General features: G+C 48.4%; 1 long non-coding RNA gene across 1 annotated transcript; it reads right to left on the reverse strand.

The window, feature by feature from the left end:
• Positions 1 to 21,626: 21,626 nt before the first annotated feature.
• LOC144128401 (uncharacterized) lies at positions 21,627 to 34,732 on the reverse strand. The gene is made up of 4 exons (XR_013313779.1): positions 34,574 to 34,732; positions 34,380 to 34,458; positions 33,831 to 33,982; positions 21,627 to 21,864 (listed from the first exon to the last, which is right to left on the reverse strand). It is a non-coding gene; the product is annotated as an uncharacterized LOC144128401 (long non-coding RNA).
• Positions 34,733 to 72,089: the final 37,357 nt, after the last annotated feature.

The raw sequence follows: 72,089 nt of genomic DNA on the forward strand, positions 1-72,089 counted from the left end.
TATTTAGGCACTTTTACACCATTGTTGTTTTGCCCCCTTTTTTTAAATTCATGCACAAGAGATTTCTACACCTCGAGTTTGGCACATGATAGCTTAGATGCTTGTGCACCACTAAACCCAACACAACACGCATCACTGCAGTCCTGTCACCAGCTCCTACCCTTCTTCTGTGATGGCATGCAGAGGTCTAGCAAGAATGTGCTTGGGGCAGAAATGCATTGTCACTGGTAGGGACTATATTGAAAAGTAATGAGCTCCTGGGAGAGAAGATATTGCATACATTCGTATTACTGTATTTCCTTGCGGAAACTGGGCTCAAACTTCGGGGTGCACCTGTTATGCGCGGAAGTGAAAAAAAAAAAAAAAAGTTTTTCCGTGACCAAACTGGGGGTGTGCATGTTACACAACCCGCTGGGGTTTGTCTAAGATGAACAAATGAAACGCTTCATAATTAAAGCAGTTTGAATGGGAGAGCTCAATTACGGCCAAAAAGAAGCTCTCTGAAGCTTGACTGTGAGCAGTGTGACAAAAAGTACAAGCATGCGTGCATTGCATGACTATAAAGCCAGTACCTGGACCTGCTCCTTTCATTTTATTAGCAGAAAAAAAAAAAGAAATTGAGCATGGCATTAAAGTTGGAGCGTGCATGTTCTCGGAGTGTGCACCGCCTTTTGTCTTGCATGTGCCGACATCGTCGATGGTTCTTCTGGCAGTTTCATTTAATGCTAAAGCCTCGCCTACATTGGCCAGAACTGTGGGTTGCAGTATGTAGGACACAAATGCGCACTTTGCTCATAAAGACTGCCCACTTGTCTGCATATACATTGACATAACTTGAAATAAGAAGATCCCATTCTGCTTTAAGGTCCCAAAAATTGATTTCTGAACATTGTTATGCCGCTTGTATGCTTCGTTTCGATATGCTTCCAGAGGTTCATTGCTGAAATTGACCGGGAAGTGCTCTAGAAAAATTTTCGCTACACTTGGCAGCGGTGCACATCGTGGAGAAACGCTTGAACAATAAGCGCTTGTCCCCGTTATGGTTTTGTGCCTAGATACTCGCCTTGCGGTGCAGATTTGCTTGGTCTATTCTGACCCGATTTATTTTGTCGCACTCCTGGGACCATATGCAGGCCAAGATATGTACGCAATTTCCTTCTCTAGTTATGTCAACGAATACTGCATTGCAAAAATTGAAAAGCAAAATTTGTGCTTCACAACAAAAACAATTTTATGAATGTCTTGACCTGTAGCACGTCGGCATATATAGGAGCGCCATGAATGTTGAACCAGCCTTACGCTAAGTTTCCTTATCCTTTTCACAAGATCTGGAGGAAAAGTACATTGATTACATAAATTTTTTGTACATGCAGCAGTGAGATTTTGTTAAACGGTTATAAAACCGTTTCCGGTATGCTACAGAAATTTCATGAAAATCCTTCCAGAAATGTTTGTTGGTATTGCCCTTTGTGTGCTAGCTTCATCAAGGCATGCATTTTTACTGTTTCTTATTCAAACAGTTGAGAAGCTGTAGCTCTCCGTGGAGCCACAACTGGGGTAACGCCCCTCAAACTTCATAAAGTAGCAGCAACATCTCCCCTCCTCTGCTCCCTCCTCTCATTTTCGCGGAGAAATGTCTTCATGCTTCCAAAATGGCCTGTAAGGCGGCTGCACCCAGCGGGAGGGAGGCTAAGACTGAGGGGCGACTGGGAGCAGCGTTCTTCAAAAGTTGGCATTACTTTGCGAAGTTTCGGGAACTCAACCTGGGGAGCCGCACCCAGGAAGCCACACGCAGGGGACCCATTACCCGAGCAGTGCAGTGAAAGAGTGGCTGAACTTGATAATGCACAGTGCTAGTGAAAACTAAGCATGGCCCTTACGTAACACGGTGTTTATTTTCTTAATGTGAAGACTTGCTTCCCCCAATAATTGCCTTAACGTTCAAGGCTTCTTACTCCCAGGAACTCGACAATACCTCACTGCAACTGATGTGGCTGAACAGCCAGCTGCAAGACAAGTCTAAATGTGGTCAAGCTGTCTTTTCCTTTCTTCTAGCACTGAATGCTTAGCTTGCCCTCCCCATACCTTCAGAATGTGTGCATGTGGGCCTGTAAAAAGCCTTGGAATGCGTGCATCCTCCATCCCCGTTCTGGCTGCCACTTCTCAGCTCTGTCTCAAAGCGTTAATTTGTCATTCTAAGGATCCCGAGCCACAGCAGGAGCAGTCCATAAAACGTGGTGCCCCTCGAGTGCCGTCATAGAATCTGTGTTGCGCAGTGCAGTGCGCCAAATGGCTATAACGAATTTTCTGCATCAAAAAGTACACAAACATCGAACTTTAATACGGTTAATTTTTGTCTTGTTCGTTCCTTGCTCTTTCAGTTCAATAATCGGTCCAGCAGAACTGTCAGCAGCGCCTCCTTATGTAAAATCAAGAGCTCGTAGGGCGCCCTCATAATTAAGACGTGTCAATGATGTTGGCAGTGTTCTGCGTGGGATTGCCTTACGAGCTAGCTGGCTGCACGCGAGATGAGGAATTTTATGCAAAACAATTCACGAAACACACTAGTGGCCAACAAGCCACAAAAATAAAGACCTCAAAACATAATTAGTCCCAAAGCCTTAATTTGGAAATTTGCTCATGTAAAGCATTGTTGACGAAGAAAGGTGCCTTGTGTTGGTGGCAGAGGACCTGGACGGAGATGATGGTGGCTCGTCACCACAAGCACGCTGGTGGCTCATAGCCCTCGTTGTTGTACTGGAGGTCCGAGACCAGCACGTCGCTGCATCTGCGCCCCGGAGGCCTTGTCTCGGGACTTCTGTTCCACTGACAAGCATGTTGTGGACCACGGGACCACATCGGTAGCTAGTGCTGTACGTTTCATCGAGTCACTAGGCCTTGGGAAAGAGAGGACAAAGCTTGTTTGCTGCGTTGCACCGCCGGTGACGAACCTTCAGCCCCTCTGCAGTGCCACCTCTTTCTTGTAGTTGTTGTTTGCCTCACAAAATGGCACATACCCATAAGGGCGATTGGCCACAACCAGGCAGTGACTACCTGTATTGCCAGCTTTCTTTCGTACCCCCATGCCTCACCTTTCTCTTTGTCTTCTTCTTCTTCCCTGGGGGATTGGCCAGGGTTCAGTGGGGAGACCCCGTAGAATAGGGTAGACTAGACTGGCGCCAAGCTAATGATTGTGCCTTGGGTGAAATTTCAGAGCAATTAAAAAGAAAAGGAAAAAAAAATATCGGGAGAGAATATCTGAGAATTAATTGTGTGGAAATGCCGAAGCGCTCTTTTAAATGCCGAAGTTTTGAAAACAGCAGCTGTTACATAATTGTGGAGGCATTCGCAAACTTGCCTCTTTGTCTGTCACATTTTCAACTTCTCGGATCTCAACTTCCTCCTCTTCTCTAAGCTTCCTTCTTTCTCATTTATTCCTTCTTATTTTATTCCAACCTTGTCTCATTGTAGAGACCCATCCTTGAGTATGGCAGCACACTTTGGAACCCTCATAAAGTATGCCTGAGCAAAATGGTTGAAAAGAATTCGTAAGGCATTCCTTTTCATCTATTCCGGCTACTTGTGCAGTGTCGGTGCAACTGCCTTGCGGGCACACGCATTTATCCGTAGTCTGAAATGTCGGCAACACTTTCCTTCCAATAAAACTGTCTTCACCATGGCAGAATTAAAGTTTATAAAATGAATTTATCAAGCCACCCTTTCATCTAGGCAGTTAAACCATCAAAACTGCGTCAGTCTGTCTATTGCTTCGGGTAATGAAACCGCTCTTTCATTTTTTCGCCTAGCCACACAGGTGCAGAATAGGTTGATCATCAATGATATCTTGTTCTCGAAAAACTTGTCGTTTTTTGGCAACTGGAGATTGTACAATGAGGAGGTCAGTGATTTACAGAGTGTGTTCAGCCTTTCAGTGCCTTTGTTCTTGTTGGCATGTTGACGGCTGTTCTGCCCAGTGCTTTTACCGTGATGAATGGAATCTACTAGGGGGGAGAGGTGACAGCGACTGGGCAAGAGAAGACAGTGTTTCGTGTGCGTGAAAGAGGAAGGGCAGTTAGGGCAGTGGGGCTGCATACAAGTTTGTCTAAATGTAGCAACTTGAATTTATTTTTGCGATGCGGCAGAGTACGTTTACCGCAACAGTGTGCACGTTTCCTGCTTTTTAAGTTGCACTTCGTATATTTGTTTCAGCTAGTTTGCCCTTTCCTGCAAGGGCCCGATTATGCCTTACAGTATCCTTAAATAAATATGTGAGGCAGCGTTTTTACCTCACATTGTGCTGCTGCATTATTTCTAACACTTTTTGTATAATTCTTCTCAAGGTGTTACACCGGTCATGCTGTTAGATTTGGATGCTGAATTTTTTTAGACTTGCATTTCTATTATTGTGTTATTTAGCATACAAACATGTGGCGGGCAGAACTTCAGCGAACAGGTTTAGTCAAACCCACAGCCAGAGACGCGCCCCGATCAAACAGCCCGAGCGATGACCACGAGTATACACAGGCGAGAAGGATCAGGTCTCGTACAGATAGGCGAAAAGAACGAAGCCACATACAGTGCTCCCTCTATCCGCATATAGCCGGCAATGCAGATAACAAGTCACTTGCAACAGTTACCACTTTGTTATGCTAGACAAAACACTCCCTGTGCTATGCGTGCAAGGGAGACATGTTGCTCCCCACTTGCAAGGTTAGAGGTTCTTAACTTTGTCACAGTACAAAATTTTTGTGACTGAGTGTTCAGTGATACTGCTGTTTTCAACTCTTGCTTTTTAATTCGATTCTTGATACCTGAAAAATGAAATAAAACAACAAAAGCTATACAATGGGCTAAGATAGAAATTAAAATCTTTCATTGTTCTGGCAATATTAAATGGCAAAGCCTTCCTCAATATTATTCCAGGGCTCGTATTCTTGAAATGAGCCAAAACTGGCCAGTTTCCCAAGCACAGCTGATTAGGCAAAGCAAGGAAGGTACGTTGTACGTTTTGTACAATGCTGGCAAGTTGTACTCTGTGCTGTTTAGGCTACATTTTTCCTCGCGTTTTATACAGACGGATAGCCGTCGCATGCACTTTAAAGGCCGCGACACTGTGTGCGGACAGACTTTGGAGCCTAAATGCCTGCCCAGACGAGTTCTTCGCGCCGTGAAGTCTACCTAGTACAGCCACAGCTTCCCGGGAAGTGCCTCCGTGGGTGGATTCAAAACGCCGAGTCGTCTAGGTATTGAATCGTGTCCGCAATATCTTCACAGCATCAAGGCAGCCACATTTCTGCACGTCGTCTAAGGTATCGACTACGAGGTGCACGTGACCGCTACTCGATAAGCACCTAGCCCAAGCTGAAATGCCTCCAGGCAGCAGGGTCTCGGTGCGAGTTCTCGCAGGACGAAAGTTCCGCGCTGAAAAACCAAGACGCAACAATGACGCCGTGCGCTCACAGGCCCAGCTGAGCAGGCGACTGTCTCCCGGTTTCGTTCTTCGTCCGTTCCGTCACTGGTTGCCCACGCGCCGCCGCTGCATGCGCGCTAAGGCAGGGTTCACCACTAAACAGAGGGGATACCCACTAACCCCTTACGCAGTTCCCGGTGTCGGATTTCGCCGAGTGTCCGCTCTTTACGAATTTCTTTCTTTATAGCAGCAATGTAGCAGCCATGCGTAACATCACTCGGGTGTTTGTTCCAGTAATGGCTACCATGTCGAAACAGGTGAAATTGTATGTCTGCTGCAGTCACAACTGTTTTTTAACAATATAGCTAATAAAGACCCTGCAATTAGGCAAGCTACCTTGGAGGGACATGCAGTCGAAGTGACCAGATGAAGTAGGAATTGATACATACTAATACAGCTGAAGGCGTAAATTCGATGCGAGAAGTCACTCATACCAAACAAGTGCTTAGTGAGACCTTTGCGGCTTGCAGTCAACACATCTGCTGCAACCGGCAGCCTGGGCACTTTGTGAGTGGATCCGAGATATGTGAACAAAACTGAGCTTTGTGTGTGTAATGAGCCTGAAAAAAAGCAAAGCAGCTCCTTGAGAAGCAAATATATTTTGCTTTAAAAAATGTGAGAGGAGCAAAGAAAGCTACCAGTGCATGAATGTTTTCCAAAGCTGGCAAACAGGATGGCAACTATTGAGGAAGGGCTGCAGTGCAATGATGAGCAATATAAAAGGGAGCACTTGCTTTGACTTCAAGAACAGGATTTGTTTTTGCTACTGCGCTGAACCTGGAAAGGCCGGAAGTAGACTGTGCATGTAGAGGAAGGCTACAAAGAAAAATGTTTTTTCGTACCTTGGATTACAACACTGCATATTTTGGGAACAGTGTTCTGTCTTGAATGGTGTGCTTGTGATTTTTTTTTTTTTTTGTGCCAGGTTAGCTGAACATTTTTCTTTCCAAATAGACTCGTGACATGGGTTGGCATCCACGTAATTATTGGCCACAGCAGTGTTCTCCGAGTGCATTATTCAAGCAGCAAGTGGAATGAAAAGTGCCACTTCTCATGGTCACAGAAGTGGCAAAAAGTGATTCGCTCTGCAACTTCGTAAATGGAATAGACCCAGTGTTTCCGGTAGCGCATTTACGATAATGCCCGAACAAGTATTGCTCCTTTCAGTAACACTCTCTGTTTTTACTCCTAATGATGCGGATATAAAAACCTTGCATTTTGGTCTCCTGGGTTTAGTTACTTTTCACGAGAAGGTACCATAAACTATTTTAGAGCCATGTAACGTACGTCCCACTTTCCTACTGTCCTTAGCTTCCCGGACAGATTTAGAACTGTGTGGGAGGGAGATCCAAAGAGCACTGATATTTGTCGGTTAGTGGGGTGTCTGCAATCCAGGCCATCTAGATAAGGACCCATTGACGTCTGCAGCTTACGTGGGCCATCCGGATGAGACTGCCGACATCGGCAGAAGCTGCTTTCAGTCGGTGCAGACCTTCTGCAGCAGGCGCCGCCGAGGAGTAAATGCAGGTTACTTCAGTTCTTGGGCACCAAACGCTACACAGTTAGTGTTTCAGTTATTGCCACGAAATCCAAAGCAGGCTTGCAAGCTCTGGGATGACTAAAAGACCTGGTGGAAGAAGGCCGACTCATAGCAGGAGATTGTGGACCGACTTCACAAATTTCACCAGTGAAAACAAAATTTTAGATATTCGCATTTGAATATTTGGGTGCACATTGTGGAGGAAATGCGTCCTCCGACGGCGCGATCATTTAGGCCGGACGAAACCAGCGCTCGACGCGGCGCGTACCCGCAGGTGTTCGATGTGTCGCGCGATGCCGCTACAGAGTTGGAATGCCGCACTCACTGCTTAACGTTACTTTTATGGCTTGCTGCCAACACATCCGCTGAAAACCAGCAGCCTGCGCACTTTGTGAGTGGGCCAAACAAAACTGAGCTTCGTGTGTGTAATTAGCTTGAAGAAAGCAAAGCAACACCTTGAGGCGAAACTGTTTCAACTGTTTCGTCATAAAAAAAAAAAAAAGGCATACATTGCAAGTGCAGTGACCCTGAGGTTGTGAGGAGCGCAAAGAAAGTCGGCAATGCATTACTGTTCTCCAAAGCAGCCAAACAAGATGGCAATTTTCGAGGAAGGACTGCAGTGCAGTGACAAACAGTTTAAAAGGGAGCACTTGTTCTCAGCTGAGGAATCGGTTTTTTTCTCACGCCGTATGCAGTGTATGCAGTGTATGCAATGTATGCAGTGTTCTCACGCCTGGCGTGAGAACACTGCATACATTGTGAAGAGTGTTCGTTCAGAAAGTTTTATTTTCTGCGTTCACTCTAAATGCATGTAACACCCTCTGAACCGCGGTGCAAGAACATATTCTTATGCCTACGGGGAATTTGCGGTGCCGATCGCAGCGCCATAACACACTGCTTAGCGAGAGCGTCGCCTTCAGGCACTTATTGGCGCGAGCCTCCGCACTCTGTCGAAGGCGCACGGGCCGTGCGTCACCTATCTGGACTACGCTGAGAGAAGCTATAGGCAATGAATGCCGTCAGACAAACACAGGCATCTAATCGCGCAGACTGTATTCTCGCGTTTGCAGCGGCCCAAGCGGCTGACAAAAGCAGTCTCGAGTCGCCGAATGGAACGACTGCAGTGCCGCCTTCGCAGCGCAGGTTCCCCATGCCGTGCTCTGAACTCTTGGCTGGAGTAGTGCTCCGTACGAGTGCATTATTAAAGCACCAGGTGGCAAGAAAAATTTGTGCATGGAATAGATTCAATGTGTGTGTTATGGCGTTTATGGTAATGCCTCAACTAGCATAGCATCTTTCAGCAAAGTTTTGTTTTTAGTCCTAATTGCACAGATATATTTAAAAACTGCATTTTGATCTGCTGGGTTTTATTAATCCTCATGAAAAAAAAAACCCGTAATGTGCATGCCACTTTTACTGCTGTGTGTGGCTCTGAACACATTTGCAAGTGCATATTGGGGGAGGTGAAACACCATCAATATTTGTAGGTTAACGTTGGAGCACTTATAAGTGCTAATTTTTCTCTGCAGGTCAAGCCAGTAGGGTTGTCTACCTGCAACCCAGGCCACCTAGCCGGGGCCCATTGATGCCTGCAACTTGACAGTATCACCCAGATGAGACTGCTGATGTCAACAGAGGCTGCTCCTAGTCGGCGCAGGACTTCTGCAGTAGCTGCCACTGAGGAAATGCAGACTACTTCAGTTTCCTGGCACCAACCACTGCTGTGCAAAACCAACGGATGGACATGCTCACTCACGTGATGTCCTTTGCATCCTGTCCATCTGAATTTTAGCTGTCTTTTTCTTATTCACAAAGCCAGCAGCACTTCACATGCTGGTTAAAGTACTCGTTACTGCATTCTTCATTGTGTGTGGGCTGGTACGGGTAAAGACATACAGCTGCATTTGACACTACTTTACATAAAAAGAAAATGCCAGAGCTAGTCGTGTGTGGAATTGCATACTTTTGGTTATACCACTCAAGGTACCGTGCTGCTCTGCTGCGACTCCATAATTGTGTGCTGCGAGATCGTAGTTCTGGAACACTTGCTCCCCGGGACGTGCCAATCTTGTAGGCCATGCAGACACCAAAACAAACGCAGGCTAGAGTTGCTCTTTGGTTTAAGCTATGTTGACGAGGTAAAAGTCCTGCCACTTTTTGTTAAAACCATCTTGTTCTTGCCCATGTTCTAGTTGGTTCTAGTTGCGAGTTTTGTTCTACTTGTTGAAGAAGTGTATCTGTGCAGGAAGTGTACCACGTCGTGCAACTGCCACATTAGGCAAGCGCAGTGCTAGAGAGGATTGACATGCCCTCTACCACAAGTTTCTGACAAACGCAGTTTGGCAAGCAGTGAGGCTTAGTAGCCTATCTAAACAGGTTTCTGGGAACTTAATAGCAAGGTGGCAGCCAAGTTTTACATTACAAAACATGTTCTTTGTATTTCAAAGATGAGTACCGTAGAAAAACAGTCGAGGTTGGAGTTCACTGCAATTGCAAGTATCTTCAAACGATCTCACTTCTAGAGATAAGGAAAGAACTCTTTAAAGCAGGTAGCCTTGGAGGGTACAGAGTCTGCTGCACTAGGTAGGAAAAAGCAGTGGAACTAATGTAGCTGTTTTCAAGAAAGAGCACCTACTGCTGCCTGCATTGGACATCTGAAATCGTCACCTACATCTGTAAAACCATGTAACATTCGTGCCTTTTTACTGCTTTGTGCAGCTCTGAACATATTTTTAGAGGGTGGCCAATACATTATACAGCTGGCATAAAGCAAGTCCATTAGAGTAACACGTACCCAAAAACAGAAGTGGCGTTTGTAGATTTGCACGTCGTGTTTGCTGATTTGGCTGTGCCCAGGTCAAGCCCATCGGTTCTGATATGCACCCGGGCCCTCGCCAAAGGCCTGCTGATATGTCTTCTGTCCCTTGAGCATAAGCCGCTGCTACTCCCAGCCAATGTAGGCACGTTCAACTGCAGAAGCCATTGGCAAGGAAGAAGTGCATGCTGCTTTGATTCCTCGGCCCCAACTGCCACAGGACCGAATGTTCTTCACGGCTACTCCTGGTGACTGGCTAGCCCACCGGAATTTCTTGTTGGTCAACCCTAGTGTGTCTGCCGTCTTTATCAACCGCCTGTGCTATACAGTAGAACCATGTTACGCAGTGAAATCTTAATACATTTAACGAAAAAAAAAAATGCGGAAAAAACAGCGCTATCAGGGCAAATGTATGACCCACACATTCTAATTTTAAAGACAATAACTGTTGAATGAGGCACAGAGGCATTTATTCAGTTTCCCTTCATAGAAATGTCTTGTTTGCATTTCTTTCCACAGGGTCCACACAGCTCCTTTTCTACTGGTTGCAGTATTCTGTCCATATTTATTTACTCCATCTTAAAGGGGTCACGATACCATTTTTCAGACTCCGGCTGTTCGTTGTGTTTTGTTCACTACGCACCTTGGAACAACTGGGCAAAATATGAGCCCATTTGGCGCGGCGAGGGCAGTCGGGTAACGCTGGCGCACTCGTTACCCATGACTACCCACGGCGGCGTAAATTGACGATCACATGCTTGCTAGCGACTGAACTGTGTTTAGTGGGGGAGTCACCACAGGAATGCAAAGGCCTTTTTCGTTCCCTTTTCCGTCTAGTTACTGCCCGATTTTTGCGGCCTCGCCGCGTTGCGTCGCAGGCAGACTCCAGTAGGCGCGCGCTCTGCTCCTCACAGACCGTGCGTGCGGCAGTTTTGGAGCAGGCAAAGGAGCTGTCACACTGCAGATTCCTGTAACGTGAAAAGCCGTTGTTATCACAATGAACCGCTTCTTGCTTCCAGGAACTCCGGGGAATCCCAGACTGGAGCCAGCAGCACGGATGGTGACCTTGACAGGCTGTACTCCAGGCCACTCTGCCCTCAGCCAGGCAGGTGGGTCGGAGGACAAAGCAGTGGCCCAGGCTGGGTGTAGGTTGCATCTCAAGTGCTCAGCCGAGAGCCTGTCTCTGCTGCACAGCTGAGTTATTGTATTTTGACGTACAAAATGGCCAGTATCTGTTGCACCACATTGCAGAGTGTAATAGTTTCGATATTCTAAAAAAACTAATATACCATTATGGCCAGCGACAAATCTAGTTATGACGAGGTACCGGGCTGTAATAGTTATGAGGGTAACTGTTGGAATTTAACCGGCTTACTAGTTACCCATGTCTCACTGGTTTTTTGATGTTTGCCACCACAAGTATTAAGGTAAGGTGAGACTGTTATGTGCAGCAAATCGCACGTGCTCAAGAAATACTAGGTCTGCCTCTGAGCTTGCTGCCTATAGCTAGCAGCCAGTTCACATCACGAGTGGATTTAATTAGTGAACAGAACCGAACCTTAAAGGTTCACTAAAGAGGCTTTTACCGCGGGAACTCTATCTACACTTTCCAGGCATTCTTAGAAACTTGGAATTATTCTCCTGTGCGGCCGATTGCCCTAATTAAATGGGAATAAACATCCCGGCTCCTGCCTTTTTTTTTTTTAGCTCAACGTGGTAGGTAGGATTAGTCGACCAACGCGTCGGGCAGTCCCGTGGCAGCTTGCCGCTCTGCCATCGGTGGAGTGATACGTAAATCATGGAGTCCACATGTATTTTTATTTCCGTGGGCCCAATTTGAGGCTGTATTGTCTGCGACTGAAACTGTTTATTTGCAGAAACAAAACAAAAGTGAAAGTGAAGCTGCCACTGGACTGGTTGAAGGCACTCTACGCGTTGGTTGACTCCGCCTACCTACCGCGTTCAGTTCATAAAAAGGTGGGAGCCAGGATGTTTAATCCTATTTAATTAGGGCAGTCGGCCACGCAGCGTAATAATTCGAAGTTTCTAAGAATGCCCGGAACGTGTAGACAGAGTTCCCGCGATAAAAAGACGAGTTCAGATTCCTCTTTAGTGCACCTTTAAGGTGCATGGTGAAGATTTTGAAATTCATTTCTCGTCCCGGGAAAATGGATGCTGTTATTATTACTTAGGTACAACGAAACCGTGAGTACCTCAAGTTGTGAGCAGAGCAGTGAAATACAGCATTTCGTGAATGTTCTTCATTCAGTTCATACAGAAGAACTTGCCTTTGGGTGCTCTGTGGTATGGCCTGTAGATGAGCACATTCAAGGAGCATGCGTACTTAAAGAAAAGAATGATAGCGTTGTTTTTGCGAGTGGGCCCATCACAAGAGCAAAGTGGTTTGCTACGTTTAGACCGGGCAAAAGTGCCCCTTGCGCTATCTTGCACACGCAGGTGCAGACTTGTCGAGGACCAGGCAAGATAACTGCTTGTCCTTGAGGGTAACGGAATGAATTCCAAGAGAAGTCCATCGTAGCAGGGGGCGGCAAGAGGTTAGGTGGGTGGATCGGATTAAGAAGTTTGCTGGCATATGGTGGCCGCAGCCGGCAAAGGACAGGGTTAATTGGAGAGACATGGGAGAGGCCTTTGCCCTGCAGTGGCCATAGTCGGGCTGATGATGATTTGTAGGAGGTACACGACTAAACGATGAAACATGTAACATTATGGCTGCGAAGGCTGAGCAAGCTGTTGCAAACGCTCTGTTTAACTGCACTGTTAAGCCTAAAAGAAATAACTTCGAAACTCTATTTAAGGTTTGATTGAATGCGTTGCAACTAGGTGAAGCGACCCTGTGGAAAAGTTTTAAATATTTGGACGTCTACGTTTCTTCCTGGATCTCACTGTAGGTGCCTTCAGCATTTTCTGAAGAATTTGAATGTGCCTGTTGTTGAGATCAGAGGCCCGTTGTCTACTTGCAGATTTCGTGGCAGCGTCCTTGGACCTACAGGCCTGTGCAGCGAACAGGAGACTGTTGGATGGTCACCACTGACATGGTGCATCGCCTGTGGCTTTCCTCATGCCGCTGCTGTTCACGGGGAACAAAGTTGTCTGGGTCCTTTACGCTGATGAGCGACCACGGCACGCTTTTGCGATGAATTCAATGAAAGCGACCATTGATTATTGATGGCCACGTTTTGCTAGTTGGACCGCTATGGGGTGGCGGGCAGTGGACGCAGTGGAAGCATCGTGACACATGTGCAACACAACATCTTTTTGCAGCCTTTAGCCAGCCTGCTGCCATAAGCAGATGCAGCGAAACAGTGGTTGCGTTCCGAACGGTTACGGCAACCTCTCTGTCCCTTCGGGTTGCTGACTGGGCTTCTAGCAGAGTGGGTATTCCAGCTGTGACTTGTCCCCTCTCCGCTGGAAACACTGTCGATATGCATTCAGCGCAACTTGTGATGTGCGTAGTGACTGAGGTTGTGACATAAGGAATGTGACTGGATGGTTGTGAAAGAGAATACCAAGCTAAGGTCTTGAATTGTGGACCTTTAAAAAAAAAAGTCTCACGCAAGTTGTCGTGCTTTTGTACGAAACCATAAATATGTGGAATAAACCCTTTCTTTACAGTTTTCCCCTTTAAGTCCAGTCTTCACTACTCTACCTAATTCAGCAGCAGTGCTTAGAGCTGGTACATGCAGGCCTCAACCTGCCTGAGAGGCGATCCAGGATCATCACTTCTAACAATATTAAGTGTACGCACACTTAAAATTACACCTGTTGCATTGAATAATGCTGGCAATGCTGAAGCACAAATGCAGCTAAATATAGAACATGAAGAAATAAATGTATAAACCAAATCCAGAATGCTAAACTTTATTGAAGGTGAAAGAAAGGACAGTTTTGGGGGCTTCATCCATGCAGGCACCATAGGGCTTTTCTGGAGTCATTCATCACTTAACACAAGCAGCTGAAAGGTTGGGTTGTGCGAGACCATACAGGCACACAGAGTAAACTTAATCATTCTGCGAGGTTTCAGTGTGCAGGATGTTTAATATAAAGCCTTTTAAGCTTGTAAATAAAAATAAAAGTGGAGGGTCACGTGGCACATCTGAGTGCTTCCAATCTTTTATTCCTCCAAAGTGCTCCAAATTGGAAATTTTAGTGTTCCAGACTGCTCCTAAATTTGCGTTTTTCTGCTCCAAAGTGCTACAGATTGGAAATTATAGCGCTACGAAAATTGCTCAAAATTGCATTTTCGCAGTAGCATCAGTGGATATTTTGCATAGGAAAAGCATGCTGAAAGCTATTTTTCGATCAAAAAGGTCCAAGAAATACATGGTTCAAATAGGACCGCCTCCCTCCCCTCCGCCCTCTTCTAGAGCGACAAATAAATCCGCACCTGGGCACAACATGCGTTACCCTCATTAGCGTCAATTCCAATCTTCTTCTCGCAGTTAGAAGGTGAATTCTAAATGTTCATGAGACTATTTGAGTATTTCACCTACCGCACACTCGTTACGGCTCACACGGGCTCAACAAATAAAATCGCACAAAAGCTCGAAATTGGCATCATACTTTTAGCTCTTGTAAACTAAAAAGGGCTGCAACACTGGTATGGTCCGTGTGACATGCTCGGGAAGAAAATGCTCCGGGTCTGACCAGTGCACCTTTAGCCACACCTCAAAAAGACGCTGGTCAAATACGTCCGACGTACTGTGAACGAAAATGTACCGGGCCCGTCCAACGTACCTTTAGCCACAGCCGAAGTGTAAAGTTAAGCACAAGTGCCATTTTGTTCTGTGTGCAGTGCAGTTAATCTAGAATAAGTCCAGCCCACTTATACATAACACCTGCAGATGTAACAAACGCTTGTTTGTTATGGTCGAGGGTGGCGCTACCATCAAAATGCATACGAGGAGGTGCCGTAAACTCGATTGTCTGTGAAGTCGCAAAATTCGCTCTTAGTTCCAGAAAGTGTGGAGACCAAAGACAGTCTCTTAGGCCCCCGCGAGAGAATACGGTGACACCAAAATAGCAAAAGTGGCGGCAGGCCTACAAAGTCAATCATTGTGTTTCGGCGCGCCAGCTGGGGCAGAACATCTCAAGTGGAAAAAGCGCAGTGGGCACGAGACGGGGGCAGCGTCGAAAGCAAATCTGCTGTGCTCGGTCGTGGGTCGAACATTGGCAACGATCCGAGATGTTTCCAATGCCTTGCTGTCCCTGCTGGTCACATGGTCAAAGCTATATGGTATGTGTCGCGTGCCTTGCCGGCAATTCAGTTCAAGTAACTTTATTGTGGGGATGGCATGAGGCCGTACAGAATTAGGAGTGGGGGACATTAAAAAGTTGGGGGGACACTTAAGCTCCGCCTTTAAGGACAGCGTATCCTCTTGCCCTCGCAGACACGCAGACTGTTTCCTATTTCACAATCAAAACGACGATGTGAAAGACCGCCCGACATACATATAAAGCCTCACTTTAACCAAGCGTGCCTGCGAGGTCTAGTGGTTGGGTGCCTGACTCGCAACCCGAGGGTCACCCTGTGTAGGATACATAGGCGGGCGCGGTTACTAGGAATACGGCGATGGGTCTGCTGCGTAGCAGACGACGTAAGTCGTCTGCTCCGTGTTTATATGAAGGTGTGGAGTACGACGGCAGTTGCTCCGGTCGCTGAAGATCCGATGCGCCACTGGTGTGGCTGGCGCCATCTATTGGAGCCTCTATGTTCAGCGGCTGCCTTTTCGACCAATTCGGATTTTCCGATCATGCCGGCCGGCGTTATTTCGACCAGGTGAAAATAACGGAAAGCCAAGCCAAATCGTTATTCCGACCTGGTCGTAATAACGAAAGCGTTATTTTCACCCATGGATTATAGATTGGCTTGGCGTCATTTGTGATTTGTGGATCGCGGTCATGCGGGCGCGGGCGTTTTGCATCGCTTGCTTGTTTGGTCGGCCCCTGGGTGCTCTGGACGTGTTGTGTGGCACATTCGTTGTGAAAGGATGCTTGTGTGGTTTGTGTGCTCGCAGTTGTGTAGTGCATGTGCCTTCGAAGGCGCTCGAGAAAAATGAGTCTTTTCTAAGCTTTCTCAGGAAAATCTTGTCGTAATTGACCGTATGAAAATACGCTTTCATTTTGCATAATATATGCGTCGTTCGAGTGCGCATATGTGCGCTCATCCGTTCCGAGCTGTCGTCTTGATTTGCGCAGAGTATAGGCAAGTTAGTAATGTGAATTCTTTACAACGTGTGGGAATGGTCAGAAATAGGATCAAGCACGGTGGTTCTGCAGTCCCCGAGACATCCGTCGGTCAAAGCGAGCAGCGGTCCCATACGTACAGGGTCGTCCACCCTGAACACGCGAGTGCGTGGCTGCAATCCCTGGAGGACCACTGTTTCCAACACGGCCACTCATCGCAGTCGAGTGGCGCAGAAGTTGGACCTGGGCGTGGCGCTTCGCGTCATCTGCCACTTCGCTTCAATGCGCGGCCGTGTCGGACGCGGTGGCCCTCCACAGAGCGCAACCAAGTGCTCGCGTTACGACAAGAAAAGAAGGCTGCTAGTGGCACGTCGACAGGACCAGATGGTATTCCGATTATGTTAATAAAGAAGTTAGGACCAAAATCCAAGCAAACATTAATAGAGTTTGTGAACAAAATGATAGTGGATAAATGGCGATCAAGCAGAATGAACACGATACATAAGGGAAAGGGGGACAAAGCTGACATAAGCAAATACTGTCCCATAACAGTGAAGTGTGTGGTTTATAAAGTGGTGATGCAGATTATAAAGGACAGACTGCAGGCTTGGATGGAGAACGAGGGTGTGCTTGGGGAGCTACACAATGGGTTCCGGAAACAGAGGAGGTTGGAGCTAGGACAATGTTTTCATTGACGCATTATATAGATTGCTGAAAAGGAACACAGGCCCCTTTGGCTAGCATTTCTGGATATCAGGCGAGCCTGCGGCAACGTTATTCAAGATGATTTGTGGGAAACACTGGGCACATCCTATGGCGATCAAGTAGAATGAACACGATACATAAGGGAAAGGGGGACAAAGCTGACATAAGCAAATACCGTCCTTCAGAAACGCACTGCGACGAGTCTCGGTTAGCCTGAGCAGCTGTCTGTGGAAGGTATTTAGCAATGAAGAGGGAGCATGCCTGGAGCGTGCGAAGATGCGGTACGCGCGCGCTTCTTCGCTGTTATTGCGGTGGCCGCATTAAAAATTCCATAGAATCATCGCTGTATGGGAATCTAGAAATTCTGTATTTTAAGGTGCAGGCGACAAGAATAAAGCGGATGGCAGAAACAAAATTGTCGGAGCGAACACACGCAAGCGCATTTCGTACAGCGCTGTTTGTGCAGTCTGCCGCGGCATAGTTTCGTTTTTGTGCTGTCGTTCGCGCTAGCGTCGATGTAACTGTGCCAACAGACGCACAAAAATACACATGGTCTGTAAGTGTGCTGGCGTTGGCCTGGGTGCTTCCAGAAGTCGCCGAACGCTGCGGCGAACAAGTGCCTATATAGAGTGTGTGTATAGTATCGCTTTTTCTGGCCGGCGTCGCCATTATGCGCGCATTGAACGAATTCCGGGACGGTATAAACTACCATCGTGAGATGACTTTCGCGACGTACGACAAGGGAAACAATTGCATTATGTAACAGATATAGGCGATCGAGTTTCAATTGTAGGGGCTTCTGTGGCAGGTGGACTACCTGGCTCATATGAAAAAAAAAACGTACCAGGAAAAACGCAGCAACCGCGAACGTAGCAGCGGGTTCTACTAGATGTTTGTTTTGCAAATGGAAAAATTAATCCTGCCTCTTTTCATTGCGAGGGCTAGAAGCGCCAGATGCGGAATTCCATCTCATATCGATATCACCGTTTCGCTGTGCCGCATGCAAGCACTATGATCAGTACATTTAGTGGTAAAACCTTTTATGCGCGATCCTTCCTCAAACACACGCTCACACAGTGAATTCTCGTTGTTTTGTGCTCGCTTTTATAGCTCAAAGTTTCAGTCAATCTATTGGAAGTGAATTAAGAGCGCCAAGAGTGAACGCGTGTGTGCGGCGGTGGTTTTGTAGCCGTGCTCCCTTTGAGCAGTCTTATATATAAATTTGTCGCTATAATAAAATTTTGAGATTTTCGACAAGTCTTTTGAAGATGAAGACAATATTGTCACGGAGTTCTCACGGAGAGACGCTTCAACAGCTGGAGTCGGCAAGAGGAGACGGTAATGGCGGCCGATCCACGATAGCACGATCGCAACCTCATCGTCTTCGCGGACAGCTTGCGCCACCTGGCAACACTAGGTGGCATTATTCCCCCCTCCGAAAAAGAAGGGCATCGCAGTGGTGCCGCCAGCAGCGTTCGCACAATCGTGCGTGAGGAGCTTCACAAATTTTGTAGCCCGTCGCAGCCTGCGCTCGGTTCCATCTCCGCTCTTGTACGAGAGGAGGTGCAACAGGCGTTCCGGGGCCCTGTTCCTGTGGTCGACGTACCACCTCTGCCTGGGGACTACCACCGTCCGACGTACGCCGAAGTTGCAAGGCGTCCGGCTCCCGCTTCGCCGCCACCAATTCACGCCACGCCTCAAGCCCCGCGGCCCTCTGTGCAACCGGTGCAGTACTTCGAGGATCGTCGAGCACCCCTCCGAAAGGCCGACGTTTGGCGTACACCTAACCGACGACCGCTCTGTTTTCACTGCGGAGAGCCAGGTCATCTTTATCGAAATTGTTATTACCGACGCATCGGCATCCAAGGCTTCCGCACCGACTCACCGAGACCCCGTCAAGGTGAACGACCCCCTGAAATTGAAGAATTCCTTGCGGACCAGCGCAATCCATCCCGAGCGCAGCGGCAGTCGCGCTCACCCTCACCGAGGCGCTCTTCCCCGACACCTCCCGGCTTCTCGCGAGCGGCACCGGGCCGATCGCCAAGTCCTCGTCGGGAAAACTGAAACCCGCGACCTTCGGGGGCGAGGTCGCTGGGGGGCGCTGTGCTGAAGACCTCCCGTCGTCGCCGCTACAATCCGACAAAAACCCGCCGACGCCATCACCAGAGTTAAAAAACCGCGTTTCTTTAGAAATACCCGTTCTTATCGATGGTCGCAGAGTAAGCGCATTAGTTGATACCGGGGCCGATTATTCGATCTTAAGTGGACAACTGGCGACCATTCTGAAAAAAGTGATTACCCCTTGGCCTGGCGCGCACCTTCGAACTGCCAGCGGTCATCTGGTTACGCCCAAGGGTATGTGCACTGCTCGCGTTCAGATCAGCAAGTCCACGTTCGTCGTCAGCTGCATCGTCCTGGGCGAGTGTTCTCGGGACCTAATCCTCGGCATCGACTTTCTGCGGGAGTATGGAGCAATTATCGATCTGCGCAACCGAATCGTCATGTTTTCCACAGAGCAAGCCGCCGAACTCGACAACTCCTGCCAACGCAGTGCCGCACTTCGCGTTTTCGCCGACAGCGTCACACTTCCGCCCCGTAGCAGTGTTTTGATTGAAGTCGCCTGTGCTGAGTTGCACGACGCTGAAGCAGTCGCCGAGGCTAATCATTCGCTCCTCCTGACTCAAGGCATCTGCGCCGCTCGAAGCTTACTAACAATTCGCGCTGGCCGGTCTGCGATCCTTGTTACAAATTTTTCTCCAGAGCACCGGCACCTTTTCTCTGGAACTGCGATCGCTACCGCTGAAGCGGTTGTGGATGTTCCGGTCTGCTTTGCGTTCGCGGCAGTGGCCCCTGACGACCAATCATCGCGCGCCACTGACGACCAATCTGTTCCGAATGTCGACATCAACTGCAACCTCCCCGAAGGAAAGCGCCTGGCCTTAGAGCACTTGCTATTGGAGTATAAACAGTGTTTCGCTTCTTCGTCGAAAGTTCGTCAAACGCCCCTAACGCAACACCGGATCATTACGTATGACGACGCTCGCCCTATCCGCCAGCAGCCTTATCGTGTTTCCGCCAAAGAACGGGAAGTAATCCAAAAGCAAGTTCAAGAGATGATTGACGACGGTGTAGTTCAACCTTCCCAAAGCCCGTGGTCTTCGCCTGTTGTCCTTGTTAAAAAGAAGGATGGAACACTTCGATTCTGCGTGGACTACCGTAAATTAAACAATGTGACTAAAAAGGACGTCTACCCAGCACCTCCACCAAATTGTCACGGAGTTCTCACGGAGAGACGCTTCAACAGCTGGAGTCGGCAAGAGGAGACGGTAATGGCGGCCGATCCACGATAGCACGATCGCAACCTCATCGTCTTCGCGGACAGCTTGCGCCACCTGGCAACACTAGGTGGCAATATATCCAACGATAACTACGTTTAGGGACAAATTGTGCGCACACCATGGGTGGGAAATATATATATGGCCACGTACCAACGGTCAGGCATTCGACGCCTCGATACTTCAAACTATTAAGTGACCGAAAATTTGTTCAAACTATGCTGATTAGAAACAAAGGGTAAGGGGACCGAAAATTAGTTCTTTACGCAGAGTTCGGAATAAAGAGAGCCCGACCAGAGGGGTTCGTACGGGTCTTTTCATTCTTATGCGACCACTCATCAGCACTGTCAGCGGCGCCTCATAGCTTCCACTCGATAGGCCCCGCATACTCTAAGATAAACTGGTCCCATGTCGTGGCAGAAACAGGAGCGCAGCTGGAGAAACTGCACTTCGAAAGCACCGTGTGACAGGGGTAGTAGACGAGTGGTTCTCCACGATGGCCGTATGCAGCATGCTGCATTGCCATGCTTCATCGATCAGGGCAGGTAAGCTGTACGGCCGTTGCGTATGCTTATATTACCGGCAGCTTGGTTGCACTGAAATATGCGATTCTGACGGGAGCGAAGTGCCAGTTTGTAAATACCGCCGGTTTGAATTAAGCGATCTCCCTGTCTGTCTACAGTACACACCTTACATACCCCTCTGGCAGTAATCGCCCTCAGCAGCCGAGAAAAGAAAAAAAATTAAACTGACATTAACAGGTGATGCGAATTCACTCAGCCACCTAGCTCAGACCACTTCTGCTTGAGGAAAGATAGGTCACAACAATAAGAGAAGATTATAAATCAAATTTAGCGAATATTTAGGGCCTCTTGTTAGCAAAGCCTGATATTACCCAGTTTGTGCACCCGAAACATAAATCACGAAAACCAGGGTAAATGCAGTTCCTGCTCAAAAAATGCCTTCAAGAGAAATGTAATTTTCCAGTGCAACAGCCTGAAGCTACCATATAGAAACTGGCAGATGTCTTGAACCTGAAGGCAATGGATAAACTGGCCATGTGATGGTTTCCATGTCATGTTGCATGGCATGAATTACCGAGGAAGACGTCGTTTTCTTTATGCTTTTACAGTGCAGTTTCGGGTAATGCGAATTTCGAAAACTGCCAGCAAGAGCCCAGTGCTACAGAATCCGCCTCGTTTGCAGCGAGTTGCAATCCCAGTAGCACTGCTAGGGCTGTTATCTTGCCTTTGTAAAATACCTACAAAGAACATTCAATTCAAAGGGCCTCAATTACAATGTTCACTGGGCTTCAGCACCCATTTAGCAGTATGTTGGCGAAATTTCTTTTTTTTTCATTAACTTTGTGGAGAATTTTCTGCTGCAATGGCATAAACAGGAAGGCAATATGCGGTTCTACAGCAACAGTTCAGACTGTGATGCGACACACGGCAAGCACTTACCTCAAAGATGAGTAGGTTACTCAGAGGAAACAATGTGGTGGCTGGGTATGGTCTTAAAAAAAAAAACTGCTTTGTAACACGGTTTTTCTATACGGCCAACGAAGTTGGTACTCATTTATTCACACGCTTCATCAATTACTGACAAGGCGCGTCGGTAGGAATACTTGATTTGGCAAGGAAGTCCTGGCCGACGTGGGCCTAATGCAACTCTGCCTGTAGGCCAAGGTGCAGACTTGTGGGCACAGTCTTGAGCCAGTAGCCTGGAATGGGGAATAGGTACCTTGGACCAGAGAATGCCGTGCCATGCAAGGTCGGCTGCTGCAGTCCCTCCACTAGTGTCAGTCATACACAGGGTTGGATGCCATGAAAAGAGAAAAAAGTATGCAAGCTCAAAACAATAAAATGCAACTAATAAACCACTAAGAGAAACCCACAAACAAATACACAAAAAATGGAATGCATATGAGAGAAAAAAGATAAGGACATCTCCCAACAGGCTACAGCAGCAGCCCACGCACTCCTGTAGTGGCTTTGCGTATGGGCATTAGAAAGATCCTTAAAAAAAAAGGATAAAAGGAACATTGTTCAAGATGTGCCAGAGAAACCACACACAAAAAGAAGTGTGTACAAGGCATAGACCAAGAATGAATAAAAATAGTCAAGACAAACAATGAAAGGGTTTCTGAAAGGCTTCTGACGCTGGCACACAGGTGGTCACAAGCTCCATATGCTAAACCCAAAACCTTAAAGGGGCGGAGACATCAAATTTTTGGTTGGAGTGTTCTTAGTTTCAAACATTGCATACTCCCACCCGGTGCGTGATACGTGCTCCGCAATTCAAATATGCACATTAAATATTATCGCATTATTTATACTGAGCGATTTCGGTTTCTGAGTGTTGGGGTGCATTATGACGTCACTCCCGAGGAAGAGCAGCAACCCTGGTCGTGTGGGCTCCAAAAGTAGTGACACCTGGGCCGCTGCATCGTCTGCTCTCGTACACATGCTGTGCATATCAGGGCCTATCGAAATGCCGGCCAGTACTGCGATATGCTTTATTTTCGAGTAGTTCAAATTATAAAACAGATATTTGAAATTACAATACAAACATGTTTCCACAAAATGCAGTGATGAAAAGAAACATTTCATTCCTCCTCATAATTCATTGCATCCTAAAGCTTATTGAGCATCTCAATGAATGAGGGAAAATCATGTAGAATGGTACAATTAGTCTGAGCCATAACTGTGTTCAGGAAAAAACATGACAGCTTGACTTTGTAAGCTGTCGAACGACAATCTTTCGGCTTTTCATTTCTCAGCCTTTTGGCGAAGATCATAGCACCGAAGCGTGGCCTTGTGGTGGAGCATCCGCCTCACATTCGGGAGGTGCTGTGTTCAATTCCCAGTGCCGCCGGGTGCCCACCAGTTCTAAGATTTCCCCGCCATGGTGCTCGGCTCATCCAGGGTGAGATGCTTGAGAGAAGGGTATTCGACAAAACCGTTGCCTTGACGGATCAGATAAGCTCCGCCGTCAAGCAACCCTAAATCCACCTCGTGCGGTAGAAGCCCATCTTTTTTTTTAACCCGTCATGCACACCTGCCGATGCGTGTGAGCCAGCCACAACGGTAGCAAGTAAATACCGCTGCACTTTGCTCGAAGGCGGTTTGTGAGCGGAGAGAGCTATGGCACATCTCTCTTGAGGCTAGAGAAGTGAACGTAAGTTTTGCAACTGGCACAAGGCGAGAGTTTTGGACTGCGGGTTTTAACCACGTGGAGACGTTTTTGTGCCCGCATTTGACGGGAATTTTGAGGCGCAGGCTATCCTTCCCACGCAGTGCAACCCTGGAGAGCCGAGCACTAGGCCGGGGGACCGCCTGTTCCTATTGGATTAATTGGCTGGTGGACCGGGGGCCGCGGGAATCGTACCCACGACCTCCCGTAGCCGAGGTGAGCACTTAAGCACGAGGCCACAGCTGCGGTGGAGATGCTCTTGTCACAGTTCAGACACTGAAAAGGCGCATGACGTGATGTGGCATTGTTGAGAAACATTAATGACACAAAAAATCTATGAACAGCAGCTTAAGATACAACAAATGCGAGAGCATTAACAAGACGACCTCTTCCACACTCCCTTGTGACACTTCCAGCTGTGGAATGCTGCCCCAGATGCAGCATTCTTGACGGGACATGGGCCGCTTAACTCTTGTGTATGGGTTTCACCACACTGGAATCCCTGGCCGTAACGGACCCACAGATGCTGGCACATTTCAACTAGGAATCTGTGCAGGAATTTCAGCAGCTGTTTCCCTTCTCACTAGATAAGTGCCTGGGTGATCCGGAGTCTTAGATTTGGAAGTTTGTTAAAATTATGCTCACAAGTTTTTGCTTTCTTTTAATGGTTCATAAGAGTGGTGGCCATATGTGCTGACATTACATGTGCTTTCACAAAAGAAACAAACAACTCTACTTTGAGAAAATTCTGGAAAATTTCTAAACAGAACACTCTGCATGCTTTCAGGGGCTCCATACACTGCTCATTGTACTGCAAAAGAATACTTCAGGCTTTCAAGAAGGAACCCTTGAACAAGAGGGCTGACAAAGGTTGGTTTGCTCATCACTGAGAAGCACTGCCTTTTACTGCCTTTCCAATGAAGGCACACTCTGGCATCCCTTTCGATAGCAGCAATGGCAGAGGACAAGCATCAAGCGATTTCCACAAAAAGTAACAGCTTTATACGACCTCGTCATCACAGCTTGAACCGCAGAGAAACTAGCCTCTATTTGCTTGTTTCTGCAATAGCCTGCAAGATTGACGAGGCCTGAGAGCAAGATTTACAGATCGATTTTGATGCCACACTGGGGTGACGTGGCACCTCGCATCAGCATACTGAAAGTGCATGAATTCTGCACATTACTATGACTATGGCTTATTCCACAAAAAATACTTTCGAACGTAGCTGTGTCTATTGATATGCACGAGACCAAATTTATTGAGGAGTGTGGCAACCTGTACAGAACCAACCAGTATATACAATGCTCACTTAATTGAAGACAAGAAAAAGACAGCTAAAACAGACAGGCTGCCATGCCTAATACTCATTAGAAGCAAAAATATGTCATGTCAATAACAACGGACCGTGTGCTGGACACTCACAGTATCGTTAAAACTCGCAGCAGACCTCTGCGTTAATTTCAGTCCGTCGTTTTCCTAGACTTGACCACTTTCTTATGGTATCCCTCACAACTCCCCGATTTTTCCAGGTAAACGAAATTCCTCTTGACAATTCTAGGTTGCTAGACACCCTTTAAAACCGTCACAGCCCTTCCAAGAAATACAGTAGAGCCTTGCTGTTCTGTTCTTGATTCATGTAATCTGCAGTATCACAAAACCAAAAATTATGCGTGTTGTGCTATTTTTATTCACAATACAAATCCTGAATAACTTTTTAAAACGATTCCCTGGCATACATGTCCATAATTTTGCCATATTCTGACCATATGATGCATTCAGATACCAAGAGAAAATGCCAGCCAAGCTAGTCATCATTTTTGGATGCTTTGCCCACATGCATTTGAGCATTGCGGAGAAGACGCCGCTGCTGCCCTGCACAAAGGCAAAGACGCAAAGCATCTTAAGAGCAGCTGCGGCTCTTCCACATTGCACAAGTGTAACGGGACAAGCTAGTCATCATTTTTGGATGCTTTGCCCACATGCATTTGAGCATTGCGGAGAAAACGCCGCTGCTGCCCTGCACAAAGGCAAAGACGCAAAGCATCTTAAGAGCAGCTGCGGCTCTTCCACATTGCACAAGTGTAACGGGACAAAGTATCTGAGAACGGTAAGAAATATTTGACGGACTGGACATGCCATGAAACTTCACCCCCATGGAAAACAAAAATATGGAAACAACTTGCAAGCGCTAGAAAAGGAACTTTTCAAAATTTGTGCCAGCACATTCACGAAGGTTTTAATGAAGTGAAACTGCCAATAAATGCCAGGGACTAGGAAATGGCGCAAAACCTGGACATAGAGACAGTCACGTGCAGACCAGCAAAAAATTTTTTCATAGGGGCTAATTCAAGCTTGTTGCTAAAACATTGCATTCATAACATCAAAAAAAAAATACGAAGGGAGAAAAGGAGGGGGGGGGGGGGGGGAGCCAAAAAAATAAAAGGGAAGGTGGCACAAACCTTTGCCTTAAAAATGCAAAAAGGCCTTGTTTCGTACCATTTGCAGAAGCTACCATGTCAGGATTTCGCATTCATTGAAAAGCAGTGTGCGTGGCAGACTAGCCAGCAATTAAATTACTGTAATGTAATTACAGTGATTAAATTACTTTTCTCGGTAATTTCTAATGTAATTCATTACTTTTGTGGCCTAGAAATTTAGTTATGTAATGAACTACTTTCAAGCAGTAATTTCACGGAAAAGTAATTAATTACTAGCAATATTACTTTTGCTGCATTCCATGCTTCTCGCATCTGCCATGCTTTGGCCTCACGTTTGTGGAGATGAGCATATACAAAGCAAAGGTAGGGTATATGGGCGTTTAATGTCCCAAATTTTCTGAACATGTCCTAAAAAATGTTACAAAGATTTGCTTTGGTTTAGTTTGGTTTATGAGGTTTAACGTCCCAAAGCAACTCAGGCTATGAGGGATGCCATAGTGAAGGGCTCCGGGAATTTTGACCACCTGGGGTTCTTTAAAGTGCACTGACATCGCACAGTACAAGGGCCTATAGCATTACGCCTCCACCGAAATGAGACTGCAGAGGCCGGGATCACACCAGTCTTTCGGGTCGGCAGCCGAGCACCATATAACCAATGAGCCACAGCGGCGACTCCCAAAGATAGAATAAATTACGGAGGGCACTAGAGACTACTTCCATGCTTTGAAAGCAAAAAACATTCATTTTTTAAATTTATATTGTTTCCTTTCTTTCTAGTGACACACCTACTCATTAGCATACAGTCATAGGGCAACACATTAAATGAATCATTACTAGCCACGAAGCAGCGCGGTTTTGTGGCCAATGGGTTGCGCGATCACCTCACAGTCTGAAGGCCCTTGGTTCAATTCTCTGCACCCTCGGAAGAAATTTTTCTCTTTGCTGATGATGTCACTGGGGGTTGTGAACCACTTTTCCTGGACATCGACAACATAGCCGGGTATCGCATTAAAGTGCCACTTAAGGCTCTTGCCTTAAAAGTGCGCAACCAGTAATAGTCAGCACCCCAGGGAAGCGGCGTACGCAGACGAGAGGTGATGTGCGCGCAGGTGCCAGCACTGCCTTTGTGAAAAGTCTGCATATCAGTCACAGGACTGCTACGCATCTTCCTGCACTGCATACGGTCTCACACACAAACGCATTGCATGGCCACCAGAAGAGCGCCATGACCAAGGCATGCCATATGGCATCTTCGCACGGATGCAGTGCGAGTGCTTCAGCAAGTACTTTGACATCGCAGCACTGACGAAATCTCAACTGACACGTCTAAGAAAGTTGGTCGTGAGTTGTCGGTTTTTTATGGCCTCATTTGAGGCCCTATTTCTAACTCAAGGGCAACAAAGGCAACAGCGTCCCAGTGACATGCAATTTATTTCCACCAACTTGCCTGCAGAACAAATCAATTGAACATCAGCAGAACTGGCAGCTTTTCTGCACCCCTGTGCACTTCTGGGATGATGCATGGATAAGCAGTCAATGTACTCCGGCTGTTTGTGCGGATGACAAATTCTTCAAAATCAGAATGGTGGGACGATATTACACATTGAATGATTTACTTCTGATTGAAGAGTGATATGAGAAAGACCATCTACATCAGCAAAGTGCCTGTTCAAATTGAGTAAAGAGGGGCAAAATTTTCAACACCCATTTTCAAGCTCAGTGGCAGTGCAAACAAAAAACTCAAAATTTTCCACAAACCATGACCAATGCGCAACATTTTAGCATCGAAACTTAAGTAATTTTCATTACTTAAGGCAGGTAATTGTAATGTAATGTCGTTACTTTTTGAGACCAGTAATTTGTAATATAATTTAATTACTTCTGTGATTTCTAGGAAAGTAATTAGTAATGGAATTTACTTTTCAAAAGTAATTTTGCCACGTATGGTGTGTGGTCAGCGGCTGCCTAGGGAACTTCTCAGTGTCCTTAAGTACTTACGCAAACAATGACACACCACCCAGTTTCCTATTAGTGACAATGTTCATGAGAAAAAGGAATATTGTGACAAAGACGGCGAAGCTGGCTGTGGTGCGTTACAGAGCAGTCGCGCTAGGCCAACGGTCATTAAATTATAACTCTGCCATCGTTCATCGCGCCTCACTCTTTGGACAGCCACCACGTAACAATATTATACACCACACAGCATTTGCATTAGAGGGAATGGCCAAGAGCATTTTCCATATGGTTTTCTGCGTGTTAAAGGAATATATACACGTAACTTTGGTGGCATGTTTTCTTCTCTACAATGATGCATAAAATACTACTACGCATGAATCACCATGTGGTATTTGCCCACGGCTGCTAAATAATTTATAATTTTTTCTGTCATGCTGTTTCGGTTTCAACAGCCGAACAATGGCTGTGACGTCAAAGAGTACTTTTGTGTCACGTGAGGCATAGAAAAACGCCGGTATAATCGCTGCTTCATCGTTATAATTTACTGCAGGGCTGAAGCCAGCCTTGCTCAAGGGCTGGAATGACAACTAATGTGGAAGCAGCGATTATATTGCATTTTTATGCCTCACGTGACCTGCAGGCACACGTTGGCATCAAAGTCCTCATTCGGCTGTTGAAACTGAGACCGAAACAGCACGAGAAAGAAATGCTATTATAAATTATTTAGTGGTTATAGGAGAATACCAGGTGGTAATTCATGTATAACAACGCCTTACGCATCATTACAAACAAAAAACACGCACCCAAAAGTTAGGTGTCTATACTCCTTAAATTTTTTAGACCCACCATTCTGCTTACTGATCTCGCTTTGCAGTTCATCTGCTGAACGACTTAGAGATATCACCTGAGAATTGCAGATTACTAAAATATTCTCCATTAACTCTTATCCCCAACTGTTCTGAACCCAGGCCTCGGAATAGAGAAGGCATTCCTGAATACCTCCTGTTTACAGGAGGTATTTTGTTGCAGAGGACGCATTGCGGAGAGTCATATTTTTTTTGCACGATTGGTGATGTATTAGACACTGCAGTCCAAGACTTCTTCAGCACAGTTTGGTATTGACACTGTTGCTTCCATCATTGGCAAAATGCCATCCAATGAAAGTAACGCCTACATGGAAGCTGAAGACAGATAAACTTGTACTGTTGGAAAAAACTGCATGCGTGCTAGACACTTGCTTGTTCACTTAAATACGGCCTAATAGAGCAGCTGGGACACGGGACCTGGCTTACATACCTTCGAGGGCTGTACTCGTAGCTATATGATTAAAAGGTTTCACCTGCGCATTCTTTGAAATGCCTCAGGTATCATCTTTTACCAGGTCAACAGATATACTCGGGCTGCTTTCAGTTTGGGCATATTGTTAAGTGGCGACCAGCCGAATAATAAGCGGCGATGAACGATGGCAGTGAAATCATTCTAATGGCCGCTCGCCTATAGCGCGACCTTTTTGTTCCCGCGCCACTGCCAGCTTCGTCGTTTTAGTGAGACTACCCGCGGCTGCCGAGCGATTGTCCCGATAGTGAATAGAAGACACCGACAGAGAGACGGCTCAGTGGAGATAGGTTCAGAGGAGGATGGTACAACAGAAATGGCATGGGGGGGAAGTGCTGGCCGCCACGATGAAAGATGTGTGTGAATGAATCCTGGTAGACGAAGCTTCCGGGACACAGGTCGCCAGTAGCCGACGGACGAAGCCCTTGAATGCACCGAATGGCATGGGCAGGGGGGCGGTGGACTCTGAAGATCCAGGACCAGGATGGGGATGATACCCCGCATCTCACACCAAATGTTAAGTGGCGACCAGCCGAATAATAAGCGGCGATGAATAATGGCAGTGAGATGATTTTAATGGCCGCTGGCCTATAACGTGACCTTTCCGTTCCCATACCACTGCCAGCTTCGTCGTCTTCGTGACAATAATGCCGCTTTGCGCACAGTTTTTCCACAGTGCCACGAGGTATGCCTTAACGAGGTTTTACTGTACCTGTGAGTACTAACGTTGCTGAATTTGATGCGTGTCAATGTGAAATCTGAACCGATTCATACACCTCCTGCAGTAAGGCCCATGATCCAACTATAAAATTGAAGCTCTGATCTATTGCTATGCGATGCATTCAGAACAGGTGCTGCCCTTGATGGTCGCACAGATAACTTTGACCACAATGGCAACAAAGGCATCAAAGGTTGCCTCCAAACTATAGCTCTCCACCATTCGTGGCATGTTTTCCGCTGCTCTACTGTCTTTTTCCACAGTGGCCCACTCATAACTCACCCCAGTTCTGACTGCGGGGCCAATCCAGCAAACAAGTCTTACGCAGTGCTGTTCGGATGGACCTTATGGCCATGCCACTGCTGTAATTACACCCCACCACTTTCGCTCGGCCTCAAGGCGACATTCCTAACACAGGTGGGGGAAGGAGGAAGTTGGAGTACCATGAAAGCCAAATGTACAACAAGGACGTAGTGCAGCGGCCTTGCTCAAAGCTCTTGCCCTGAGCTCAAACAGCACAGGTACTTCTGGTTGAGCTTACAACTTCGTCATGCCAGAGCTGACAGCTCACCAGCCACACACATGGAAACAAATTTTTAATTACACATGCCAACAATGCCACATCTATTAAGATATGGAAGATGGTGTTAAGCCATCTATGCTCTAACCAACCCAAAATTCTTACTACTGTCAAGCAGATGACCTCGTTTCTCTTAGGCAATACATCCAGCTCATTACTGTTCACAGCTATGGTAAATTGTCATTTTGACCTCTCAGATTTTCTCACCAAGAGGCACAAGGGCAATTGGTTAACTGTACGGTTCTTGGGACCAAGCGCCATTAAGCAATCACTACAAGCTCTGGGCAAACACTCCCTGAAGTGGCCACCAAAAATCTTGCACCAAAGCTGCAAATTATACTGTTTGAAAGGGCATTACTTTTTTTTATTTATTTGTACCTCAAAGGCCCACAAGGGAGTATTACATGAGGGGTGGGCTGACATGTATTAAAACATCCTGCCAGAGAATTTTTCAGAAAAGGCAAACTGAAGAACTAAACTATTCATCTACATCCTTGAGGCTTTTTTCCCTCCCGTAATTCCTACTGCACTAAAAGCCGTGTGTTGGTGCTTGAATCTGAATGCCACACACTCATATGCATGCAGCACACATCCTTTTACCAGCATAGCACCACGTAAGATCATGTCAATGCCTCATTTGGGGACAAGGGGTGCAGGCGCACAGAACAGTAGGAACAAAACGCAAAGACTAATGTTGTGTGAGTCACTCCTGTGCTGTCTATTGGGCTACATGTCTCAAGATGAACAATCCTCTCCCCATTTTCCTAAAAAAGTGAAACTACAACAAACATCTACTCCTAACTTGTGAAAACAAAACGACAAACACAGAAGGAAGAACATAAACATGTCTCGTCCTTGTCTTTCCATGTATTCTTCAATTATGGGAACTACTTCCTCGTTCAGCTCCCTGTCCTACATACATTCGTCTGTGGCTTCTCGCCTCTCGCCACTGCTTGTCTCTAGGGGCACAAACGTTGCCAGTTTCACAGCAGGAGGCCAACTTTCAAAAAATTATAATTTGCTAGATCCGTGACAGCCTAGCTGTTTTGTTCACTATACAGGCAGGCTTTGTTCATTTGGGGACTGTAGGTGAAAGCTGTTGTCTTAATAGTGAATGTTTCCACGTTTCCTTTTCGTTTCTTCTTCCTATGTAATGGCTAGGACAAAAACTGTCGCCCACCCAATGCAAAGGAAATAGCCACATAATCATAAGGTCTCTTCCATTTGGCTGCACTTTCTGCACTAGTTCAAGAAGTGCAGCACGAGTTCTAGGCTGGCTTGCACTTGCCGAAATGGAAGCACAGCTGCGGTGCAGCAATACGGCGGTGCCCATGTGTAGGTCGAACAAGCGGGAGAGGTATGGCACTAGTTATTTAATGAAATGATGACAGTTCTTTGTTGAAAGCTTTATGGTTTATGGGGGTTTACCGTCCCAAAGTGACTCAGGCTGTGAGGGATGCCATAGCGAAGGGCTCTGGAAATTTCGACCACCTGGGGTTCTTTACCATGCGCTGACATCACAATACACGGGCCTCTAGAATTTCGCTTCCATCGAAATTCGACTGCCGCGGCCAGCATCGAACCCGCGTCTTTCGGGTCACGGGTTTCATCCTGGCCGCGGTGGTCGAATTTCGATGGAGGCGAAATTCTAGGGGCCCGTGTACTGTGCGATGCCAATGCACGTTAAGGGAGCATAGAGACCTAATTTTGATGGCATATTTTCTTCTTTATAATGATGCGGAAGACACTACTATGCATGAATCACCATGTGGTATTCGCCTATAACCGCTAAATAATTTATAATCGAATATTTCTGTCATGCTGTTTCGGTTTCAACAGCCGAATGAGAGCTGTGACGTCAAAGAGAGGTTTTAGGTCATATGAGGCAGAGAAAAACTGCGATATAATTGCTGCTTAATCGTTTTCATTTACTGCAGTACTGAAGCCAGACTTCCTCAAGAGCAGGAATGACAACAAATGTAGAAGCACCAATTATATTGCAGTTTTTCACGCCTCACATGACCTACAACCTCTCTGTAAGGTCACAGTCATCTTTCAGCTAGTGAAACTGAAACAGCACAAGAAAGAAATTCAGTTATAAATTATTTAGCAGCCATAGGAGCATACCATGTGGTAATCCGTGTATAATAATGCCTTACACCTCATTACAAAAAAAGATTGGCTTGGTTTATGGGGGTTTAATGTCCGAAAGCAACTCAGGCTATGAGGGACACTGTAGTGAAGGGCTCTGGAAATTTCGACCACCTGGGGTTCTTTAACGTGCACTGACATCACACAGTACATGGGCCTCTAGAATTTCGCCTCCATTAAAATTCAACCGCCGCAGCCGGGATCGAACCCACGTCTTTCGGGTCAGCAGCCAAGCCCCATAACCACTCAGCCACCGCAGTGGCATCATTACATTAGAAAGAAGAAACCACGCACCCAAAAGTTAGGTGTCTATGCTCCCTTAAAGAACACCAGGTGGTCAAAATTTCCGGAGCCCTTTACTACGGCGTCCCTCATAGCCCGAGTTGGTTTGGGACGTTAAACCCCCATAAGCCATAACCTTTCAGCAAATAACTGTCACCATTTCATTAAATAGCTTGTACCATACGTTCTCTGGTTCTTCGACCTACACATAGAGGAGGTGAGAGACTGAGGAGTCATAATGAAAACCTGAGCGGTCAAGTCGAGTCGCATGGGCAGCATTTCAGCGCTAATTCGTAAGTCGCCTGTGTGTATACATGCAACGATTTTTTTCTTTCTGTGAAACGACCATTTCCTAGAGCAGGTTCATGGTAAAACTTCATTGCAATTTGCTGCTTGAAAATTCTTCCAAGTGTTTCAGGATTTTGGTGGTTGTTGGTGTCGGTGGCATGCAGTTGGTTGCAATTTCGTGACGACAGTAAAGCTATTGGACAATCGGGCCTGCACTCGACCACTCGTTTTGGAAGCGGCCAGTGCCAAGCTGCATTTGAACTGCCTGAGCTGTTGCACGCTGCCGGCACCGCCGCGGAACTTCACAGAACTAGTGCAGAGAGTGCAGCCAAATCAAAGAAACGTATCATGACCAATCTTAACAAAGTTGTAGTTTGGGCTTGTTCGTATAGCATATTAGAAGACATAGCGCAGCACAATGGGACAGAGAAAAGCACACAGGACAAGCGCTTATCCTGTGTGCTCCTTTTCTGTCCCATTGCGCTGCACTATGTCTTCTTCTAATATCACCACAATGACCTGTCACACACTGCAACAGTGCCTTGTGAGCTTTATGCACCTCACAAGCTTCCAAACAGTCAAAGGACATCTAGCACATTGCCCACAATGTTCATCTCCTTAAGGGCTCTTTACACCATCAGCTGTAAAAAGGTCTTAAGCTTAGAGGCTTTAAAATTAAGCTTGCTTCTCCAGCTGCCTCATGCGCTCCATTCTAGTTGGCTACCTGGGTCCAAGCACCTTTCCCACGTAAAACCGATGCTCGGCGCAGGTGGCACAGCACTCATTTTAAAATTCTCACAGAAGGTTGAGGGCTCACCTTGTGGCGCCTTAGAGCCCTTGCTGCCTCAGCAGTTTAACGTCCCATTTGTTCAGCCTCTGCGCCAGCAAGCCAACGCCGGACTGGAAGCAGGAATCGGGAAGGTCCGTGCATACCACAAAACTGCCAGTCAGTTTTTAAAGTCCTGTTTTCTGAAATAAATATGAATTTAGAAGAACATGTTTCGCGCTGCAGGCACCAAAGCGAAATCGCTTATCTCGCCGCAATTTTTGCACCTGTTTTAGAAAGCGAATTGTAACAGCAGAACACAACTGTAAAGGACAGCATTAATTCAACACTCTACAGACTTTCCCAGTCGCGGGGCCACAAAAAATCTGACCGCGTACAAAACTCATCGCACAAACGGTTAGTTCAACTGGATTGTTGTCAAAAGTTTCCCGCCTTTTTTCGGGAGCACGCAAAAGCTGGTAATTATGCGTGTTTTACATGACCATGAGTTCCATTGGGATGGATTGACAAAAGGTATAAAACACGCTCAGCGCAAGCTCTTTTCGGTTGAACTGCACAGAGCTTTTGAGCAGAACTTACGAAAAAACAGATGAGTCTTTCCCTCCGAGCCTTTCGGTCCACTGCCGGGCAAGCGGGCTCAGCGCTAGTCCTGGGTTATCTGCAAACACAAAATATTCGGGCGCAAGGAAGTTGACAACGGAATGCTGAGTGTCAGATAACGGGCAATCACTCAGTATGTGCATACCAAAAGATAGCAAGAACAAATTACTCACGTGCAACACGATCGCGCGCTCTTTCCGTCGACCGGCCATAATGCTACTGAAAGCAATGCTCGGCTCGGCTCAAACATGGCTCAAACAGCAAAAAATTTGCCAGACGTGACGTCTTTGCTTCAAACCGGATGCGACGTCATGGGTTGAAATAACGCTTGCGTTATTGCGTTATTTCGACCTGGTTGCAGCAGTCACTGCCGATCATGCCGCGCGGCAACGCCGATACCGGATTTACTGCGACAGGAACCCTTACGGTATCGCGCGTAATAGTGGCCGGCTATGGCCACCTTGCATGCACATGAAGGCGCCACAACGCGCGCGAATCATGCCGCGGACGGCTACTTTCCAGGCCTGGGCAGTCCCACATGAGGCGACATATCGTTGGGGTCTCCCCCTTCCTGCGTGCGAAGCATCTGGCTGGTGGCGATGCTTCAGAAGGGGCGGCACTGTCGTGTTCCCAGCGTTGGGCAGTTGAGCGCCCAAGGTGGCACTATAAGTAGAGTGCATCTCGAAACCGCGCGAAAAAAATGAAGACAAGGGACGAGGAAGAAACCAACAGGATAGAGCGCGGAACTTCAACTGGTTTATTACAACAGTGCGTCACATTTATACAATCATCGTAAACACCTGGTAACATGACAAACGACCATCACGTAACACTTGTGCGCAGGCGTGTACGAGACATCATGCAATCTAGATATGAATACTCTTTATCAAGAAGGAATCAGGCTCGTGTGTCAGCAAAACTTAGGTTAACCTGTCCGCTAAAGAGTATTCATATCTAGATTGCATGACGTCACCGGTGAGCACCCGGTGGCACTCGGGATCGAACCCCGCACGTCCCGCATGCGAGGCGGATGCTGCGGTGGCCAAAGTAGTTAAATTACTTTTCTCAGCAGTTTGTAATGTAATTCATTACTTTTCTGGGCTGGTAACTCAGTAATGTAACGAATTGCTTTGGAGCAGTAATTTCATGCGCAAGTAAATAATTACTAGCGAAATTACTCTTGCGGAATAATGAGTCCGTGCTCCTCTTCGTGTCGGCCATGCTCCGGCCTCGCGTTTGCGGGTGCCTACAAAGCAAGCAAACCACGCGGACGAGAGGCGGTGTGCGTGCGCTCATCGGCACCGCCTTGACGATGAGTTTACTTAGTAGGACTGCCACGCACCTTCCAGCACTGCGCACGGTCGCACACACAGACGCGCCGCAGGGCCACCGGGAGAGTTCCATGACCATGACATGCCGTATACTGCACCTTCCCACAGACGCACTGCGAGTGGTTCCCTCTAGGCTGCGGCATATATATTGTCACGTCGCCGCACTGACAAGTCTCAAATGACATCCAACAAACTTGGTCGTCAGTTCTAGGGAAAACTATAGGTTGAGTGGGCGGATATGAAGATGTACATTTGTAACTCAGGGGCAATATGGGCGACAGCGGCACTATTTATTCCCGCCAACGTAGCTCAAGAACAAGTAAATTTGACAGCAGATTAAATGGCAGCTTGTCTGCGCCCTGGTGCATTTCGGGGACGATGAGCTTCGATGCACTCCCGCTGTTTAAGTGTACGATAAATTCTTCAGAATCGAGAGGGTGGGATCATACTGCGCACTGGATGATTGACTTCTCATTGGAGAGTGATGCGAGCAATTAAATTTTGCGATTAAGATGACCTCACCTTCATCACTGAACCGACTGTTCAATGGACTAGAGGGGCAAAATTTCCGTTGCCCGCTTTGCAGCTGAGTGGCGGTGCAAACAAAGAAATCTGAAAAATTTGTAGGATCTATGCGCAACTCTTTGTATTGAAATTAAAAAAGTAATTTAAAAGTTATTTTCATTACTTTTTGGAATCTAATTGTAATGCAATGTCAGTACTTATTGAGAGCAGTAATTTGTAATGTAGTTTAGTTACGTTTGAGAGATTTCTCGGAAAGTAATTAGTAATGTAATTAAATTGCTTTCCAAAAGTAATTTTGCCATGTATGTACCGAAGTACATATGCTTTTGCTGAATCCCCGATGGAAGAATTTATTGAAAGTGTTTGCTGAGTTATTGCGCGTTCTTCATGCTGCTTAGGTCTGTTTATTGATAGTCGCCTGGATCTGCGAGAGATGCAGGTCGTGGTACCTAGCACGATCGTGAGCAAAAGTTGGACTCCTGCCAGCACGTGCCGAACTGCATGCAGGTGCCCTCTGACGAAGCACTCTGGTCTCAAGACCAGACACCACGCTGAAGCTGCTCGGGGAATATGGGGAACGCCGCAGCGGATGGCTCCGGATTGATTTCGATAAACTGGAGTTCTTTAAACAGGCATTGAAATCGCACCGTGCATGGGACTATTTAGCGTTCCGCCTCCGTCAAAACTCGGCCATCGCGGCCGTGGTTCAGTTATATATGACCTTGGGGTCACGAGCCGAACGTCAAAGCCAATAAAAAAAAAACAGCGGCGAGTCAACAGAAATATTCAGAAAAATGCATAAATGTTTATGCTGCGGTTTACGAGGCAAAACGTAAATTTAACTGCAGTTATTGTTTTGATGGCATTACTTCAGGGAGCTAGTGCTAAATAAATATTCATCATGCATCTGAAAAAATGAAATACAAACGCCGCAAGCCCCAGAATGGATTCTTGCTTTTCTTTTTTATGTCCTAAACACGCATTGGCAAGGTCACAAATGTGATGACTATCCGCTGCAAAACTGTTGTTGCCTCTGAAGAAATGGCACATACCAGCGGTGGGCGATTGGTGCAGAGTTTGACGCAGATCCAAACAGGAGAAAAATTCATCCACAGCTGTCTCAAACGGTTTATAAGCAAAAGTAGAGGAATCTGGGAAAGCGAATAACGAATTTTTAGAAATTTTGAGATTGTAATGAAAATTGAGGAAACAAAGAGCTCATGATAATAAATAAAAATGTACAGCCTACTATCATCATCCTCCTCATCTTCAAGTGCTCAGTCACGCGCCAGAACGGCAGGTGCGCGAGTCCGAAGACCAAGAAGGCTGAGCTTCACCAATGACGCCCACTTTGCAGTGGGCAGCTCAGCCGACGTCGATTTCCTGCGCATCGGCACACCCACCCCGGCAGCCATGGCGGTGGGCTCTGCCTGACATTCGCAAGGCCCTACTGGGCTTCTTCAGCCCGCCCATAGAGACCTCTACGAAGACACCGAGGTTCCAGATGGACCAGCCACCGGCGCTACTAGGCGACCTGCCTCAGCCACGCAAAGGAGCGGGGCAGGACCTGGTGTCGGCCACCGGACCCGCCATAGGAGGGGCCGCGGATAGACCCAGAGCAGAAAAAACACTGCTCCTCATCATCAACATCGACCGAGGAGAAATCCGATGACAAGCGCCGCTTAAGGTATATGCTGTCCGCTATCCATGCACTCTAAGAAAAAAAGGAGTTGTCTTACTCCTTTAAGGGGGTAAATCCACTGACGCTGTGGCGACCCCCTTTGGGTGCAAAGTTACTCCTTCGTCGGGGGACTAAGTGCGTACGGAGTAATGTTTAGGCTGTTATCGGGGTAATGTTACTCCGTTTGGTCAAGTGTAAGTATAAGCCTTTGATGACTAACGTTACCCTTCCTCAGAAAGAGTAACGCTTAGGCCATGAAGGTGCAAACATACGTTTTATTTTCTGGTGCATATTTGCACCCACTCGGAATAAGCTTATGCTCAATATCAGAGCGTAAACTTATCCTTGCAAGGGTTACGGTTAAGCCTATCTAATGAGCCTACTACAACGCTGCTAGAGTACAACTTTGCACCTTATCAATGGGTGTAACATTGCTCCGCGAAAGCATATGGTTTTGCTCTTTTAGGTGCACCTTTACGCCGTGTTAGGAAGGGTAACCTTAGGCGTAAACTTACCCTCGCAAGGGCTCTAGTCAAAACCTACCTAATGAGTTTATTACAACGCTTCTAAGGTACAACTTTGCACCGTGTCAATGGGCATAACATTGCTCTGCAAGTGTGCATGTTCTGCTCTTTTAGGTGCATCCTTACGTCTCTTTTGGAAGGGTAACCTGAAGCGTAAACTTACCCTTCCAAGGACTGTAGTTAAATTTATCTAACGAGCTTATTACAACGCTTGTAAGGTGCAAATTTGCACCGCATGAGAGGGCATAACACTGCTCCGCAAGCGTGTATATTTTGCTCTTTTATATGTATCTTTACGACTCTTGCAGAAGGGTAACGTTACCGTCCAGAGGAATGTACTAAACCCTTATTACAGTGTATTGTTACATATTCTCGAAAGAGACGCACAGGCACGTTCGCTGTGATGCGAGGCACCCATTGTTGTTAAAAGCAAGGTCGTTTCTGGGCCTGTTAAGGAAACCACTTCACTTTGTAGGTGTGCGCTAATCGTGCATCTACTGCAATGTATAACTCACATTGCAACTAAACTCAGCATTATCATACACCTGTAGAACGAAGCTGCTTGCCGAAAAGGCATGATAACCACCTCGATGGCCGGCAGTTCAGAGATGTTTTTCTCTCCCACATTCCTGGTTATGTTAGTGTTAGTGCGATAATCTGTGGCGTGCCGCGCAGCACTTCAGTGTGCACTTCTGCACGCCAGTGATAGAACATCAGTGCGCACGACAGAGTTTATTTTTTTAATGAATTTAAAATTGCAACATAACACAGCAGTCTTCTGCCAACGCCATGATGGCATCCATGCTCCAAGTGAACCTGTGTGAAAAAAAAAAGATCGTTGAAACATGACGGACAGTGCACACATTTAACGCATGAATTCACCATTAGCGGAAACCTGTCAGTCATCCTCTCTGTAAGGCTTGTTTTCCAACCAAAAGATCTCCAGCCCAAACGACACACTCTCATTCTTCGAGCGAATGAAAACTGCGGATGGTCGCAATCTGCCTGCAGCAGTCTAGGAAGGAAAAGGAGGGAGACCGTATTTTGTCATAGTGCTGTGGGGAGTAGGTTGTTCCTTGTTCTGGCCACGGGTGTAGTGGGGTAAAGGGAAGTTAGCGCGAGGGTGTTGTTCAGCAGGAAGTTTTAAGGAAGTGTAGTATGAGGTAGCTCAATACTGCTGGCACAGGAACAAAGGCCCATTTTCTTCTAGCTCCTGCCTAGCCTCTACTGCAGTGCTACAGAAGGTTGACCTTGAAGTAAACTGGAGACATTCCTGAGTTTACTCAGAAGGGGGAACTTGACTATTTTCTTTTCCTCAAACAATGCGAGAGCGTCGTCTGGAAACGAGACCGTTTGGTTGGAAAACAAGCCTTGCGGAGAAGCTGATTTACAGATTTCTGCAAATGATCTGTTTCATTTATGAAATCAAAATTTAAGCTTCGGCAGTTTTGGCCAAAAGCGTGAAGGTGTATGTGTGGCGTTTTCGAATCGAGCATACTGTAAGGCGTAATAAACAAAAAAATGAACCCCCTTTGGACACCAAATCATCGCAGTGGCTCAGTGGTTATGGTGCTCGGCTGCTGACCCGAAAAACGCGGGTTTTATCCCGGCCGCGGCGGCCGAATTTTCCACGGAGGTGAAATGCTAGAGACCCATGTACTGTGCGATGTCGGTGCACGTGGAAGACCCGCAGGTGGTCGAAATTATCCGGAGCTCTTCACTACGGCATCCGTCATAGCCTGAGTCGCTTTGGGATGGCAAACTTCCATAGAACCAAACATATCTGAAATGCAGTGGAAGTTGGGCGCAGCTCCCACTTCGAAATGGCCTAGTTCTTTATCTACAGTGTTTTTCTGGCTTTGATTCAAAAGGGCATACTATGACCCTGGAACATTTTTACTAACAAAAACAAGCTGAAATAAACATTGTTCAGCTGATGAGCAGTAATGCTTTTGGCACAAGCAAAATACAACTTGCGTAATATCAAGCACCCTCTACAATTTTCCAACCGAAAACCCTCAATCACAGACGGAAATCTTACATTCTTCTTCGAATAGGGAGGGGAGATGTCCCTTTATCTGTTTGAGAGGGAAGTTGTTGGAAGGACACAATAGAGCAGGGCTGCGAACTTGAGGAGCGGGCTAGACAGGTACTCGTCAAGGAATGTATTATTAGACGCCTTTAGCATACCGGGAACACACCGGTTTACCCGACCCCTCCTGCGCACGCGCAGTGGTTCCCCCTAATTCCAACAATGCCACTGCGCGTGCGCAGGAGGGGTCGGGTAAACCGGTATACGTCTCAATTATGCTAAAAATGTCTATAACCTTTCGACGACTTCCGTTTATCTACAAAGATGGTGACGAGCATCGACCTCAGGTTCTCCCACACTAGGGGGCAGTCCCCCTCACATTTTGGAAAAAGAATACAATGGAGGGCGACTGACTCATCTCCCCTCGCGCTAACTCTTTCATTCAGCAGAGCAGGAAGTGAAAACGCGGTTTGAACTAAAACATCTATGGTCCGCCTGGTCGGGTTCTTGAGATAGTTAAGAGAAAACTGACGCCAACCATCCGACTAATGAATTCAGAATCCAACTCCCTCGCCGACCACTCCGAGCGCGCCGACCACCGGATAGCCTTCGAGAAGGTGAGCGTCTTGCACCATGGAACCAAAGCTGTTCAAGATGCGACATGTTGAGTCCTGGCACATCCGGCTAACAAAGGCGGCGATGAATATGACTCCAGGAACGCTCCCCTCCGCGTACGTTATTGGACTGCGCCACGTGCTAACAAAGGGAGAGCGAAGGCAGCAACCCGCTGCTGCGGCTGGCACAGAGTTTTTTTTTATATAGTCACTCCTGAAGAAGGGACCGAGTAGGTCCAGAAACGTTGGGCAAAAATAAAAATATTGGTTGGCGTCAGTTTTCTCTCAACTTTGAAAACGTGGTCTGTGAACAAGGGTTTTTGGTTAAAAAACAACTTCCCGTAAGTCAGCTTTCTTGCAATTTTGCAAGTTGTCCATATAAAAGGTTCAACTCCGCATCTCACCGCCTGCGTGCAACAAAATCGCATGCGCACTGATTCGTGAGTTTCTTTCTGCAACAACTTGCAAAAGTATATGTTAGCTTCTGCAGCAGGATATTTTCCGACTGAAAGCTCTCGTATACAGACAGCAGTCCCGCATTCTTTTTAGAAAATGAAGGTGGGGGAAGTCCCTTATTGCATCTGGTGACCGACTGACGCATTTTGCATTTTGTGGGCAGGGGGAAGTAAGTGAAAACGCAGACTGCGAAAAATGTCTTCTTTGTTGGAAAATATCTTCTAAGCCAGGGGCAAATTTTGCAAGTTGCCAACTGTCATGAGGACTTAGTGACGTGAAACGGCGATAGAAAATTGTTTGCGGGTGAAGCTGAAGCAAGCCCTTAGGGCTTGGAGGGAATGCTAGAGTACGGGGGGAAAAATACGCCGTATTTTTGCATTAAAAGTGAAAATAATCCTGCGCGCGTATCTCAGCTTCATCTGGAACAAAGGCACCAAATGGATTTAGGCCTCACAAAAAGAGGCCTGCACTACAGTTCAATTAATTTACATTTAAACTATTCAGAACAATCATCAGGGTTCCGAAAAGAAAGTAGGACTCACCATTTGAAGCACAAAGTCAATATTAGCTGCGCTCATGCTGGAGGTTGCATGCATTTTGCAACGTACACCCGCCGTAAAGAGTTTATGAAAGGCGAATAAACATCTAATCGTTTTGCGTTCAAAACTTACTGCTGGAGATATAAGGGTGCACTGCGCAATTTTCACCGTGAAAATTAGTCTGCGTACGGTGGGCACAGCTGGCAAAGGAAAGGGTTAATTGGAGAGACAGGGGAGATGCCTTTGCCCTGCAGTGGACGTAGTCAGGCTGATGATGATGATGATCTATTCTAATGCATGGGAAGACGATGACAAAATTGAATCATTTTACTAAAAGTGCTATAAAAGTTTGACGACGGGTGTACGTGAGCATAAGTAATTTTTCACCCCCACCCTACTACCAAATACGAGCAGATAAACGTTTGAAAGTACTTACCAAGATTGATGGCGTCATTGCGACCTATGTTAGCCTGTGGCAGGCTATCAAAACGCGTTATTCGCTCGGCGACTGCGCACCACAGATACAGAATCTGACAGCAGATAGTATGACGCATCGTCCAGAGACGCGAAGTGCAAAGCATAGCTGCCAGTACCAGTCAGTGCTCTCTTGTGGCTACACGGGGGGAATGTGCTTGGCTTCTGCCAGGTGCCTCGATGCGCGCCCTCTCCCCACTGAGGGTGGTGCCACTCTTGGAAGGGGTCGTAGATGCCAAAACCGGTTCTCGGGAGGTGCCGCCGCCATTTTCTTGCATTCCGCTTCCGCCGTCCCGCCGACTCCCACGCTAGACACGGAAGGCGGCATTCTTCAAGGATGCTCTCATGGGAACAGCAAGCAATGAATATGCCTCTTTTGACAATTCTCAAGGAGTGTGTGAGTGATGGACGGAACTTGATTTATCCGAGCAGGGAAGTGATCCGCACTCTCAAGAACTAGGAGGAGTACTTTACAGGCGCTGCCGCGTGGTGTACAATCAATATACACACGATGAAGTCCCCGATGAAATTGCTTACAGAATACTTTTCGAAGGTAGACCGGCCATGCGCAAATCACAAGGAAGCAATAGGCAAAATGCTGATAGCCACCTACACAAAACTGCGGCTGCGCATCCATCTGCGTCAGTCCCCAGCCACACGTGCTGGTGGTCATGGAAGCAAAACTTGTGCTGGTGTTAGTCTCCTGTAATCTGTGTAATCAGACGCTGTAATCAGTGCGAACTTTTCGTCTACATGCACAAAAGCATGAGACAAATTTAAGTGTCAGAATCATAAGCTGCATTATGCTTGCAGTGAATCGTCGTTCGTAATCGTTTTGAAGATATTGTATTTGTGCATTAGGGTATTAAATCATTGTTCTTGCTTGCGCCTAAGTCTGTGTTTTGATCACATAGTGTATGCATGACACAGTTTTCCGCCATTGCATAATAGTGTAAGTGGACGTAAGCGTGCCATGCGTCCGAACTTGAATATGCAGCTGTTCATTTGGCGTACTTCACTTTCTTTCCGCTATATCACACGTAAGCGCAATGACAGCAAGTTCATGGCGCCGGCATGACAACGACGGCGAGCAGTTGCCCGCCGTGATGGCCTATTGCAAAACAAAGAAAGATATCCGCTATACTCTCGCTAATCGTCTCGAAATATCTACTGCATCACCGACTCTTTACTCTTACTTTTCATCTAAACTAGAAAAGGAATGATTATCAACGGTAAAGTCCAATTCAAGCTTTCACTGCAGGGGGGGGGGCACCTCATTCCAGGCGCGTCACGCAGCAAACGCGCACCTTGCGACCAACGTATGCAAGAAAATGGCGGTCGCGCTAGCAGACGACGCGGTTGTCTGGCGGAAGGACGAATGAGCGAACCCACGTGTCCCCTGCACCCTCTCTTCACCACCTCTCACCCTTCGGACCTTGTGCAAGCCGATTCTTTATTCTCTCCGTTTCCTTCTCCGAACCGATGTTGCTGGTTCTAGTAACATTGCCCGTGTATGCTTTCTTGGTATTTACTCACCTCTAACGTTTTACGTACCCTTAAAACAGACAAAATGAGGAAAGACAGATGAATTTGTAAAAATATATTTCCCTTTTTTCCCCACCTTTTTCGTAATGAGCATAGGTACAAACCGCATTGCGTGGTTAACTATCGGCATTAAAAATCGCCTGTTTTCTTTACTTGCTGAGTGCTAAAAATAGTGAGAAGTAGGCAATATTAGAAATGTACACATGCTCTGCGCTTGTCGTCCCTAACATGGCACCACCTTGCACGCTTGCACCACCATGAAGGTGGTTCAAGAGTGCTTTAACATAAGTTTTCGGAGATATTGCACATAAATTAGAAAATGAGCTAGTCACGCACCTGTAGGGACAAGGCCTGTTCTCGGATTGTGTTTCTGCCGCTTCTTACGTGTACCTCAATTGCTTTTACTACTGCTAGAAAGAAAACTAAAAGGTGACATAGCTCCATTAAATATTAGATTTGCACACGTTATAGAAAATAAGCAACCGATTACATTTAAAATGACTCCATCTGAAATGAAACTGATTATCGTGGTGAAGTACAGTCCCAGGAAAGTAACTTGGCAATTACAGAAAGGTAATCGACTACTGTTGCGTCACTTTCTTCCCGACATTTATATTACCATAAAGGGCCAACTCAAAGGGCCCTTCCTGGGCGTACGCGCTCAGCATTGGCGCTCTTGGCGTACGCTAGAATCGGTCTGCGCATGCACACTGCAGGAGACGCCAGCAAACCTCATCTGACCATGCTAGATATCGGCGCCAGCGCACGGGCGCTCGCGTACGCGTCGAAAGCGGGGTCTGATTTACAACAATAGGAGAGTCGCGGGGCTCTCGGTGGCTCTTTTCTTCATGGCTTTAAGCTTTTCAGGCCCAGCCCCCCCCCCCCCCTCCCCTACACACACACACACTTTTCTTCGCGGTTTAAGCTGTCCTTTCATCGCCCCCCAACCCCTTCTCTTCACGGCTTGAAATTTTCTCCGTCGGCTCGAGAGGGGAAGAGAGCCTGCGCCACGAAAATGGAGATGCATGCCTCTTTTCGACGCCCGTTCGGCGTACCCCAAGAGCGCCGACGCTGGGCGCGTTCTTCCAGGAAGGGCCCTTGTAGTTTGCACTTAACACAAATTTACTGAGACTGGAGTGAACTACAGCGGCCTGCTTGATAATTTGTCCTACGCTGTTAATTTCCGAGAGGAGTTGTTTGTCGAAGCTGCGGTCGATAACCTTCCGATGTTTCCTTGTGAAGCGGTCAGCTGCTGCACTGAACACGCCCTCAATTCATGCGCTACACGGAAAAGCCGTACTATAAGTTAACATATGAACACCTTGCGCCGGTGTTGGGTGTAAGGGGGGGGGGGGGGGGTACAGGGCGGTCACATGATATTCTCGGGTGGAGAACTCCCGTAGACGGCGGTGGTAACCCGGATGTGGTCCGGACATGATCGTGCGCAATGCTTCTCTGCAGCCGGTTTGTTGTCACTCGATCGCAAAGAAAACACGTCCCCTAGCACCAGTGCCGTCAGGAAAGCTGCACCGTTGGTTACAACTAATTTTTGAAAAAAAAAAAATAGCTGATTACGTGTGATGAACTGCAGAAAAAGTAACTGAATTACCTGAAACATCGTTTGAAAAAAGCAATCGATGCACACAAGTTGGGCTTCTACCGCACGAGCCGTATTTAGGGTTGCTGGACGGCGGAACTTAGCTCTGATCCGCCTTATCTCTGATCCGTCAAGACAGCGGTTTGGCCCAAGACCCTTTTCCCAAGCATCTCACCCTATAAGAGCCGAGCACAAGGCCGGGGAAAATCTTGTAGCCATCAAAAAACAGGCGGGTACCCGGTGGCACTGCGGATCGAACCCAGTACCCCCCGAATGTTAGGCTGATGCTCTACCACAAGGACACCGCTTCGGTACGAAGAAAGCACATTCCAAAGTAACACGAAAATGCAACTGCTTACAAGTAATCAATTACATGTAACGCGTTACGTACAACTTTGGTACGTATCATCAGTTCTTCCATACTTTACGTAGTCTTCTAAGCGCGATTAATTAACGTCCAAGCGAATGTGACAGATATCAAAAGAAAGCAAATCTCAGGACAGCGAATCAAGCCAAATGTATTAAAAATGCAGGTACTTGTTTACTCTCAGACACGAAGACTTAAGCACACATACATATATTCGAAAAAAGATGCATGAAGAGATGGTCTAATGGACCACAGGATGTGAGACACACAGAGATATGTGCGCTTATATGGACGCATTGAAATTTGCTCAATCAAATCATATGTACATTTATGTCAATACATCCTAGCGGCAACTGCATTTGACGTCATCCTCGCGGAGCAACATGTAATTAGCAAGAACATAGATATAAAACATAAAACAGTTTCACAACGTCTATTTCATGCATTGTTTGCACATGATCTAGTATCCACACTGACTTGCGCTAGCATTACCACATCAGTCAAAAAGTTCGTAATGCGGGATAACTTCAAACCCCTGACTGTACTCGTACATGTCCAACGCATGATTGTCTAGTTCTTGTCCTGGACGCAAAAGCAAGTCTGTTCCAGACGGCGACACACCATAGCTTTGACGATGACGTGAAAATCCTTTTGTATGAAATTTCTCCAAGCAAAGAAAAAGGCAATTTCGAAAAATCAGCAACTTTTTCACTTCAGCAAAGACAGGAGCTTCATTTTCCCAGCCTATGTGTAGAACATCTGAACACCTGTACGAGCAAGCGTCGACGCTGGCATTTGCCGCAGAGAACATTTTCACTTCCTGATCTGTGATGCCAAGTTCAATGCGCACGAACTCTGGTACATCTGCTGGCTTGACCAAGGACGCATGAGAAGTGCTCAAACTGTCACTGACGACCATAGCTGACTGTTCGTAGCATGCTCGCAGCTGATGCCTTTGACACAAAGTACGACAGATGTTCCTGAAGTTCCTGCTGCGCGTGCCGATAGTCTTGAAGTAAGCATGCTTTGCTTCAAACCGCATGCTCCAGTACCGGCGTGGAGGACCGAACAATGAAATGAATCTTGGGTAATGGATTAAGTAGTGAATCTTGGGAATGATATGCACATTTGGATATCTGGTTCCAAAATTCTTTAAAAAATAAGAAATTTGGACCTCCAAATAACTGCAGCAATCTTCAGGAATTTCTTCTGCTAAGACTATATTAACTATCTCCCGGAACTGAAGATATATCTCCCAGTCAGGGTCACCTTCTGGCACTATGTCGGCGAAAAACTGCGGCAGTAAACGGAATAAGCACTGCTTCTGGCTTGCTGTGCCTTTGAGCACGATGCCCTTCCGAGAAATGCTGATTGCTACTGGGCGATTTCTCTTATCATTTTGTTGGAAACTATAGTTACAAATGTTCTTCAACTGCTCGGTCTTTAGCACACCAGAAGACAATAAGCCCTGGAGCACATGTTTAACCACGAATCCTATTCCTCCCTCCAGAATATCGTGCATACAGTCGGGAAGCAACTGTTGTGTGACGTCGAAGTCAGGGATTTTCAGGAGGGAAGACTCCTCATTAACGCCATACAGTTGCGCATTGTCTCTGTCAAGCGTTACAGCCGTGAGGTGGCTGCTGTGTGCAGCTGCTGTTCGCACAGTTACATCTGCTTCCGACAGTAGTGTGTTCAACTTCTTTTTGTGAGCTAGGCAAAATCGGCAGACGCTGCCGTTTGCAAAAGATGCGCGGAACCCCCCTATCTTATGCAGTGACAGGTTGTCTCCGGTAAAACCAACTACAAAAACACGGAGTGCAATCTCGGAACTGTTGAAAAGAAATGTTAAGCCCTCCTCGTAAAGACGCTTTATGTCATTCACTAGCGGAGCGATTACTTGACATATGCCAAATCTTTGCACATCGGTGTATTTGGCAAGGAGCAGCAGGTGAATAGAGCTCAATTTGCTCCTGTATTTTGGGTGGAGATTCAGGATCGAAAAATACACTGCCAATATTTTGTGCGATCCGGCAGCCGAGCCGAGAGGATTGCAGATTTCGAATTCGTCAGTATACAATAACAGAAGTACTGATTTCGCTGAGCCTTCTATGAGTAAAGCGTGCTCTTTAACAAAAGCGCCGTCAGAAAAATCCCGAAGCTTTTGGCTGGAATCAATTCTTGCCTGATGCAAAACTGCTTCAACTACTTCATGAGACGTCAGCAGAGCTTTAAGGGAACGTTCCAAGGGTACATAAAAGCACACACCACAGACTCTCGGGTCAGTTTCTCCTGAAAGTTTAACTTCCTCTAGCTGAACATAATGAAGCCTTTTCTGCACGTATGCCAGAACGGCATGATCACTTTGAAGGTCAGCCCACAGAAAATCGACAATGTCAACTCCCAAAGTTTCCACTTCATCACACAGACTAGTGCGGCCGTTCTGCCCGGCCTTCAAAGTGCGCCGCAGAACTGCAGATAACAGAAGTTGCACAAACACCTTAATATCATCAAATATGTCATGCGCAACACTCCGTGGCAAACAGCGCGTCTCTGTCGTCTTCAAAAAAAAAGAGCATCAAATGGCGCTTAACTTCGTCGAGCTCATATTCAGTGCTGTCGTCAGTAGGTGGATTTCCATTTGCTCGCCGAGTCTCGTCGGACGTGGTCTCGATGGAGTGAGGTGATGGGCCTTCGTCCACGCCGGTATCCGATGCTACGTTGTCACTGCCGCTGCATGGCTTGTAAACTTCGGCGGTCTTGATAAATTCAGAGTGCTTTCTGTTGAGGTGCTGGCGGTATGACTTGTAGGAGCCGTAGACGTTAGGACAGCTTTCTATCCCGCACACTACTTTAAAGTTCGGCTCTTGAGAGTGAACCTTCCCTATGTGGTTCACTACGCTCGCGTAGCTTGACGCATAGTAGGGACATCTCTCACAGCTGAAAACCGTGACTACTTTAGCATTCCACAGTGCTCGACTTGTACATGCCTGTATTGACCAAAATGATCGTCTCAGCGAAGGAGAAATACGTTCTCATGAGCAGGGAGTCAGCACAGTGCACGGACAGCAAGGTAATCGCACGGAGAGTGGAGAGCACGTAGCGGGTATGGGGGGTGAAACTAAAAGGCTCTGATGAACAAGAGGGGTTAGCATGGCTCCCGAGCTGCGCGTCCGCGTCTCTTTCCCTCCTGTGCTATTCTTTAGCGACAGAGTGCTTTGAATATTCGTTCGTTCTTTATTCGCCCCATCTTTATCGCTCGTCTTTTCTGGGAGATTTTCGGTGTCACTGAAAACTGCTGTTCCAAATGTGTTTTCTCTGGAAAATGTGTAAAGATTGTGAGAAGTCCTTCATCGTGGCGACCAGTTGTATGTAAGTGATTATTTATTTAAAATAACAAAAGGAAGGTAAAAGATGTTTGCTCACCCCGGCATCTGTCATCACTAATCGGTGGCACCTGAGCTGGGGTAGCGGAAATAAAGGATAGCAGGTAGTTTGAAGAAGTGAAACGAAAGAGGTGAGGGGATAGTATGAAAGAGATAGGGGTGAGGGCGCCAACGAACATTGCGACCAGTTCTGGGAACAGAAATTTGGCCCGTTTTGTTCTTTTTCCTGCCTAGCCTTGGCTGCAGAGCCACAAAAAGCTGTCCAGGAGTACAATGGACAACTCGCAAAACTGCAGGAATGCTGACTTACAGGAAGATATTTTCCAGCCAAAAACCATTGTTCAATTACCGCGTTTTCACTTCCTGCTCTGCTGACTGAAAGAGTTAGCGCGAGGGCAGATGAGTCACCCAGTCGCCCTCCACTGTATTCTTCGTCCAACAGGTGAGGGGAGAAACGGAGGAGAGAATCTGAAGCACGACGCTCGCCGCCAGATTTGGAAATAGAGTGTAAAGGCATACGCCAGAACAGGCGTCGAAAAGGGGTATGCATCTCCATGTTCTTGGTGCTGGCTTGCTTCGGCTCTCGAGCAGACGGAGAGGATTTCAAGCCGGGGAGAGAAGGGTTTGGGGGCATTGAAAGGACAACTTAAACCGCGAAGTTCGTGGAACCTGAAAGAGCTTCAAACTGTGACGAAAAGAGTCATCGAGAGCCTCGCGATCCTTCCATTGCTGTAAACAGGACCCCGCTTCAGTCGCGCTGGCGGTGTGTGTCCCCAGGGAGCGATTAACATTCTCTCGTGTCTATTGAATGTGCCACGCCTCGAGTAGAAGCCTTCTGCGCGGGTTATACCTGTGCTACACGGGCGTTTCGAATGCCTTCCAAACGAATGTCATTCGACTCGACTGCCATAGCTGCGCTGCTACACGAAGTCTTTTAACGGCATTCGGTTCACATGAAATTCGAGTCGACGGAGCTCCGCGGAGACATTCGAAATTTTGGAATGCCTTCGAGGCGCAAGCGCGACTACTCTCCACCGCAGCGTCTTCGCGCCATAGGTGGCAGCATAAGTTTTGAAGAGCAAATACGTTCGTTAAACAATGAAATTCTAAATACTATTTATATACACTACACGGATCTTTTCCAGACGTTTTGTTAGCAAGCAAATATTTTCCGCATATTCTCGTCGCAGCGTTTTGTTCAGTCTATCATGTCTTATCTTAATGTCACGAAGACATTATAACCCTCCCCTCTCTCTACTTCTTTGCATCAGCTCACTGCGAATATCCTGGCGCCAAACCTATCTTCTGTGCGTCAGTAAGCAAAGAAGTCGTGGCTGCGTGACGCCAACAAAAGGCGGATTTTTCTCCAGTAATGGTTTATTTGCGTTCCTTTTCGTATCGCTTAAAAAGAAACAACAACTGGAGAAAAAGGCTCTTTTCATTTCCGCCATGCAGCCACATCAGCAAAATTTGTCACACTTGTTTCTGGGACACAACGTCGTATAGATTACTCTTTTTTTCCCCTCAGCTTTCGATGCAGTGGGGATGAGAGCTTGTCAGTCATGTTCACTAGCCAGCGTCTTCCTGCGCGCTTTACCTCAAACGTGGTTTCCCTACTAGCCCAGACCCATCTACAGCCCTGCCCGACGACTAATCGAGTTCGGCAGTAAGCCAGGGTCTTTTAGCAACTGGAGCAGACGGCTCCGCGGAAGCGAGTAAGGCGGCCTGCGTTGCGTCGGCTTCTCTTTGTTAGTGTAGCCTGGCGGGGACAACGGTATTCAAAATAAGTAGTTATCAGAAGCTGATTTGGGAAGTGTCTTTGTGAATCAGTCGATTTGAATGATTTTTCTTCGTGTTTTGGAATGAAAAAAAAATTGTTTAGTTAAATTTCCCTCGAATAAAGCGACTTAGTCGCTTCGAATTACGAAGACGTCGTCGCATCGCATCATGAGTCTACTTGTAGTCAACACCATCCAAAGGGAAACGCAACCATCTGAATTATTTTGTTGCGGTACAAGCCGCTAAGAGAAGCAGTTAAGAAGATATGGTCATTTGGTTTGAGACGCGTCCTCAGTTTGAATTCACTCCAGAGCAGTGCCACGACGGACCACTTGGAAGAGAAACTTGACATTGTTACGTGGAATACTTTTCACATACAGTGCAGTAATAAGACAAATGCACTTCAGATAAATCTGGAAAAGTGGGTGTTAACTACGCAAAAGTATTACATTTGGCAGGTCATCCTCAGCGTTGCTTGTATAAACGAGAAACTCGGGGCTTTGCGAAAAGTCCGTACGTTCAAAACAACAAAAGCCGCATAATTTAATGGAATTTGGTGACCCTAATATAGTCTATTTTATCACTATCAATGAAGAACAAATAACTGCCGTCGATTTTCAATGCAGCCATTAAAGAAACACAGCAATCCGTCATATCTTGTCGATTGTCATGTAGTCGGAGCGAGTGCAACATGCATAAAATACACTCAAAAGTGCTAAAACGCTACTGCCACTAGTGAAACAATTGTGTGCTATTTCCAGTTAAGTCGCATTATTGAAGTCGCCATACGCATAGCGCGCAGTACGCGACCTGCGAGTGGGAAACATGCCGCGGCGAGGGTGGAACGGCGGCGCGGGGTGGTACAAAGCGCGTCCTCACCCTGAAAGCGGAGGTGAGCGGGCGTCCAGGCACCCTACACAAAATGCTCTACTAGCGCCCCGTCGTGACATACGAGCAAACTAATCTTCCCGCTGTTTTAGGGGCGGGAACGGACGCGCAGTTATCAACACTGGTAGGGAGGGTAAGTAGAGAGTAAGTTTTCTAAAAGGGGGTAAGTGATCAGGAGCATGCTATTGACGGGTGCAAAGTTACTCCTAGGGTCCTCTAAAGGGTGTAAAAGTCTTTTTTACCCCCTTCTCACACCCTTTTTTCTTAGAGTGTGGAGTAGGCGACAAGCACTTAAACCAGCGTGCATGACCAGTGCCGACTGCGTCCCGTTTTATAAAGGAGGAGTAGGCAGCCAATATTCGGGTTGTATCATATATTGATAGATGCAAAAAAAACAAAAAACATTACGGTACTCTCTCGATGCGAGGAGAAAGGAACCAAGCAGTTCTTTCTCATTTTCCACGCAGGTAATAATACAGCATCCTTTGGCACCAATCGATACACGTATGCTGAATAAAGAGCTTACAGTATAGTTAAGAACTGGGCGTAGGAGGCGAATATGCGCTATTTTAAAAGGAGCGACAACTGTTTATATAATGAAAGCCAGATGAGAAAACACGCACGAAGGCAGTCGCTTGAATTAACTGGTCTCTCTAGGAGTGGGACAGCAGCGTCAATGGAATGCATCGTACCTTGAAGGCGTGCAGATTCGGACATGTATAATCACGGCGAGCGTGAAGATCCGGCAACTGCATGGCAAGTTGCAGCATTCTGCTCCTCCCAGTGCGACTCAGTGATAATTTCTCGAGTTTCCTGCGAGTATAATAAGACAAAGTACTATTTCTTTCTTTTGTCACTACAGTATCCTCAACGTTTTATCCACAAAAAAAAAAGAGTTGCTCCATTCAACGTATACTCTGCGAATTCTGCTTCATAAAACGGCATTGGAGGGGAGCAAAGTTCCATGGCCAAGCCGCTGGAGGGATTGAGGTTTTTTTATATCTGAACTATACTTTCGTATAACTCATTTTGTTAGGCAATTGCTGTACTGGTGCTTTAATTGAAAGCGCTTAGTTCGTTAAGACCTTCGCACAGAACCATTTGGTCATGACGTTTCCAGGGTCCCACAGCGGTGGCGCTCGCCGTGCCTAAGCCTCCGGACGAACAGTCTCCGCGTGGGCGAAATGAGCAGTGTGGAGCCGCACGGGATGCCGAAGGAGATCCAGCACTGCTTCCAGAACTACCAGGACGAAGGCGGCGGTAGTGCTCCTGGTCTTGCCTCTATTAAGCCTGCTACCTCGGCGCTACAGTGCGTCGGCGGCAACAAGTCGCTGCGGGATGACGACGTGGTGGTCGCCTGGAAGTGCTTCAGCAACACTGCACTCTGTCCACGCTCCGCTTCGTCGCAGTGTTCGCCCCACCTTCCGCCCAGCGGAAGTGACGTCTGTGTCGCCTTCGGAGAGAGCTGGCGTTGCTGCTCCTGTGACGAGCAACGCGGTAGAAGCAGTGCCGGCTCTCTTGAGCGACCAGAAGTACGGGCGCGGGCACAGAGGCGCACACATCGGCGTCTTGGCCTGCCGGGGACCGAGGTGTGCAGAGCAGACAGTTTAAGATACGCCTGCACTTCGCCTACAGACTCCGACCGCGAATACCTTTCGGTGTCATTGGGTAAAACCATGCACGCAGGCGGTCCATCGATGCCTGGCCGACGCGAAGTTCCCACACTGGCAGGGGATGCGCCGCAGGGCTTGCTTCACATTAGCGACAGACTTTTAAAACTTTTTTCCTTTTTCACGTGTGCGGGCTCTTGCTCTATATGGGGGGGATATAACTTCGAATATATCGACTACGTCAACGACTTCATCATTTTCTTCCCGTACTGTTCTTTTTGATTGTCTCTTAGTTCTGACGTTGTTGCAGATTGTCAAGCTGCACATACGCAGGAGGCGCCCGTGTGCTGTGCGATGCCAGCCCGTAAACGGCGGTAGCCCGGTGATTAGCGCATTCGCCTCGCGTACGGAAGTGCTCAGCTCGGTCTGTAGCGCCGCCTGGTAGCTCTCTCTCTTGGCCTGGTGCTCGGCTTCTCTTGGATGAAATACATGGGAAAATGGTCTTTGGCACGCGAAAAAAGCCCAGGTGGTTGGAAATAACGCGAAGTTCTACATTTCGGCATGTCTCATAGCCCATGTGTGTGTAGTTTCTGGGAGGTTAAACCCCTGCAGCGGCGCGGAAGCGGGCGCATTTAGACACCTAATTAAAGCGCCCTCGTACCATCATCCTCTGATCACGATCGGGCTGATGTTACGCAAGGCTGATGTGATCAACTAGGACTTTTTTTGCCAACACTGTTCCCACGTCGAGTTATTGATTAGTTCGCTCTCGCCCTACGATAAGCTTGCCGTCCCGCTTAGCTCAGTTGGTAGAGCGACTGCTCAGGTGAAGCGGTGGTCCTCTGCTCGAACCCCGGACCAGGACGATTCTTTAACTACGAAGTTTCTGAGAAAGTGTACGATGATGAGAACTTTATTGGCACCCATCAAGGAATCGGAGCGTGATGAATACTTGAGTCATGACCGCCGCCATTTTCCTCCCCTTTCAGGAGGCTGCAATCCCTTGTGTTTCGACGGTGTCTAGGGCCAGACGGACGACTTTCTTTTGTTCTTTTACTTTCTGGCTGACCATTAAATCCTCGAAGTACTCTCTCCCGTTGTACCTAGGACATGTCCACATCTTGTGGATCGTGTCTGCAATTTCGTTAATGTTTACACCTCGGGTCATGAGTCGCCGGATGCTGTCTGCTTAGTGCTAGTCGGTTGGGAAAGACCCCCACCCGTAACTTTTTTCCCGTATTACGACTTCCTTTTTTCTGAGGCTTTAGCCGTATGGCTGCGGTTGGGTGGATGCAAATGAGTAATTACTCCCTTATTTCAGAAAAAAAAGAGTTTGCGCTGCATCTAGTATTGTTTTCATCCTTGGTGATCTGCTCCTCGTCAGCCAATAGAAAAGAAAAACCATTCAAATGGAGGGTTCTAGGGTTCTAATAGAGAGAATAGAGGATTTGCAGAGATGAACGAGTGTATAGTTTAGCTAGGGAGAGAAGAAAACTGGCATAATGGTTCAAGGGAAACCTAAAAAGTAGTTCCAGGCCTAAAAGATAGTTCTCCGTACAACCAAAATAATATAATTGGTTTTTTAGGGGAAAGGAAATGGCGCAGTATCTGTCTCATATATCGTTGGACACCTGAACCGCGCCGTAAGGGAAGGGATAAAGGAGGGAGTGAAAGAAGAAAGGAAGAATGAGGTGCCGTAGTGGAGGGCTCCGGAATAATTTCGACCACCTGGGGATCTTTAACGTGCACTGACATCGCACAGCACACGGGCGCCTTAGCGTTTTCCCTCCATAAAAACGCAGCCAAAATGGGCACATGCATATTTCGTTGCGACAAACCTCGGGTGCCGGGACTGGCAACCTCCTGCACTTCGTCTCAGCTTTTGTCGCATTAGACGTTTTTAGCACACCGGAGACGTACTAGCGGAGACGTTTACCGGTTTTACGTACGGGAGCTGCGCGCGCAGTGGTCCTACTCGGCCACCTCCTCGCCACTGCGCACGCGCATTTCCCTTCTGTAAAACCGGCACACGTCTCCGCTAGTACGTCTCCGGTGTGCTAAATCTCTATCCTGGACTCATCCAGACTTCGTGAAGCAAGAATGAAATGCGACGTCATGATACGTGACTGGTAGGGCGAATTGATCTGACACATCAGAGCTTGAAAAGTGGTTTCCACTCAGTGAAAATTGCAGCCAGAGGGCGCGGACACTGAGCGCTTCACAGTTTCGACAGTAATTGCCTCTTGTTTCCCACACATTATACTGCAAAGCATGATGAATGACTTTGACAGGCAGAGCAGAACCGCGGGTTTAAAAATAATTATGCAGAAAACCAAAGTAATGTTCAACAGTCTCGGAACAGAACAGAAGTTTAAGATTCGTAGCGAGGACCTGGAAGTGGTAAGGAAATACGTCTACTTAGGAGAGGTAGTGAGCGCTGATCTGGATCACGAGTGAAATAACTCGAAGAACAAGAATGTGACGGAGCGCATTTGGTAGATACTCTCAGATCATGAATGGCAGTTTACCAATATTCCTCAAAAGAAAAGTGTATAGCAGCTGTATCTTGGCGGTACTCGCCTATGGGGCGGAAACGTGGAGGCCAACGAAAAGGGTTCAACTAAAATTGAATACAACGCAGCGTGAATGGAAAGGAAACTGATAGGTGCAACGTTAAGGGACAGGAAGAGGGCAGAATGGCTCAGAGGATAAACGCGGATTAATGAGATACTAGTCGAAATCAAGAAGAAGAATTGGGCTTGGTCAATTCATGTAATGCGAAGGCAAGATAACCGACGGCTGTTAAGGGTAACGGTCTGATTACCAAGAGAAGGTAAGGCGTAGCAGGGTTGTCCCCACTCGTCAAGGCGTCGTCGCTCGGCAAAGCAACTCTGAACGACCCCGTGGCAACGCGAAGCCTGACTCATCCCGTGGGCCTTACCTCGCCTGTTATGGGATTAGTCGCGCGAGACATTCCATTCTGGTTTCCTGCGGCCAAGCCAGCCTTGCAACTAGGCGGCAACGGGCGCCACTGTGACACGCCGCACGCTGACGGCAAGGCGTCGGACGCAGCGATGAATTGTGTTGTGTGGCGGCGACCCCGAATTCCTGGAGTCACGCGCAGCTCGCCGATGCATGTGTGGCCGACCACGTGACTCGGCAACTTTGCAGCGACGTGGTGATCGCCTGGAGTTTGCATGGTATAGTTATCGGTGGCCAGCTGCAAGGGCGAGGGGAAACACAGAAGGGGGACGTAGCGCCCCGCTCCAGGGCGCTGGCATGCGTGTGATTGGTTGTTTTGAATTGTTATTTAATCGTGCGTTTTAGGGGAAACGGAGATAGAGATGCAATAAACGAAGTAAATCTTCTAGTCTCGGCTTGCCTCTATGGTGCCAGCAGGCAGAGCCCAATAGGCCGCCGGACCCTCTCGCGAGCACGGCGGGTGAGGACGAAGAACATCATCGTACTCGAGTGGCTCAACAGACCGTCGTCCCTCCGAGGCGAGTACGGCGGGCGAGAGCCACGAGGAAGTAACGAGAGAGGTTTAACTAGGGGGCGGTAGAAAGTAAGGTTCGCGGATGAGAGTAAGAAGTTTGCGGGGATACGGTTGCCATAGCTGGTACAGGCCTTTGTCCTGTAGTGGGCGTAGTCAGGCTGCTGCTGCTGATGACGATTCTGGATTCTGCACACTACACTCACACTCTTCCAGTCCCCACAAGAATGCCCCAGCAGACCGGGGCACCAACCACACACCCTCCACCCCATTTTCTCCTCTTGGTAGGCTGCTCTGCGCAGCACAAGACAAGCAACGGCTGATCGACAGGGCACGGAGGTTAGCGACAGCCAAAGGAGTCCTGGACTAAGGACACCGCTCAAATAGGATAGCGACCAACTACTGATCCATTGGAGTCCGTGGTAGAGAGAAGGTGGGGAGATGGTTTCTTGACACATAAAAAGTGAACAAGAGAAGGGCTAGCCTCAGGGTGCATGCCAACGTTTCAACAAGAAGACGTGTCTGTCTGGGCAAAGCGTTCATAATTGGCGGGTTTTAAATGGGTTCTTCACTCCCGGGAGGAACGCCCATTGAGAGGGAGGAGGGCGTGAATTGAGAAGGGTGTTGGGATGGGTGACCTTCAAAACTGAAAAGAAAAAGGGAAGCTCAGCGGAAAGGGGTGGGGGGGGGGGGTGGAGCGCGGAGGGATAGGGAACGTGAGCTTGAAAGGCTGTTGGTCCAACAAGATATGTTGCTCGGTATGACTGGCTGCGTTGACCTGAAAAACTCAGATGAAGGAATTAAGCAGCTTAATTTCTTTTTCGGGGCGGTGCGTTTCGCAGCAGCTGTCGCAGATGGACCATACTGAATTCTTCCGCTCTCACCAAGCACTCTCTCCTCCCACGGTAACCACTCTCGTGTTATGCTCTCGCCATATCCTCCTTACATGGCAGTACTCCTCCTTCCAGCTGGTAGCTACCTTCCGGGTGGCCCAAGTGGCAATCAGCCACCGGTCGCGCGTTATTAATCTGTCACCATACCCTCCTCTTTCCATGATAACCATCCTTCGGTTCAGGGATCGCTACGCTCTCGCTACACCCCCTCGCACGCTAACCTTCTCGACATTTCCCGTGGTAACCATCCTTCGGTTACGCCTTCTTATAGGCTCTCGTCACTCTCTCCTGCTTCCACCTTAACCCTCCTCCTCCTTCCAGCTGGTAACTACCCTCCGGTTGACTCCCTTGGGAACCAGCCATCGGTTCCGCGTTCTTACGCTCTTGCCATATACCCTCTTGCACGGTAACCATTCTCTGGTTGGGGATTCCTCGGCTCTCTTGATAGCCTCCTCCTTCTGCGATAACCACCCTTTGGATGGCTCCGGTGGTAAGTGGTTACAGGTTCTTCAGCTCACGTCGTGCTCTCCTTCCACTGTAATCAACCTCCGAGTGGTTCCCAAGGCAACGAGCAAACCGGTCACGCCGACTACTTTGACTACTACTACGACGTGAAAATTAGGAACTTACTCTAACAGGTGTCGCTGTAAACAAACCTGGAGGCCGATCGATGGATCGATCCGACGGAAATACGTTAGCATGACCGAATTGCATTAAATCTCACGACTCGATTACGTGTTTGCACGTACGATACATCTCGCCACGAGACACGTTCTCTCCAATGCTATTTGCCACCTGTTTACAGGAGGTATTCCGAGGCCTGAATTTGGAACAATTACAGATAAGTGTTAACGGAGAATACCTAAATAATCTGTGATTCTCTGATGACATTGCCTTGCTGAGTCACTCAGGAGATAATAATAATAATAATTGGTTTTTGGGGAAAGGAAATGGCGCAGTATCTGTCTCATACATCGTTGGACACCTGAACCGCGCCGTAAGGGAAGGGATAAAGGAGGGAGTGAAAGATGAAAGGATGGAGGAGGTGCCGTAGTGGAGGGCTCCGGAATAATTTCGACCACCTGGGGATCTTTAGCGTGCACTGACATCGCACAGCACACGGGCGCCTTACCGTTTTTCCTCCACAAAAACGCAGCCGCCGCGGTCGGGAGATGAACTGCAAATCATGATCAATGAGTTTGACAGAGCAGAACGGTGGGTGCTTAAATTAACACGCAGAAAACCAAATTAATGTTCAACAGTCTATCAAGGGAACAGTAGTTGACAGTTGGCAGCGAGGTGCAGGAAGGGGTAAAGGAATACGTATTCCTTAGGGCAGTGGTGAGAGCTGATCCGGATCATGAGAGGGAAATAACTAGAAGGATAAGAATAGCGTGGAGCGCATATGGCAGGTTCTCTCAGATCATGAGCGGCAGTTTACCAATATCCTTGAACAGAAAAGTGTACAACAATTGCATCTTACCGGTACTCACCTACGGGGCAGAAACGTGGAGGCTAACGAAGAGGGTTCAGTTTAAGTTAAGGACAACGCAGCGAGCCATGAAAAGAAAAATGATAGGTGTAACGTTAAGAAACCGGAAGCGGGCAGAGTGGGTGAGGGAACAAACACGGGTTAGTGACATCCTAGTCGAAATCAAGAGGAAGAAATGGGCCTGGGCAGGAGATGTACTGCGATGGCAAGATCACCGCTAGTCTTTAAGGGTAACGGAGTGGATTCCAAGAGAAGGCAAGCGTAGCAGGGGCGACAGAAGGTTAGGTGGGCGGATGAGATTAGGAAGTTTGCAGGCATAGGGTGGGCGCAGCTGGCAAAGGACAGGGTTAATTGCAGAGACATGGGAGAGTCATTTGCCCTGCAGTGGGTGTAGTCAGGCTGATGATGATGATGACGATACATACGACACACGCTCATGTCACGGTCTGCGAAGTTGCGTGCCAGCACTCCATACTTGTAGAATGGAAGTGGTGCCAGGTCATCCTTGTGGCAAAGCCGATTACACGCAGAGCAACTGTGACAGAAAGGATTGCTCACGAACTAGTACTAAAAGATGTTTGTTGCGGATACATCCTAGCGGTGAACCCATTTGTCTGCTTTCTGACGTCTCTCTATATGCGCGCTTCGTTTTCGGCCTTACTCAGTGCTACATCTTCCTGCCGTTTACGCCGCTTCGCGTCGGCCTATGTGTTCCGCACCTCCAGTCCCTCCTGTTGGCGCTTTTTTTTATGCAGCGTTGGCACTTTCCTCTACCCCGGCTCTTTGGCGCTCTCCGCTGCCCGTGTTCAGCTCGCCAAGCACGACGAAGGTCTGCCGCACTTCACTCGGGACTGGTCGAAGGAACCGCCGCACTTGGCTCGTCACTCGTCGAAGGAACTGCTTCGATCACACCGACAAACCAGCGAAGCACGCTGTTCAGGCACACTGTACAAGGTTCATCGAACTGCGATAAGCGGGGAAGACAGGGCGACAAGATCCTTTATCGATACACGTTTGGACACATGCGCTCCGCTTCCGTCCTCAATTGTGGCGGACACACGCTCCAAGTGGTGGCACTCTCCCCACCTCATAGAAAATTAGACACCCAAGATGCCGTCTCCTGGCGACAGATACAGACGCACACATTTCTAAACCTCCATAGACTGATGCACCCAACATTATACACTGACACATTCTCTGGTGCCAGGCCCATCTACACTCTCCGACATTTCATGGGGATGTGGGGCCAAACAAAATGATCCGCAAGGCCCAGTCAGCAATTCACGTAGAAGAGTTTGCCATCGCCCTGGCAGCCTCCGACTCCTCCTCCAAATACATAATCGCCGACTCGCGAGGGGCTTGTCGAAACGTCGAGCAAGGGTGGGTTACTCCCTTGTCTTATTGCATCTACCAAAATTGTAGCCGAGACTCGGTTCCTGCGCACCTATGTCTCGTTTGGGTTCCAGGTCACCAAGGCCTCTACGGAAACAAAGCAGCCGACGCCGCCGCCCGCGCGCTCTCTCTCCGGGCATTTCCCACGGGACCCGACGCTGACCAGGACTCCGATTTCAATCCGGTTTACACTTCTAAGGAGATATGCGATTATTACAAATCCAGCACCAAACTCTTCCCACCCCGTTGCAAAGGAGGGCTGGGGAAGGCCAACGAGGAGCTACTTCGGCGCCTGCTCACTAACCCGATGCTGTGGCCTGCAACTCTAAAGCATTTCAATACACAATTCCATGGGCTGTGCTCGCACTGCGGGCAAGTGTCTGGCTGCTACCACATAGTGTGGGCCTGCCAGCAGAGCTCACCTCTGCCCCCTATCCCAAACTCCAGCTGAGAGGACTGGGAGGCGACCCTGTCCGGTTGCTGCACCCTCGAGGCCCAAAGGGCCTTAACGCAGCGCGCCCGGGCTGCGGGAACCGCCAATGGGATGCCTGACTAGGCATCCCACCTACGGGTTGTAAAGGCGTGACACCTCAGGTCACGACCCCCAACACCTCTCTCTATGATTAATAAGTATTTTCACCCCCACCACCTCCCAGTGAAGGAAGGAACATGACCGGAACCACGACCTGTTCCGAGGACTGCGGAAGCCACCTCCAAGACTTCCCGCTTGCGCGGCTCTTCAAAAAAGACAGGCTCGAACCTGCTCGTTTCTAAAAAAAACACGAAACCTGGAAAAAAACTCGAGCTCCAGCACCTCAAGTCCCTGCGCGTGTGCCTAGGCCTGCCCAAAAACCCGCAGTGCGCTGCAACATTGGCCGGGGAGGAGCCTGGCCACTTGAGCTCCAAGCAGCGCGCAGGGCAATGAATCACATCGACCGGCTTCACCGCGCACCGGACGGCGGCTCGCTGCTGCAACGTATGCAGTCGCACCCGCGCTCACGAATGGGCGCGGCGCTTCTCGAGTATGAGAAATTGACTCAAGGCCCACCCCCCTACGGCTCCGGCGCGCCCTGGCCTGCTGCCTAGGAGGTACAGCGAGAGATCGTCGGCATCGCGGGAAAGCGGAGCACACCCCTCTGTGCTGTGCAGCATCTGGCCAGAGCCGTAATAAACGAGGAACTCCAGGAGCATCTCCTCGTGTACACCGATGGCTCAGTGGCCCGCGACAGCTGCTCCCTTGCTGCGGCGGCTACCATCCCCGCCCTGCGACTGCACAGCCAGCAACACGCAACCTTCCTGGGCTCCTCCACCACGGCGGAGTTGATGGGGATCCGGCTTGGGCTGGACCTGCTGCTCACCCTCGGCCATCCGCCGCCCAGGAGTGCTCTGCTGTGCGACTCCCGCACCGGCCTCAGCCGCCTGCAATCTAACGCCCGCGTTAACCCACTAGTGCGGGAAATTCGCTCGCGTATCGAGCGCCTCGCGCAGATAGGATGTGCCGTGCGTGCACAGTGTGTGCCCGGTCTCTCCGGTATCGCCAGCAACGAAGAAGCTGACGACCTCGCGACCGCTGCACACCAACTACCTGCCAGCGATCTGCCCCTTGCGCTGGAGGACGTGCGTGCGGCCATCCACGACCATCTCCGAAAGCAGCACCCCGACCCACGCATCGCAGGAGGTGAGCGCATCGACAGTATCACCGACTGTCTTGCACTTACATGATCGCAACGTGTAATGATCCTCCGCGCGCGCATTGGGTGCGTGTGGCCCGGGGAACGACGGGAGCGTCACGGAATCGCGACGAGTGATGTGTGTGACGAATGCGGTGCAGTGGAAACACTAAAACACCTGCTCCTTCACTGTGTCGCGTTCGCCGATGCTCGTCGCGATATGCTTACTACCAGACAACCCCAAGACGCTATTGTGGCCGCAGGGCAGTGCGCGCACTCGTGAACGAACCTTGGTGAGCCTCTGTGCATTCCTCGAACCCACGGGCTTCACGTCCCGTCTGTTCTCCGTCAGGTAGTTACACGCAGTGACCGAACGCTCCGCGAGTTCTACCTTGAACGATTAATAACTGGACGCCCCACTCCAGTTGTAGACAACACAGTGCTGTGCGCGTGTGTTTTAATTCCTCCAATATGAACTAATCACGTGCACAACCTGGACACATTTCTTATTGTGTAAATAGCTTGTATATATTACTTCTCCCCCATCCTCTCTTCCTGTCCCCTCACCTCTTTCATTTCTCCATTCTGCCTGCTACCCTTTACTTCCGCTGACCCAGCTCTGATGCTTCAGTACTGATGGCAGATGCCGGGGCTAGCAAAAATTTTTTCCTTCCTTTTTACTATTATTTTAATAAATAAAACCACTGCCACCACCACCACCAACCTGCTCGTACCCATTCCCGCGGCTACATCACATGAAGTGTGAACATATAGACAGTGGGGTGGGGGGGGGGGAGGCTGGGGCTGGGAAACATTTTCTCTATTTATACAGATTGCCACCATGTCTGAGTTTTCTGCTGTCATAAATACGGAAGATGTAACCTGCAACCCGGTTTGTTGGTTGGTTGGTTGGGTATTTTTTAGGGAATGGAATTGGCGCGGTACCTATCTCACATATCGACGGACACCTGAACCGCGCCGTAAGGGAAGGGATAAAGGAGGGACTAAGAGAAGAAAGGAAGAAAGAGGTGGCATAGTGGGAATAATTTTGACCACCTGGGGATCTTTAACGTGCATTGACATCGCACAGCGCACGGGCGCCTAAGCGTTTCTCCTCCATCGAAACGCAGCCGCCCAGTTCGGGTTAAAGCTCGGCAACTCCGGATCAGAAAGAAAGAAAATTGGTTTTGGGGGAAGAGAAATGGTGCTGTATCTCTCTAAGATATCGGCCGACACCTGAACTGCGCCGTAAGGGAAGAGATAAAGGAACGACTAAGAGAATAAAGAAAGAGGTGCCGTAGTGGAGGGTGCCTAAATAATTTCGACCACCCGGGGATCTTTAACGTGCACTGACATCTCACAGCAAACGGGCACCTTAGCGTTTCGCCTCCATTGAAACGCGGTCGCCGAGGTCGGGTTCGAACCCGGGTACTCCGTAGCAGTAGCCGAGTACATGTCCAAACCACTGAGCCACCGCGGCGGGTTAGGCAGTTACTGCGCTTATGATTTCTTGACTAAGTTACGCTGAGAAATATTTACTAAGATTACGTTGAAACTGCAGGGCAGGGAAAGCCGTCGCGGCAGTTTTGTCGCAGCTTCATGCTTATTAAGATTAAGACATGCTGGGTTTTGTGCAGTACACTTACCGAAATTAGTTTCTGGTACAGCTTTACTACATAGCCTCCATGATTCTTTGGTAAACTTGAAACTGAACCTGCACAACTTTAGTCGTTTCAGATGACAGGATGGAAATTGGATTGGGTCGTAGTTTGGTGTTAATATCAGTACGTGGTGGTAACGTTTACGGCACTTTTTTATCCTTTAATTACTAATGCCAATGCAAATGTAATGTTAATTTTTTTCTGGCCACACCATTTTCAACCTGCTGGTGTTTTAGCATTCCTGAGTACGAAATATTGCGCGAAAGCTTTCCTACACTACGTAAAGCCGATTTCGAGGGCTCCGGAATAATTTTACTACGTGTGGATCTTTAACATGCACTGACATCGCACAGCACAGGACGCTTTAGCGTTTTGCCTCCATAAAAACGCAGCCGCCGCTGTCGGGTTCGAACCCGCGAAAAACCAATTTTCATTTTCATTTTTCCGTGTGCTCTGCAACGTCAGAGCACGTTAAGGATCCCAAGGTGGTCGAAATAAACCGTAGACAACACACACACACATCTGATGCCTATTTTAATATCTGTTGCTGGTCCTTGGACCCAAGATATTAAACTTATTTTTGGAATCTGGAGGAGTGCTAGACGTACTCTGGCACGGGACGGTCCGGTATTACTACCGGGCTCCGGGATCGGTTATTACTACCGACTGCCTCCGGGATCGGCACCGGAGCCTATGGGCCTAGTAGCGCGCGCTTTCCTCTCCTATCCTTTAACTTTCCTACTTTCAGCACGCGGCAGCGAGCGTGGCTCGGATTTTAAGAGAATTTTATTTTTCCGAAAATATCTACAGTGCTAAGGACTCTTTACACAAGTGGTCTGGTTTCCAAGGTCATCACAATGAGCCATTATTGTGCAGGCATCACATATATGCCAATGACATTTCAGTGAACAATTCGTGGTTTCTACACGAGATGGCTTAAAGCAGCTTCAATGCGAACTTAAGTGGAATTCAAGGAAGGAAAAGATGAGCAACACTCGCCAAACTTCCTAATATAGAAGGATGGGTGTGGACACACCGCTATCGCTTACAACAATGAACCTTGTCGACCAGCGGAGGAGGAAAGCTTCCTCACCCAACACGACGAGTTCTTCATTCAAGTGTTTCAGCATCAAAGCTCTAAGGCGGTACAGTAAAGGGAACACTGCTTTCTTCTGGCTTCCCCGCAAGGCAGCAAGTCCCCTCCTTTTCCAGAGTACATAAGCAGCCACACACATTATTAATTCAAAAAAGAAATCGCGACTGCGACTCTGCCACCGCATGCGCACCTGGAACATGCGCGCTACCAAGCGCCAGAAATTTCGCGCGACTGGGCATTCAAAAACGGCATGGTTCAGTTTCAGTTCGACCTCATTGAGGACATGAGGCGGAGGGCGCCACGCCTTACGCCGCAAGGCGGTCAGCTGTGGGTAACGCTTCCCATTCGCGAAGACAGGCAAAATTGGATACATCAGCGGGGAGAGAGGCAAAGGTTCTTTGCTTCCGCCTTTTGCGCACTTTCCTGCGCTGGTCTACATTCAGGTTGGGAAACAACATATTCGGAAGTTTCAGTCGCGGAAAATTCTTTGAAATCACAGTCAAGAAGTATTCCTTTCCTCAAAATGCAACTTTCAATTTTCAGTTCTTTCGGTGTTCTTTCACTTCCTCCTTTATTCCTTCCCTTAAGGCGCGGTTCGGGTGTGCGCCGAGACACCTGAACCGCGCCGTAAGGGAAGGGATAAAGGAGGGAGTGAAAGAAGAAAGGAAGAGAGAGGTGCCGTAGTGGAGGGCTCCGGAATAATTTCGACCACCTGGGGATCTTTAACGTGCACTGACATCGCACAGCACACGGGCGCCTTGGCGTTTTTCCTCCATAAAAAACGCAGCCGCCGCGGTCGGGTTCGAACCCGGGAGCTCCGGATCAGTAGTCGAGCGCCCTAACCACTGAGCCACCGTTGCGGCCGAGATATGTGAGAGCGTTACTGCGCAATTTCCTTTCCTCAAAAACCAATTTTCATTTTTTTTTCTCTACGGTGCCTCTTTCTCGCTTCTGTCACTCCCTCCTCCCTTACTTCCATCACGGCGCGCTTGAAGTGTGCACTGATAAATGTGGCAGCTAAAGAAAGAAAAAGAATAATAATAATAATTGGTTTTGGGGGAAATGAAATGGCGCAGTAATAATAATAATAATAATTGGTTTTGGGGGAAAGGAAATGGCGCAGTATCTGTCTCATATATCGTTGGACACCTGAACCGCGCCGTAAGGGATAGAGGAGGGAGTGAATGAAGAAAGGAAGAGAGAGGTGCCGTAGTGGAGGGCTACGGAATAATTTCGACCACCTGGGGATCTTTAACGTGCACTGACATCGCACAGCACACGGGTGCCTTAGCGTTTTTCCTCCATAAAAACGCAGCCGCCGCGGTCGGGTTCGAACCCGGGAACTCCGGATCAGTAGTCGAGCGCCCTAACCACTGAGCCACCGCGGCGGGGCAAATGGCGCAGTATGTCTCACATATCGGCTGACACCTGAACCGCGCAATTAGGGGAGGGATAAAGGGGGGGGACTAAGAGAAGAAAGGAAGAAAGAGGTGCCGCAGGGGAGGGCTCCGGAATAATTTAGACCACCTGGGTATCTTTATCGTGCACTGACACCGCACAGCACATGGGCGCCTTAGCGTTTCGCTTCCACCGAAACGCGGCCGCCGATGTCGGGTTCGAACCCGTGTACTCCAGATCAGTAGCCGAGCGCCCGCTTCCCCTGCAATTTTGTCGCAGATTCATGCTGATTAGGTTTAAGACATGCTGTGTTTTGTGCAGTACACTATCCCAAAAAAGTTTTTGCTACAGCTTTACTGAAGTGCCTCATGATGCTTTGCTAAACTTCAAACTTAACCTACACAACTTCAGTCGTTTCAGATGATAGGATGGAAATTGGAATGAGTCATATTTCGATTTTAATAGCAGTCCGTGGTGATAACGTTTCAGACATTTTCAGCCTGTTATAATGTCATTGTCGAATAAGTTTTTTTCTAAGCGCACCACTGCTCAGTACGAGATATTGTGCGAACGCACGGTTTTTAAGCGGAAGTTTTCCTACACTATGTAAAGCAGATTTCGCCGTGCGTTGCCGGTAGGCCTTCAAGATAGCCAGAGGCCATGTGTGGCATAGGCCTTCCCTATGTGGTCCAGGATGGTGTCGAACCACTTGACATTGACTTTTGACCTCTCCATTCGCCGGTGGAGGGTAGTAGAATGGGCCGCAGCGTTTGTTGGGCGAGCAGCCTCTTGCGATCAACCACTAACTGCCATCTGCCAGGGTTGAAAGTTGGGCGCGCTGCTTCCTACCCAGTATGCAGAACGCACTCAAGATTACAGACCCCAAGCCGCGTTTACTTGCCCGATACACCAAAGCTTTCGATCTCCAGCCAGGTTCAGCAGTAGTTAAACCGCAATGAATTTTAAAATCGAAACCTTTTGCCACTTTCGTCAGAGCGACTTCGCCGTCGCCTCACGTTTGATCTTGAACATTCTTGCGCTGTGCTGTTGCTGACAGGAAGAAAGGAAAGTGCACGGGACTGCCTACTGGCTCAAGCCGAGCCACGCTCGCTGCCGCATGCAGAAAGTAGGAGAGTTTAAGGATAGGAGAGGAAAATAGTAAGAAAAGGCGCCGCGCGCTAATAGGCCCATCGGCCCTGGGCCGATCCCGGAGGCAGTGCAATACCGGGCCGACCCGTGCCAGAAGGCGTCTAGCACTCCGCCATATTCCAAAAATTAGTTTAATATCTTGGGTGCAAGGACTAGCAACAGATATTAAATCAGGTATCATATGCCATTTGAACATTCTTGTTGCGGCGGCTGCGTTTTTATGGAGGCAATAACGCTAAGGCGCCCGTGTGATGTGTCATGTCAGTGCACGTTAAAGATCCCCAAGTGGTCGAAATTATTCCGGAGCCCTCCAATACGACACCTCTTTCTTCCTTTCTTCTTTCACTCCCTTCTTTATCCCTTCCCTTAACGCGCGGTTCAGGTGTCCAAAGATATATGAGCCAGATACTGCGCCATTTCCTTTTCTCACAAACCAATTATTATTATTATTATTATTATTGCTGCGCCGCTGGCATAGCAACGCATCACGTGACTTAATAATAAATAATTTGTTTTGGGGGAAATGAAATGACGCAGTATGTCTCATATATATTTGGACACCTGAACCGCGCCGTAAGGGAAGGGATAAAGGAGGGAGTTAAAGAAGAAAGGCAAAAAGAGGTGCCGTAGTGGAGGGCGCCGGCATAATTTTGACCACCTGGGGATCTTTAACGTGCACTGACATCGCACAGCACACGAGCGCCTTAGCGTTTTTCTCCCATAAAAACGCAGCCGCCGCGGTCGGGTTCGAACCCGGGAACTCCGGATCAGTAGTCGAGCGCCCTAACCACTGAGCCACCGCGGCGGTGCTCCACATCGACGGAGGGGATGCTGCCTGACCACGTGATCTGGCCTAGCCTGAGCTGGATAAAAAAAATTGGCAGCTCGATTATGCCAGGATATACATGGCGAGAGATACATTTGGCGAGAGATGCGATGTCAGTGCACGTTAAGGATCCCCAGGTGGTCGAAATTATTCCGGAGCCCTCCACTACGGCACCTACCTCTTCCTTTCTTCTTTCATTCCCTCCTTTATCCCTTTCCTTACGGCGCGGTTCAGGTGTCCAACGATATATGAGACAGATACTGTGCCATTTCCTTTCCCCCAAAAAACAAATTATTAAAAGGAAAGAGCACGGGCCTGCCTACTGGCTCAAGCCGAGCCACGCTCGCTGCAGCGTGCTGAAAGTAGAATAATTAAAGGATAGGGGGGAAAGATAGATTAAAAAGGCGCCGTGCGCTAATAGGCCTATATGCCCCGGGCCGAACCCGGAGGCAGTGCAATACCGGGCCGACCCGTGCTAGAGTGCGTCTACCACTCCGCCATATTCCAAAAAAAAATATCTTGGGTCCAAGGACCAGCAGCAGATATTAAATTATCAGTTGCCTGATACAGGTACGATACAGCCGCCCATTACACCTCCGCCTTTTATACGTAGAAGGGGTCATGGCCTAGTCAAGCTGTCGAGACAGCTTTTAGCTCTTGCCTCTTTCCAGGATCCATTATTTCTGGAAAATAAAAGAATTGAATTGAATTGAAATTGATACGCAGTGCCGCGCAAGCGACGCGCGGCGAGGCTGCGACGAAGCGCGCGTCGCACCCAGCGAAATCGGAATTCGGGCATGTGCGGCCCTCGCGCACTTGTTCGACATAAATCCATGTCTCCTTGAAAGGTGGTTCCATTCACGAATGCAAGGAAATCAGAGCCGTCGGACTCTTCATACACAACCAGCGACGCTGTGACACAACACTTGCCAAGCTCCGGCAGGCGGGGGACCAGGTGGGCCGCATGGTCCGCCGGGTTTCCAACAAGCGCGATGGGTTACGATGCAAAGACGCCTTGCGGCTGGCGAACGCATTCGTGACCAGTCAACGCTTGTATTCGACTCCCTACCTCCACCTGCGGAAACAGGAAAAGGATGCTCTTGAGGTCATCCTCCGCAAAATCATGTAACGATCGAGCGCTGGACCTCCCGGTCTCTTCCTCTACCAGCCACCGCATGGCACTGGGGATGGTGAACACTTTCAGGGAGCTTCGGGAGGCCCACCTCAAACACCGATACACTCGCCTCACAAAGACAGGTGCGGGTCGCCGCCTTCTAGCCCGCCTTGACATCCAGAACACCCAAATAGCAGAGAAATGCCGCCTTCCCCTACACTGGAGACGCGACATCCACGTGCGGCCTCTCCCCAACAACATGCCCAAAGAGGACCATAATGGCAGCTGCCTGGCGTGGGCGGAAGCCTTGGACTGCCATTTTGGGAACAAACCAGGAGTATTTTACGTAGACGCCTTCGGCCCGTACCCCAGGGGATGGTACATGGCCGCGGTCGTGCACGAGGGCAAAGCAGTAGACGGCCTTGGCCAGTCAGCAATTCACGCAAAAGAGGTTGCCATCGCCCTGGCAGCCTCCGACTCCTCCTCCAAATACATAATCACCGACTCGCGAGGGGCTTGTCGAAACGTCGAGCAAGGGTGGGCTACTCCCTTGGCTTATTGCATCTACCAAAATTGTAGCCGAGAATCGGTTCCTGCGCACCTATGTCTCGTTTGGGTTCCAGGTCACCAAAGCCTCTACGGAAACGAAGCAGCCGACGCCGCCGCCCGCGCGCTCTCTCTCCGGGCATTTCCCACGGATCCCGACGCTGACCAGGACTCCGATTTCAATCCGGTTTACACTTCTAAGGAGATATGCGATTATTACAAATCCAGCACCAAACTCTTCCCACCCCGTTGCAAAGGAGGGCTGGGGAAGGCCAACGAGGAGCTACTTCGGCGCCTGCTCACTAACCCGATGCTGTGGCCTGCAACTCTAAAGCATTTCAATACACAATTCCATGGGCTGTGCTCGCACTGCGGGCAAGTGTCTGGCTGCTACCACATAGTGTGGGCCTGCCAGCAGAGCTCACCTCTGCCCCCTATCCCAAACTCCAGCTGAGAGGACTGGGAGGCGACCCTGTCCGGTTGCTGCACCCTCGAGGCCCAAAGGGCCTTAACGCAGCGCGCCCGGGCTGCGGGAACCGCCAATGGGATGCCTGACTAGGCATCCCACCTACGGGTTGTAAAGGCGTGACACCTCAGGTCACGACCCCCAACACCTCTCTCTATGATTAATAAATATTTTCACCCCCACCGCCTCCCAGCGAAGGAAGGAACGTGACCGGAACCACGACTTGTTCCGTGGACTGCGGAAGCCACCTCCAATTCTACCCGCTTACGAGGCTCTTCAAAAAAGACAGGCTCGAACCTGCTCGTTTCTTAAAAAAGCACGAAACCTGGAAAAAACTCGAGCTCCAGCACCTCAAGTCCCTGCGCGTGTGCCTAGGCCTGCCCAAAAACCCGCAGTGCGCTGCAACATTGGCCGGGGCGGGAGCCTGGCCACTTGAGCTGAAAGCAGCGCGCAGGGCAATGAATCACATCGACCGGCTTCACCGCGCACCGGACGGCGGCTCGCTGCTGCAACGTATGCGCTCGCACCCGCGCTCACGAATGGGCGCGGCGCTTCTCGAGTATGAGCAATTGACTCAAGGCCCACCCCCCTACGGCTCCGGCGCGGCCTGGCCTGCTGCCTAGGAGGTACAGCGAGAGATCGTCGGCATCGCGGGAAAGCGGAGCACACCCCTCTGTGCTGTGCAGCATCTGGCCAGAGCCGTAATAAACGAGGAACTCCAGGAGCATCTCCTCGTGTACACCGATGGCTCAGTGGCCCGCGACCGCTGCTCCCTTGCAGCGGCGGCTACCATCCCCGCCCTGCGACTGCACAGCCAGCAACACGCAACCTTCCTGGGCTCCTCCACCACGGCGGAGTTGATTGGGGATCCGGCTCGGGCTGGACCTGCTGCTCGCCCTCCGCCGCCCAGGAGTGCTCTGCTGTGCGACTCCCGCGCCGCCCTCAGCCGCCCGCAATCTAACGCCCGCGGTACCCCACTAGTGCGGGAAATTCGCTCGCGTATCGAGCGCCTCGCGCAGATAGGATGTGCCGTGCGTGCACAGTGGGTGCCCGGTCTCTGCGGTATCGCCAGCAGCGAAGAAGCTGACGACCTCGTGACCACTGCACACCAACTACCTGCCAGCGATCTGCCCCTTGCGCTGGAG

This window comes from Amblyomma americanum, chromosome 4 (genome assembly GCF_052857255.1).
Source record: "Amblyomma americanum isolate KBUSLIRL-KWMA chromosome 4, ASM5285725v1, whole genome shotgun sequence".
In the NCBI taxonomy this organism is placed as follows: Eukaryota; Metazoa; Arthropoda; class Arachnida; order Ixodida; family Ixodidae; genus Amblyomma; species Amblyomma americanum.